Source organism: Saccoglossus kowalevskii, chromosome 20, assembly GCF_978046115.1.
Source record: "Saccoglossus kowalevskii chromosome 20, keSacKowa6.1, whole genome shotgun sequence".
Taxonomy (NCBI): Eukaryota; Metazoa; Hemichordata; class Enteropneusta; family Harrimaniidae; genus Saccoglossus; species Saccoglossus kowalevskii.
This window is the reverse complement of record NC_140660.1, coordinates 4,382,614-4,443,561: the sequence shown is the minus strand read 5'-3', so window position 1 is coordinate 4,443,561 and position 60,948 is coordinate 4,382,614. Positions and strand designations below refer to the sequence as shown.

At 35.1% G+C, this 60,948-nt stretch overlaps 1 protein-coding gene, 1 long non-coding RNA gene and 1 pseudogene across 3 annotated transcripts; 2 read left to right on the top strand and 1 right to left on the bottom strand.

The window, feature by feature from the left end:
• Positions 1-14,577: 14,577 nt before the first annotated feature.
• Positions 14,578-38,891, top strand: LOC146729926 (ubiquitin-conjugating enzyme E2 Z-like; annotated as a pseudogene). The gene is made up of 9 exons (XR_014927786.1): positions 14,578-14,668; positions 15,479-15,537; positions 16,956-17,077; positions 18,822-19,005; positions 22,468-22,655; positions 28,832-28,943; positions 30,425-30,540; positions 31,179-31,269; positions 38,565-38,891. The product of XR_014927786.1 is annotated as a ubiquitin-conjugating enzyme E2 Z-like (transcript).
• A 2,463-nt stretch (positions 38,892-41,354) lies between these two features.
• On the top strand, positions 41,355-42,928 carry LOC146729925 (uncharacterized). The gene is made up of 2 exons (XR_014927828.1): positions 41,355-41,391; positions 42,730-42,928. It is a non-coding gene; the product is annotated as an uncharacterized LOC146729925 (long non-coding RNA).
• Positions 42,929-43,489: 561 nt separating this feature from the next.
• Positions 43,490-51,059, bottom strand: LOC102807731 (uncharacterized). The gene is made up of 9 exons (XM_085494708.1): positions 50,920-51,059; positions 49,975-50,210; positions 49,511-49,616; positions 47,187-47,305; positions 44,927-46,214; positions 44,438-44,695; positions 44,053-44,142; positions 43,642-43,857; positions 43,490-43,539 (listed from the first exon to the last, which is right to left on the bottom strand). Exons 1-8 carry the CDS (start codon positions 51,056-51,058, stop codon positions 43,655-43,657), a joined length of 2,439 nt encoding a protein of 812 aa, XP_085350834.1. The 5' UTR covers position 51,059; the 3' UTR covers positions 43,490-43,539; positions 43,642-43,654.
• Positions 51,060-60,948: the final 9,889 nt, after the last annotated feature.

Here is a 60,948-nt window from a genome sequence, read left to right as displayed (position 1 = left end):
TTTAAGGTGTATGACATTATTAAATGACATTTCATTTAAATGTAATATTGATATTTTTTCATCTTTATATAGTTTTAAAACTGTACTGTATAATTATTTTTAATTTTATTGTGTTACTTTGTCATGTTGATGTTTATCTGCTTATATTTGTATTTTCTTTATGTATTGTTTATTTTTTCCAGTTCTGTTAATGGTTTTGCTCGAACTGTATAATGAATAAATAAATAAATATCTAGGTCAAAAATCGTTCAAGCGACATTGTGTTATTATGAGTCAGTTGAAGTGCTATTTAAATGTGAAAAAAGGGAATAATTTTGAACTGATTAAAAATCTTCAGTACATGGGGAAAATTTTTATTGGAAGGGGTAGACAAAATAGGTGGGAGAACAGTTATTGACATGCCTTTTAAAAAAAAATACGCAGAAAGAATGCTTTGGCTAACACGACTCTTTAATGATAATAAACAATAATAAACAAGCCATGCATGGCACAGTCTCAGTTATTAACATGTCAGACCTTCAGTGAGTTTTGAAAATGAGATTACATTAAGTACTGGTTGCAGACATTTCAAAATGCCCGATTGTAGTACATTTTAAAAACCATAATGGGACCACAAGCAATTTGTTTTGACAAAATGACTGCATGCCATGATATACAAGTATGAATGTTGAAATGTTACTCTAGGCATGTCTGAAGTAATATGCATGGAAATGTATTCTTCAAACTATTACAAAGTTGCCCATTGAGACTCTAGATTAAATAAATATAGATGAATGGATACAAACCAACAACACAATATCTTTGCATATTAGCAAAAGTGAGTATAAGAGTCCAGAAACAATGCAATAATACATCTAAACATTTTGGGCAGAAAATACTGGCTGAAATCATAATTCCATAACAAAAATTAATGTTCATTGTATGATACTACATGTACTGCATTTATCAAAATGTCCCTTAAAAATAATAGAACTAAATTTGTATACATGTAAAAGTTAGTAGTACAGCAACATATCTAAGCAAAACTTGACAAGATAAGTACTAAGCGTTCCCCAATTAATACTACATGTACTGTATTAATGTTCCCAAATAATAGTGCAGTGATATATATATATAATCAAAATAAAAAAATGGTCAGATTTGAAAAGGCGAGACACAGAATAGCAATTCAATCAGACAAAATGCTAAAAATGTTTAAAGAACATAGAATTATCAGTTAATCTGCAAACTCTCATTGGTAAAATAGCCTTCTATTATGGATATGCAAGAAAAAAAATTGCTACCAGTCCATCATGTGTATCAGTAATCCTGCAGGTTAAACCATCATACCAAAAGCACAAAAATTATGACTACTGTAGAATACTTTATTTTCGCTTGCAATTTATTTTTGCTATAGGGATGATTCCGTGAAAATAAAATCTAGCGAATATACTTTTTTTCCTATATTTCACATTAAACTCATCAAAAATCAGTGAAAATAAATTCCATACAAAACGGCCAAAAAGCCTTTTCAGCGAAAATTGATTCCAGCGAAAATAAAGTATTCCACAGTATTTGTTATATTAACTTCAGCCATTTGTCAAAAACAATCAAACCGGAAATACACATGTCAACCATTATGCCCTGTCACTATACCAACTCTGAACCAAATCAGTCAAAGCATGTCTGAAAATGACAAAACCTTGAACAAAATAGCCACAAATCGACCGTTATGAATCAAAATGCAAAAAAAAGTGAAAAATGAAAAAAAAACAAAAAAAAACATCAGGTAACCAAATAATAAAAGCCTCACATCAAGTTAAAATAAATCAGTCTAAGTATGTCCAGACAAAAAACCAGTTTAGTGCATTTTCAGTGCAATTGGCCATCTTTGATCAGATTACAAAATCGATGCACATGCATGTCCCAGATAAGGTCCTAGCTATGTGTAAAATTTGGAGAGAATCTATCCAAGGATTACAGAGATACAGAGATGAATGCAGGAAACTAAACCTGTTGTCTGAAAAGATAAATCTATTATTTAACTTTATTTTCCGCTTTTGAATGCTTCTAAAACACTTTCATATTCAGGAGTCTGAATATGGTCTTTGACCTCACTGTGTATTAAAAGCTGCCTAGCCTGAAAAAATGGATAGACACGACGTACACAGTTCAAATTTAAATGATAATACGTATTTTGAAAGTTAGTGGTAGTCATTTTCTCACCAACCTTGTTGTAGTATTCTCGATGATCAAGGTGACGGATAATTAAATCATATGGTGGGTTTTGATATTTTTTTGCAAATGGCAGTTGACATCCATAACACTTTTTAATTATCCCATGCATGAAGGTTAATACAAATGGATTATCAGGAGTCCAACTGTCTGGGTTACTAAAACTATTCAGAAAATCAACATTCTCTGTAGAAGATGACGGATTTACTCTCCTTACTGTATTCCCTTTTCTTCCGGCTCTCTGTCTTTTCTTTTCATGACCTTCATTCGCTAGTAAAGTTAAGTTCACTCTGTCCTGTTTTTTGTGCCACTGTAGATACAAATTTAGTGTACCATGCTTCTCAGAAGCAGCAACAGCATGAGAACAAATGCACTTTGACTTATAACTTGGACACTCACACGTGACTTTTCCATTGTGAAAAATAAGTACATAATTTGGCTCTTTTCTATTACTTTTAACACTAAAAGCTGCAATGGCATTGTCTTTTAATATTGGAGCTTCACATATGTTCTTTTCATCCATCAGTAGCGCCTCCGCTTTTTTTTCAATAAAATTTATCCCCGGAACTGACAAATCATCACTTAAGCTACATGACAAGACATTTCCAATATTTGCTGCAGAAGGGAATGCACATGTGATTCCACTGTCTTGAGTTTCCTTTTCACCATACATTTGCAGCATAGTCATACTCCGCAGCTTGTTTATATATGAATGTTTTTGTTGTTTATTCCAACTGTGCCATATATCACAGTCTATTCCATGGTGCACAAATTCACTTCTCAATTTGTACTGTCTTGATACTCCTATGATAGCCTGTACGTATTCTTCTTCCTGTGATTTGGCAAGTCTTTCAAGTGCTTTTATGAATCGTAATTCACCAGACATACGATGGTCCATTTCATCTTTAATACGACGGTTATTAATCTCACAATCGTTTGTGAAAAACTTTCGAGGTGGAAAACCTAAGCCTGCTCTTGAACGGACACCTGCCAGTAGACTTTCTTTAATAATTTCATCTCTATCTTTCAACCATTTCATTACTTCTTGAACATGAGGGGCATCCTTCCATTTATTACACAATTCAAAGTAAGCATGATCATACAAGTCACTGTCTTCAGTATCCAGCAATCCACTGTGATAGGTGGTTCCCCTTGTATACCCAAATATATCATTGCTATATACAGTTTTCTCACTCTGTGTCAATCCTAAACTCCTCAGGTGATCTTGAAAGTTGTTTTCAAAGTGCCGAAAACATCTTAACATCATAGACTTAGGAAATATATTTTTCATGGCATTAATAAGAGCTTTTTCACCATCAGTACCACAAGCCAGAACATTCCTTAATGCTGGTCTAAGTGCAACAAGTTGACTGAAGAAAAGGGAGAATATTTTTACATCAGAAGTGAGATGAATTAGAGTTGGCCCAATGAAGACTGGATTCTCGCTGTTTTTCTCTAAATTTTGCAAGCATTTCTTTCTATAGGTTGTTGGCGTTACACTAAATTTACCATTGTTGAATGTTGGGTCTGCACATAGAATACTGAAATCTGCAGGATCTGTGCAGTATTTAACCAAATCGTCCAGCTGCTCCTTAGTCCCGACAATAATTAGAGGCTCTGGTACACAAGCAATGTGCAAAACTGAATCTAAATTTCCCTCCTTGACATCTGAGATTATGGAAAACAGTTCATCTTTTTCTTTACCATACTTTCTGTTAACACCTCTAGTAATTCGGTTTAAATTATAAATCTGCTCCCGCCCACGTGGATAGTCAGATAAACTTGCGGCACAGAACACTCCACCTCTTCTCTCAGAAACAAGTTGGATAGTCTCTTTAGGTCTTCTGTTTTCACTTTCTTGTCTTAGTTCTTTAACTAATGAAGGTTTTGTTTTTGTATAAACAGTCAAACATTTTTTTGCATTGCCATGTGTTTTTCTTGGAATAGAATGTGACTCACCATCAAAACGATATTGTACAATAGCAATGTTGTTTACAATTTCATCACTTGAGTTCTTAAGGTAATACATTATCCTATGAAAATCAGGAAAGCTCTGGTGTGTATAATAGTGCCTATGTAGGTTAAATATCTTACGACTTGAAGCACCTGTGTTCTTAGGACCCAAAAATCTGAAATCTGTAGCTGAATTAATAAAGTAGGAGAGAACTGGATTACCTTGACATACAAAAACACCATTATCATCAGCAGTAAGATCTGAAAATTTTACATGTTCAAGACTAATAACAAAAGATACATTTCTTTGAACGCGCATAGGCTGTTTGAAACAAATTTTTTCCTTTTCTATGTCAGAAAATACAATATTTATAACATCAGCTGCGGTATAGGAAGTGGGCCGTGTCTCAAAATCAGGACACAAAAGTGGCTTCTGTGTAATGGAGCCATTGTTGTTGGCCCCTACAGTAATTTTAGTTGGAGCTCCAGTCATTGGATTATTCAATACATTATCTTCATTGGATGAGTCTGATGTTTCACAGATTTTGGGATTTGGTTTATGTTTTCTGTTTCCATGGATAGACTCCTGTACAGTTGTTATTTCACCATCTTTGAAATAGTACTGAATTACAACATACGGCAACATAATGTGCTTTTCTGTATCAAACACTTTGTGAATAATTCTTTTAAAGGAGGATGTTGCATGTGTGCTATACTGCCTTTTATACATGAAAATATTAAAGCCCTGTCTTGGTGTCACTGTCTTCACCCTTTGTATTTTGCCATTAACTTTTTTAATTTTAACATGCTGCCTAGGACATGCATGACCGCCTTTCCAAACACAAAATTTAATATCCGATTTCACTAAATCTTTGCTACTAATTTCCGAAGTGTTGATGACAAATGTAGCATTTTTGCGAATATTGCATGGCATAGTGTTACAGACTAGGTTTTTATCTACGTTTTGACATATAATTATGTCAAGCACCTCTTCTCTCGCCAATCCTCTTGCATTACTACAATACACAGGCCACTGACATGCTTGAGGACGATGTGTCTGTACAGAGTGGTCATCACTGTCCATGTCACTCAGCTCACTATAAGAAAACAAAGTACTTATAGGTAACATTCAATGTATATACCAGTAATGCATATGTATAGCATGAAATAAAGAATGTTTTGTGGCAGTCAAAAAATAAAATTGACTTATATTGAACCAAGAACCTTTTGCATGAGAGTGGACACTTTTCCCACTAGACAAGGTAACAATTATAAACTCCAGGCTAAGTCATATGGCTTTCCATCTATTATTTATGTGCTAAAAAGGAAGATACTGGTATATGCAAATTATACTTTGAGGCAAACATTATTAAAAGAAATTTGAAAAAAAGGTGAGTGCACAGACACTCTGACACATACAAAAAACATAGCCCTGCATACAGTGCTGTGTGTACAGGGACGCGTTCGGTTGATAGATAGATGTCTGCGTACCTCCATAGACAAAGTCCGGGAGTGCACGGTAGTTGATGCGAAAGTTAAAAATAAGTAGTTTCTATTCTATTCTATTGCTATTGGTGTTAATTCCATAAAATAACAAGCAGTCTGTAACTTAAATTTAAAATATTCTTCAAAATTAGAAAACTGATACAAGTATCTTTATGAAACAAGCAAATATGACAATTTTGTACATGGCTACGAAATATTCCAGTTGAACACCAAAAATTCAAACTTGGTTGCCAATGGCAACCAGAAAAAAAAATCAAACTTTGAGGGCTGCTAAAAATATCTAAATAAAGATATCGTCAAAAAATGAAGCACCTGAGATCCTTCAACTATCAAATGTTCTAGAAAGTTTCAAAGCCATATCATTTATCATTTTTGCAGAAATCAAAACCATAGCAACGGACAGTCAGCAATACAGATGTTTTCATTCTTCATCTTGATTTATTACTGTACTGTAAGAATATTGAAGATAACTAGAGTACAAGTACATAAATAATACATAATGCCTTCTAAGACACTGTTGCAGCAAAACAGCAATGATGCACGAAGGGCTCCTGAATGTGTAATAAAGTATTATTATTAAATTAATAACAAGTCTGTCTTTTTTCAGGATGACCTCCCCCAACTATTGATTGGTCTAAGCCCTTGCTCCAAGACATGTAAATTAGTTCACTCATGTAGTGCCATAGTAGCATAGAAGAAATTTGAACAAATTACCATCTATACTCATCAAGGCATCCACACACCAAAAATCGAGTCAAACGGTTCGGCAGTTTTTGAGAAGAAGTCATGCACAGACAGATAGATAGATAGATAGACGTACGACAGATGCAGGACAGAAACCCATCCCATAGGCTCAGCGAACCTATGGTCAGTTGAGCCAAAAACGACTAGTAAAGACAGAAAAATTGTAAACGCGTAGGTACTAAGGAATCATCCACCAAACGCCATTTTTGATTTAATTCATGTGAGAGAATGCAATTGTTTTTAAGGCCAAGTAGCCATTTCATCCACAATTGAACTCCGAACTGGGAGTGCTGGATATATATGTTAAACGATCACCATTTTTGGTTCCTTGGGCATGCTATTTCATTAAGCAAGCAGCTCCGCTGTTAGCAATGCACATTGCAATTAAAATCATTAGAAAATGAACAATATGTATAGTATCAAAGCAATCGAAAATATCACTTTTCACCAAAAATTACAAATTAAAATATTCACCAAAATTAGAGAATTTAAGAAATCATCATGAAATGAACAAATTCAATAGAGGTCTACCCAAGGTACATATACACCAAGTATCAAAGCATTCAGGCTTGTAGTTTTCAAGAAGAGGTCAAAAAAGTAAAACATTGACACGGACAATGGGCGATGACGGACAATCACTCATATGATAAGTCAACAGCAGAGCTAAAAAGTTATATTTTTCAAAGTCATGGACTTTGTCCATGGAGGTATGCAGGGCTGTGGTGTCTATCAACCGAATGTATCCCTGTGCACAGCACTGTACGCAGGGCTAACAAAAAAAACGTTTCAAACTTTGTTTCAAATGAAAATATCATAAAATACTGAACTATCACATGACACTAGCATGGTGATGATCGATATACCATATAAACTCTAGCTCTACTGACACTGTGGAATACAGTTTTTTCATTCAGGATTCATGCAAGTATTTTAAATATACAAGGTGATAAATCTATACCTTAGATCTATTTTCTTTGTTTGATAAGGTTCATCATTATCTTCCATGTACAGATCATCATCACTTGAAATTATGATGGGAGAATCTTCAGTTTGCATGGTCATTCCAATACCACTACCTTCATAATTTATACCAGTATCGTGACTTTTTGATCTAGTGTTGTCATAATTTGATAGCAGATCAATTGATGCAGTGTTTTGCACACTGTAAAAAGGACAAGACCATAATATGTTTAAAATATGACTGCAGAAATATTTGAAATATTTTTAAAAACAGTGATGGAAAAAAAAAATGGATACTAAATAATGAGCAACCAGAAAAACAGTTGCATCACACAAAACATGTTTATACGGAAGTGGTGAAAAAATAAATCAAAAAAAGTTTTCGTTAGAAAGAACTCCTGTGTGCTGAGAGTATTGGAGACACAGTAAAAATTAATTTGAAATTACTTGTACTTGAGATATTAATGGAAAAGCTGAAAACTAATTATGCAAATCAGGAAATTAATATGAACAGATTTGAGTGTAAAACTAATAAGGTCTGTGCAATGTAACAGACCATCTATGTACCAAGCTTCTTCAAAAACTGATGTATGGTACTTGAGATATCAGTGGAACAGACGGTCACACACACATACATACATACAGACACACCAACTACAAAGACTCCCATTGTGTGCTTTGCACACAGAAGTCAAAAATTGGCTTTTCTGATGTGTTTTGTCAGAATCAAAAAGTTTCAAACAAACTACTATTACTATTGTATAATATTTCTGAAGTAATGAATCAACTATCATTCAACTATTATATTATAATTTCAAGTATCAAATAACAGAAAACACATGTGCCTGCAGCATCATAACTCATACATGACAGTAGAAGATCAGCAGTCATGCATGCCACACTTTAATTTAAACATGGCTTTTACAATTCATTGTAGATGAGAATGAATACAGGCACTGAAATTGAGTAAAATTCCATACCTCTGATTTGTGTTCAGTGTTTTTTCATCACATCCTGCAACAGCAGATGATTCCTAACAAATGAACAATCAATGAAAGCTTAGCATTGTTGCACATGGCTATCTTTGTGATTAGAGGTGGACATAGGGGCTATATGACACAGACTGTATCTGCCATCAGAAAAATGCTTAAGATATTGGTAATAATGTCCAAAAAATGGTAAAGTATTATACAAATAAGCTAATTTTTATTTATGACCAGGCATCATAATATTATTGCACAGCCTCAATCATATAATGATACAATAACAAACTTGCCAAACTGCCTATTTGGCTCAAAGCATACAGTCACTGAAAAAAATTCTACCCGGAAATATTTGAGCCTATACTTGTCCCATCAATACTTTCACTTACTTCACTCATTGCTTCATCACTTGAACTGATGATGATATGTTCTTCAACTCTGGCAGTCGTGTGAAAACTATAAAAAAAATCACAATTAAATATAGTGTAACTATCATCAAAAAGCTAAAATATGTCGTGTAATAGAGCGGGAAGCAACCAAAAAGCATAATGAATCAAGTAGACCAATTGCTCTGCTGGAAATATTAGCATCAGAAGCACATCCAGCATAGAAACTCAAGTGAACCAACAATTGCATGTATTGTATACTTGATTATACAAATTTTGACCATAGACACACTTCTGTGATCTAAGTTTATGTGTGATACAGCAAATGCTCCTTTTTGTTTAGTACATGTTCCAGTTCTGACCTGTTAACTAAATGTCCTAGACTGCAAGTCACCTTAATATGTGAGAGTATAATATTGGTCCAGGCATGTCCGACGAACATATAAGGCACTGTTTGCACTACGTCTGACAGTGACACACAAGTCAGACAATTTCAAACAAATCTGGAACATATTCTAACAGGTTAAAATCCAAGTTAAATTTGAAGAGAATCAGTCTGTGTACAACTCAAACATAATAATGTACATACACAAAATGTAGGTTTTTTGTCCATTTTGGGCATTCTAAATCTGATTGAAAAATTCTGGAGCAAATGTATACCATCATGTATTAACTATGTACCAAGTTGGAAAAAATAGGTCATTGAACCATCAAGAAAATGTGATATACATATTTGCTAAAATTTGCAAATTAATACCTGTTTGCAAAAAGATGCTTTGCACAACCTTCAGCTTTGTTGGGTGATAAAGAAGAAGCTATATTTGCTTTTGATGGTGATTCAATTTCTTGTACTTTACACAATAGATGTAAATCAATGTAATGGCTCTGGACCTCTTGTAAGGTTGGGAAATGTTGATGACAGTCTTTGCACAAGTATCTACAAGTTAATATGAAAATTAAGACTTTCAACATGTGATCATTTGTAAGCAAAATCCAATTCCAGAGAACAATCAGAAATTGGGTGGAACCTTAATTTCACAGTGAAATATGCTTAAAGATGTTTAATACAGTTTCACAAATACATTGATAATTTTTCATTTTGCATATTGTGAGAGAAGAGTATTACAATCAATTTATGAAAAAACAAAATGACTGCCATTTTGAATTGAATCACTGAAGCACTATATGTACCTATGTCCCACACAAATTAACATATCGTTGAAACCATAATAAGCCATAGGTGTTGACTGACATTCTATTATTGATTCAGAACGCAGTCACTGATTAATTCGGTTAATCTCCGTCGGCGTGGAAAACGCCGTAATGTTCTATTTCACTTTTAAAGTTAAACGGTAGTTGTGTTCCAGTTTGTTACAGTCCGTGCTCAACTGTGGGTCAGTTCTACAAGTTTATGTATTCATCAGTTCGTTGAAGAGTTTCGTTCGCAAATAAATGCAGTTCATGTTATCAATTGATTTGTGAGAGTTTAAGTTCAAGTTCCACTGAAATCCTACTCAAGTTGGAATGTGGCCAACCGAACCCAACCACATAACAAGCACATGCGAAAAATAAACAAATACGACTTAAATTTGGCTAATTATTATGCAAATTAAATAATTATTATCGATGTATATAAACCCAAAACATTGCAATGTTTTTATGTACCAAGATTCATTAAAATCAGAGAAAGCTTAGAAAGAACTCTTGTGTGCTAAGAGTATTGGAGACAAGTTTCATCAAAAACCAACATATGGTTCTTGATATATCAGTGGAGCAGACAGACACATGCACATATATAGATACAGTGTCCACCCATACATAAACACACACACATACAGACGCACTAGCTGCTTTGCACACAGGAGTCAACAATTAAAAAAAATTACAATCTTCTGTGTAGCATTCAACCTTAAACATGCAAGAAGCCTGTTGATTAACGTAGTTCAGCTCTGATGCACCATGTAATAGCAATCCACAGTATTGAAGTTTATAATTCTAACAGAAAACTAATTATTAGTTATTGTTATACATCTGTCACTGTAACACCATAAGTTCCACTGTGCCGTAATTTTGCGGTATTGCACTGGGTATTTTCATCCCACTATATTAGGGAATCCAAATTCCAAATATGGAACAATTACGTGTTACATTGTCTTCTAATAATAAAAACAAACATGGCAGCCCACAGGGTTTGACAGGACCCCACACAAAGTTAGCTCTGTTTTAAACTTTTTGTATTTTGGCATTTCCATGATGTATCCTTTGAAGGAAAAGATTGATGTATAAAAATAAACTAAAGGTTATTACGAGGATACCAAAAAGTATGCACTAGACAGTATGCTGTCGCATCGACCTCCACTGTGCATCGGCCGATACTCCCGCTGTGCATACTTTTCGGTATCCTCGTAATAATCTCATATTATTAAAACAAAATAAATAGATTGGGTTGTAAATTTGTAAGTTGGCAAATTGACTAATTAAAATGCAACACTGAGTTTTTCTATCATTTTGCATAGATTTACGGAGTTTGAATAAAACAAAATATAACATTTTTGGGATATAAATTTAACATTATGCTTGCACACAGCACAAAAGTGAAACTATATCGCAAATCATTAAATGTTAACTACTGGAAATGTTAACCAGGTAGCTACAGTTTGTTCTGGGTATTGATGTCATCAAACAGGGAGACTCAAATAACATGATTGTCGAATGACAATAGATATCATTATTTCATCCACAACTGATCTGTTAAAGTTAAACTCTGAATATAGAAGATAAGCAATTATAGGTGTTTTGTAACATCAAACTTTGTAACAGTCAGGGGGTGACAGGAACGGTCGTAAAGTAATCTAGTCGGTGCATTACTAAAGGGAGGTGCTACCTAAGTACTAAATTTACACACACACACACAGACAAGACAGACATGTGCTTCACACACAAGAGCTATTTTTTAAATACCTTTTTCTGTTTTCATTGTTGCTTTTCTTACGAACTTTTCTTGTACCATGTACAAAAGATTTTTCAAGATATTGTTTCTTTGGCGTTGGGAATTTTGCAGTGTTTTTCTTAATTTTCCTTCCAGAAAAATTTAACAGTGCATCTTTTGTGCTTTCCCATTCCCTACATGTAAAACAAGTCAAATTATTAAAGAATATCTAAATAATTTCAAAAATATGGAAAAATCATACAACACTAATTTATTCATGGTAAACAGGCTTTGCTTAACATTTCATTAGTTCAATATTGTAAATATATAAATATGAGTGATGAAATGAAGCCAAACAAACTTAGTGTAATAAATTCTAAAATGATATCACTTTCCATAAGAGGGGGTATTTTAATACTTGTAATACAAAATGCTTACCACCGTTGTCTCAAGTAGCTTTTGTAATTTAGAACTGATGTGTTGTACCCGGGTAACCCCTGTAATAAAATGAAATTTTGATCATCACATTAAATTTTACAATACATTACAATACACTGAATATAAAATAAAATAATGTAGTTAAGGAGGCAGTGAGAATACTAGTTATTTGCATCAGGATATTCATATCACATCACACATTTTTTTAGTTTAATAAATGTTTTGGACAAGCATATGCAAATGTTCGATGCATCACAGTTCCTCAAAAAGTGGATGCATTAAAATAAATAAATTGTCAGCCATGATTCCCTTATTATGGTGAATGTTAATCGCTGAATCTGTTGCAAACAAATTTCCAAATTCTGGACACTGCAAAACAAAGAATAGAAAAAGCCCTTCTGGAATGTATGGTTATATGTGGTCTCTCTTTAGGGAACTGACATCATTCCTACTATGGTAAACATTGTTCTCAATTAATTTTACCAACACATACAAACACTGCCACTGCAAAGAAAACCAGCATAACAGGTTTCAAACACAAACATGCCGGGATGCGTTCACGAAAATGGCGCCATTACAAAACGTGCTAAATGTCTGACAAAGTGAGCAGACAGCACTACTTACTCATTTCAGAAAGTCATGTAAACTAATTGGTAACCAACTTGAAAATAACTAAAAATACATATTACCTTATGTTGAATATAAAATAACACTTTTGTGAATATTGTTTGCACAAATCAAGCGATGGCACTGCGTTGTCAACCATCTTATGTTGCATTAGTTTGCTGTCACCAGAAAATATTGTCAGAAAACGGTCAACATTCAATCTTTGGAAATACCCTGTGACTGACAAACGTTCTTACACGTTATATATATCAATTCACTTACCACGTGTCGATCCGCCATTGCGTGTTGTACTTCTGAAACACACTCAACTGTCCCGCCACGACAATGAAGTTAGCTTTCTGATTTGACACGCGTGGTACAGTTTTTTTGCGCGTGTTCGTAATAACACGCACAAAGGATTGTGGGACAGAATCCTTAATTTGCTGGCATTCTTGACTTTTGACTGCTGTTTTTTTTCAAATATTTTATATTAATTGCTTCTGATATGCTCTTAAGTTACTTAATATCCGTCTGCAATTCTGAACTGTAGTCATATTTTCCGACCATGAGTCGTATGTTTTAAATAACTCACCGTGACTAGTGTTTTGCATTATGACGTATATTAATACAATGGTCAACATACTGTAAATATTTACCTTTTTTATTATTTCGCTATTTCGTTATTTCGCTATTTCGCTATTTCGTTATTTCGCTTTCCAGCATTTACAGGAAACGCATTACGTGCTTGGCACATGGGAGTCAAAAATTGTCAAATCGAAATGGAAATGCTGCAGACTATTAAGAACAAACAAACAAATAAATTGTAAAAGGCTAAATGAAACGCGATTGAAACGTTTCAGCCAGGAATATGTTCTCGACTTCCATGATCTTATTTACTACAAAAACATTCTCCTTCAAAACATTGTTCATTATTCGTACCGTCAGCTTCTACAACGTTTACATTTACAGTAATGAACGAACAAATAAAACTTCCAAACGATCATCAAAGTTACGACGTGACTTAACTTACTTCGCGATGTTATACACCGGTTATACCAATAATTCCTCATACTCAGTCATGCCATGAAAAAATGTTACTTATTTTTTTATACGAAATAGACGTAAAATTTGAGCGATTATTTTGATCACTCGATCGCTTGGGTGAAAAACAAAGACCGCCATGATAATTGTGACGTATTAATTGACCGGCATGTGTCTTTTGACCCGATGGGTCAAAAACTCCATTAACCAATCAGAATACCGCATGGTAATGCCGGCAGAACCCGAAGTTTTCCGAATGGTAGTGATCATAATAATTACAGTGCGGAAGTAAAGCGACGTTGTAGCACGATGTGTTGGTATGGATTTCAGATGAAAACTGCATGATGGTTTTCGAAATAGGTGATAAGCAATTTTTAAAAGGTAAAAGAAGTCTTGCCATAAACAGTAAAATTGCAACTAACATTTTTGCAAACTCCACATTGTTTCAAACCGTTATTTTGTTTTTGAAACGGTTGATTGAAATGAACACACGTTATTTACGCAATATTGGACAATGCTGTGTACGCTGCTGGGGAATCCGTTGTGACGTCACAGGAAGCGCTGTCCCAGCTCAGGTGCAGCGTCAACGGGAAAAATCCCACACACCAAACATTTCGAACGAGGGAAACGAAAGCGAGGGCGCCGCCAGTGTTTGGAGTGTGGGGGAATCCCAATCTCCCAGGCAAAGTTCTATTTCTACGAAAATATACTTTTGGTGTTCTAGCCGAAAGGATCTTTGGGGAGAAGAATGGTGGAATTCCTCACCGCATTACGTAATGACAACAACGTGACGTCACATTGATCACATGACACCGACCGCGTCCGGTGTGAGATGGCGACATGACCCTTCAAGAATACTCGGATGAATGGGCTTTATTTCGAATAATTACGTCTCAGTGGTTACTGTGGTGAGTATTTAATAAATAGACAATCTATCGACCTTAGTTGAGAGTCGTGTTTCACAGAACATTGCATGATTTTTAATCGTTTATTGCGCATTGGTCTCATTGCTGCGTCAACATGGACGGTACTCTATGACTGTCACCATAGCATTATGCTCCAGTCAATGTCAACCCCCACCCTCCCCACCTCGGGGTTTAGTGGGGGATTTGGAAATTATTGTTGTAAAATTTGCGAAATGCCCCACCTTCTGGGGCAAGATGGATAGGCAAATCCCCACTCAAAACAAACCCCCACATTTCTCCCACCGATCGCCGCTGTCTGCCATGCTTGCTATCTGCAGAGTACTAGCGATGCTAGCGTCGATGACGTAACACGAAACACGGCTATCCCCCCCCCCTCCACGGGCACGGTTTGGCGGTAAACCCTGTCTAATGCCCCACATTTGTCCCGCATCGCCCAAAGTGGGAGGGGTTGGGGTTTACATTGACTGGAGCATTACTGTGTTGACAAATATCATGTACGTTTATTATACCATGAGATGAACACAAACACTGCTATGGACCTACAGCTATGTTAAATGTACTATATTACAAATATTGAGCTTACAGATACTCCAAGATAGTTAAATGTTTTTGTTAAGCTGACCTCTTTGTTTTCAAAAAATAATAAATCATCATTCAAAAGTCTGTTACTTTTATTGAAGCTAGGGGGAGTCGTCACCTGCATTTTTTTTTCTATATTTACAGTTAGTTTGCTTTGTTTTGTGTATTTGTCCAGATTATCTAAACAGAACTGTAATTTATTTTTAATTTCAGATAGCATGACAATGCCATCTGCATATAACAGACAACTAACTGGTCTTCAAAAAAATCTGGTAAGTCGTTAATAAAAATATTAAATAATGTTGAGACTGGAATTCTTTGGTCAAACACCCGTTAGTTTTAATTGTATAGGTAACATTGCTGTACATATTTTAATAATTTCTTAAATACATCACATGTAGGCCATCATGGCAAACATTATCAAAGGCCTTTCTTAGGTCAACAAAACATGCATAAACTCTTTTCGTGTTTTTGTTTTGATTTACTTCCTAGTTTGTTTCAGTTTTTTCTAAGTAATCTGTTAGGCCAGTCTTTTTTTATTCCTTGTTTCGCAAGTTTTTATAAGGCAATTTTTTTGAGGAGGGCAGAAAAAAAAAAATAATTCTTTTTTTTCATTAGATTTGTGTGATTCTCATAGAATTGTAAGTGAGATCATTGATCGGAGAAAAGAAATGAAATAAAATTTTATTCCATGTATAACCTTGTTTCTCATCTGCGTGAGACTTCGGTACTTTGATCATGATACTCCCACGAAAATGCAACTTGGATTTGTTATGCAACGGTGGTAAAAAAATGAAGATAAAAATAATATTTTTTTAGCATTTTTTTGCGCTTACAAGTCGGCGGGCGCGAAAAATTACGCTGAAATAAAATCATATTTTTATTTCATTTTCGGCTCCTGTTCATTCGGCGGGTTCGCGAAACAAGGGATAATAAAAGTCTGTCTGGCCTTAATCTTTTATTTAGTACACTTGTAAATAACTTGATATGGTAATTTCCTTATAGTTGGAGGGATTGGATTTTAATCTTGATTTATGGATTAGTACTATTAAACTTGAACTCCAGGATTTAGGATAAGTATTTGATAAGTAAACCATATTAATTAAAAAATTTATGTATGGCATCTTTTAAATAGAATTTATCACTTTTGAACTTTTCATTTCACATGAAATGAATTACCAAACAAACAAACTCTAATTGTACACATGTCTACAATAACAAAGTATATTGATATAGTGTTATTTTCTTCTCCATTTTGACATGTTTTTCTGTAAATCCTCAAAGACAGAGCCAAATTACTTGTACTAAAAATTTACATTTCCTGTTGAAATGGTTACAACATACAGACTCTTACATTTGGTTTAGATGTATTCATAGCAAGAATTGCTCCATTTAGTCATTCACACTGCAGAACTTTTTTGTTGTTGCCAGAAATTATCGTGTCTTCGATGACAAAATATAAGTCATTGACCTCAAAAAATTTCACTGTCTTACAATAATTTGGCTTTTCTCAAAATTAAACTGGTATTATATGCAGTGAAAAGGGGTACTGTAGAAAACTTTATTTTCAATCAGAATTAATTTTTGCTGAAAATAAAACCAGCAAATACACTGTTCCTATATTTCACATTCAACGCGTCAAAAATCAGTGAAAATAAACTTAATACAAAATATCCAAAAAATCTTTTAGGATATCATGCACTGTTGAATGCAATACAATAGAAACTGGAGTTATAGAGATATTATGAGTATATATAATGAACCACCTCCTGGTATGTGTGTGTGGTACCAGATAAAGACGACATCACTAAGGTATGTACTAATAAACCACCTCCTGGTATGTGTGTGGTACCAGATAAAGACGACATCACTAAGGTATGTACTAATGAACCACCTCCTGCTGTGTGTGTGGTACCAGATAAAAACGACATCACTAAGGTATGTACTAATGAACCACCTCCTGGTATGTGTGTGGTACCAGATACAGACAACATCACTAATGTATGTACTAATGAACCACCTCCTGGTATGTGTGTGGTACTGGATAAAGACGACATCACTACGGTATGTACTAATGAACCACTTCCTGGTATGTGTGTGGTACCAGATAAAGACGACATCACTAAGGTATGTACTAATGAGTCACCTCCTGGTATGTGTGTGGTACTGGATAAAGATGACATCACTAAGGTATGTACAACTAAACCACCTCCTGGTTTGTGTGTGGTACCGGATAAAGATGACATCACTAAGGTATGTACAACTAAACCACCTCCTGGTATGTGTGTGGTACCGGATAAAGATGACATCACTAAGGTATGTACAACTAAACCACCTCCTGGTATGTGTGTGGTACCGGATAAAGATGACATCACTAAGGTATGTACTAATGAACCACCTCCTGGTATGTGTGTGGTACCAGATATAGACAACATCACTAAGGTATGTACTAATGAACCACCTCCTGGTATGTGTGTGGTACTGGATAAAGATGACATCACTAAGGTATGTACAACTAAACCACCTCCTGGTATGTGTGTGGTACCGGATAAAGATGACATCACTAAGGTATGTACAACTAAACCACCTCCTGGTATGTGTGTGGTACCGGATAAAGATGACATCACTAAGGTATGTACTAATGAACCACCTCCTGGTATGTGTGTGGTACTGAATAAAGACAAAATCACTAAGGTGTGCACTCCTAAACCACCTCCTGGTATGTGTGTGGTACCGGATAAAGATGACATTACTAAAGTATGTACTAATGAACCACCTCCTGGTATGTGTGTGGTACTGGATAAAGATCACATCACTGAGGTATGTACTAATGAACCACCTCCTGGTATGTGTGTGGTACCGGATAAAGATGACATAACTAAGGTATGTACTACTAAACCATCTCCTGGTATGTGTGTGGTACCGGATAAAGATGACATCACTAAGATATGTACTAATTAACCACCTTCTGCTATGTGTGTGGTACCGGATAAAGATGACATTACTAAAGTATGTACTAATGAACCACCTCCTGGTATGTGTGTGGTACTGGATAAAGACAACATCACTGAGGTATGTACTAATGAACCACCACCTTGTATGTGTGTGGTACCAGATAAAGATGACATCACTAAGGTATGCACTACTAAACCACCTCCTGGTATATGTGTGGTACCGGATAAAAATCACATAACTAAGGTATGTACTAATAAACCACCTCCTGGTATGTGTGTGGTACCGGATAAAGATGACATCACTAAAGTATGTACTAATTAACCACCTCCTGGTATGTGTGTGGTACCGGATAAAGACGACATCACTAAAGTATGTACTAATGAACCACCTCCTGGTATATGTGTGGTACTGGAAAAAGATCAACTGCACTCTTTAGCTTTCTGTTAATGTGGAGTCGTAGTTGCCCTGGGACAAAGAATTGATAGTCTGTGCCCCTTAGGCTAATGTTAATTTTGAGTCCTAGTACACTTGAGATCAGAATTGATATGTCTATGCCCCTTAGGCTGCTGATATTTTAATGTTTTGTCTTTTTGTCTTGTAGGTTCATGCGTTGATAACCGGACCATTTGATACTCCATATGAAGGCGGCTTCTTCCATTTTTTAATCCGATTCTCACCAAACTATCCAATCAGACCAACTCGAGTTATATTAATAACAACAGGAGATGGTTAAGTTCGATTTAATGCAAATCTATATCGTAATGGTAAAGTGTGTCTATATTGGGGTGAGTAATGCTCGTTTATATCTTTATAGTTAACTTTTCACCACTATGTCCCTCATTTCATCACAAATTCACAAAATAGTTCTGTTTATAGTCTGCACTTTACTTCAGAAGATTGGGACAAAAATAGTCAAATTTTTTGAATAAAAACTGAAAATTGACTGAAATTGTGTCTGTTGACTCCAAAATTAAAAATTTTGGTTCATTTCCAGAAATATTTAAGAATATTAAATAAATAGTGCAGAACAATTTTGGTGAGAAAGTCTGGTGGTGAAAAGGTTAAACACAATTTTATAAAGAGTGTAAAAAGTATATCATTACATTTAATTTGCTTACTGGTAACTTAGCTTACTTTTTGAAAATTTAAATTGTGCCCTGGAATGTAAACTGATAGTCTGTGCCCCTTAGGTCACTCTTAATTTGGAGTCTTAGTTGCCCTGGGACAAGAATTCATAGTCTGTGCCCCTTAGACTAATGTTAATTTTAAGTTTTAGGACACCTGGGACAAGAATTGATCAACTGCGCCCTTTAGCTTGCTGTTAATTTTGAGTCCTAGTACACTTGAGACCAGAATTGATATGTCTATGCCCCTTAGGCTAATGTTAATTTTAAGTTTTAGGACACCTGGGACAAGAATAGATCAACTGCGCCCTTTAGCTTGCTGTTAATTTTGAGTCCTAGTACACTTGAGACCAGAATTGATATGTCTATGCCCCTTAGGCTAATGTTAATTTTAAGTTTTAGGACACCTGGGACAAGAATAGATCAACTGCGCCCTTTAGCTTGCTGTTAATTTTGAGTCCTAGTACACTTGAGACCAGAATTGATATGTCTATGCCCTTTAGGCTAATGTTAATTTTAAGTTTTAGGACACCTGGGACAAGAATAGACCAACTGCGCCCTTTAGCTTGCTGTTAATTTTGAGTCCTAGTACACTTGAGACCAGAATTGATATGTCTATGCCCCTTAGGCTAATGTTAATTTTAAGTTTTAGGACACCTGGCACAAGAATAGATCAACTGTGCCCTTTAGCTTGTTGTTAATTTTGAGTCCTAGTACACTTGAGACCAGAATTGATATGTCTATGCCCTTTAGGCTAATGTTAATTTTAAGTTTTAGGACACCTGGGACAAGAATAGATCAACTGCGCCCTTTAGCTTGCTGTTAATTTTGAGTCCTAGTACACTTGAGACCAGAATTAATATGTCTGTGCCCCTTATGCTAATGTTAATTTTAAGCTTTAGGACACCTGGGACAAGAATTGATCAACTGGGGGGATTATAATCAAATAAATGACTTGTTGTGAAATGCTGTAAATTTGGAGGGGGGGGGGGGTCATACTCGAGCACGGGTTTATACTCAGACAACTATGGTAGGTAGTTGCCAAGGGACAAGAACTGATAGTATGTGCCCCTTAGGCTAATGTTAATTTTAAGTTTTAGGACACCTGGGACAAGAATAGATCAACTGCGCCCTTTAGCTTGCTGTTAATTTTGAGTCCCAGTACACTTGAGACCAGAATTGATATGTCTATGCCCTTTAGGCTAATGTTAATTTTAAGTTTTAGGACACCTGGGACAAGAATAGATCAACTGCGCCCTTTAGCTTGCTGTTAATTTTGAGTCCTAGTACACTTGACACCAGAATTGATATGTCTATGCCCCTTAGGCTAATGTTAATTTTAAGTTTTAGGACACCTGGGACAAGAATAGATCAACTGCGCCCTTTAGCTTGCTGTTAATTTTGAGTCCTAGTACACTTGAGACCAGAATTGATATGTCTATGCCCCTTAGGCTAATGTTAATTTTAAGTTTTAGGACACCTGGGACAAGAATAGATCAACTGCGCCCTTTAGCTTACTGTTAATTTTGAGTCCTAGTACACTTGAGGCCAGAATTGATATGTCTATGCCCTTTAGGCTAATGTTAATTTTAAGTTTTAGGACACCTGGGACAAGAATAGATCAACTGCGCCCTTTAGCTTGCTGTTAATTTTGAGTCCTAGTACACTTGAGACCAGAATTAATATGTCTGTGCCCCTTATGCTAATGTTAATTTTAAGCTTTAGGACACCTGGGACAAGAATTGATCAACTGGGGGGATTATAATCAAATAAATGACTTGTTGTGAAATGCTGTAAATTTGGAGGGGGGGGGTCATATTCGAGCACGGGTTTATACTCAGACAACTATGGTAGATAGTTGCCAAGGGACAAGAATTGATAGTCTGTGCCCCCTAGGCTAATGTTAATTTTAATTTTTAGGACACCTGGGACAAGAATAGATCAACTGCGCCCTTTAGCTTGCTGTTAATTTTGAGTCCTAGTACACTTGAAATCAGAATTGATATGTCTATGCCCTTTAGGCTAATGTTAATTTTAAGTTTTAGGACACCTGGGACAAGAATAGATCAACTGCGCCCTTTAGCTTGCTGTTAATTTTGAGTCCTAGTACACTTGAGACCAGAATTGATATGTCTATGCCCCTTAGGCTAATGTTAATTTTAAGTTTCAGGACACCTGGGACAAGAATAGATCAACTGCGCCCTTTAGCTTGCTGTTAATTTTGAGTCCCAGTACACTTGAGACCAGAATTGATATGTCTATGCCCTTTAGGCTAATGTTAATTTTAAGTTTTAGGACACCTGGGACAAGAATAGATCAACTGCGCCCTTTAGCTTGCTGTTAATTTTGAGTCCCAGTACACTTGAGACCAGAATTGATATGTCTATGCCCCTTAGGCTAATGTTAATTTTAAGTTTTAGGACACCTGGGACAAGAATAGATCAACTGTGCCCTTTAGCTTGCTGTTAATTTTGAGTCCTAGTACACTTGAGACCAGAATTGATATGTCTATGCCCCTTAGGCTAATGTTAATTTTAAGTTTTAGGACACCTGGGACAAGAATAGATCAACTGCACCCTTTAGCTTGCTGTTAATTTTGAGTCCTAGTACACTTGAGATCAGAATTAATATGTCTATGCCCTTTAGGCTAATGTTAATTTTAAGTTTTAGGACACCTGGGACAAGAATTGATAGTCTGTGCCCCTTAGGCTAATGTTAATTTTAAGTTTTAGGACACCTGGGACAAGAATAGATCAACTGCGCCCTTTAGCTTGCTGTTAATTTTGAGTCCTAGTACACTTGAGACCAGAATTGATATGTCTATGCCCTTTAGGCTAATGTTAATTTTAAGTTTTAGGACACCTGGGACAAGAATAGATCAACTGCGCCCTTTAGCTTGCTGTTAATTTTTTAGTCCTAGTACACTTGAGACCAGAATTGATATGTCTATGCCCCTTAGGCTAATGTTAATTTTAAGTTTTAGAACACCTGGCACAAGAATAGATCAACTGTGCCCTTTAGCATGCTGTTAATTTTGAGTCCTAGTACACTTGAGACCAGAATTGATATGTCTATGCCCCTTAGGCTACTGATATTTCATTGTTTTGTATTTTTGTCTTTTAGGTTCATGCGTTGATAACCGGACCATTTGATACTCCATATGAAGGCGGCTTCTTCCATTTTTTAATCCGATTTTCACCAGACTATCCAATCAGACCACCAAGAGTTATATTAATAAGGACGGGAGATGGTAAAGTTCGATTTAATCCAAATCTAAATCGTAATGGTAAAGTGTGTCTCAGTATATTGGGGTGAGTAATCCTGGTTTGTACCTTTTCAGTAACCTTTTTACCACCAGGTCCCTCTTTTCATCACATATTCACAAAATAGTCCTCTTTATAGTCTTTATTTTCTTCAAATATTGGAACAAAAATAGTCAAATTTTTTGAGTAAAAACTGAAATTTTGTATATTTGCTCCAAAATTGGGGTTCATTTCCCAAAATATTGATTAATGTAAAAAAAGGTACAGAAAAATGTGGGTGAAAAAGTCTGGTGGTGAAGAGGTTAATGGTCTCATTGCTTGTTTTTATACTTCACGTTGTTAGTACTTTATTCCACATTGTTATTGCTGGGAAAGGATTAGTCGAGTAGGAAATATGGGTCCCCATGCACCCTTATGATATATTTTTTTAACTTATATTTTTGGAATCGTCAGGTTGTCTAGTACACAAATTTTGATGTTCCCATTGCGAAATTTTGTCCCATGACGTCACTAAGCGGCCATTTTGGCAGCCATCTTGGATTTTTTTACGGAAATCAATAATCGGTAAAACTTTTGAACCAAACATCCTAGAGAGACAAACAAATACATTTATCCATATAATTTGGTCATGGGAAGTTCAATGAGAATGTTATGTTTAATATTGAAGCAGCATAAATGCCCGAAAGCCAAAATATTGTTGGAAAATTAGTATCTTTTTTGGTCAATTAGCATGAGTAGTAAACATAAGTATACAATATTATGCATACAAAACAATATTTATTCACCAATAGATCTGTAAACGTTAGTGAAACTCACAAAAGCGTAGTTTAGTTAACATAAACGTTGACAGAAAAATTATATGATATTTTTTTTGCTACAGATTGTGGTAATGTGTTACGTTGCATTTAGTCGTCATCACTTAAAAAATCTTCATAATCAATCTCTTGCTCCTCTTCTTCTTCCTCCTGATCATCATCTACAGTTTTCACCAGCAAGTCAATGAGAGAAGAAGGGAGGATTGGACCACATGACCACAATGGCTCCAAGATACCTTTCTCATTTTTTGTCCAGCCCTGTTCTGGATCATATGGTTTGGGGGACCAGTAGACAGACTTGTCCGCTCGCTTGAAGATGGCAAGCCGATAATTTACACGTGCAACATGTGGAACAAGATTGTCCCTACAAGGTGGAAGCCTGGAAAGATCTACTTTCGATTTATTTGTCAGCTTTTCATCCTTCCTTACCATCTTCTTTAGCATGATACTACGTACTACATTAATATCTTTCTCTCGTTGGTGACCATATATCAGGCACGTGAAGGCTTCAATGTCATTCATAACCTCTGGCGCTACAGACCACTCATCACCGAGTTTCCTAGAAAATATAAATATGACACATTATGTTGCTATACGTTCACCAATTCCTGGTTGATATGAACCACAATGCACATATGTATACTCGAAAACCACTGACCTAAAGGCGGTTTGGTACTTGGGGTTACTTTGTAGCTTCTTCATGGGTCCCACCTTGCCTTTGCCTTTAAATGCGCTCGTTACATCCTCCCCTGTAAACACATACACGCCAAGCATCATGGTAAAGTAGTTAGGTCCTTTCAATTCTGCTAATTCACTGACATTCACTATCTGGCGATGCTTCCCAGTGCCAATATCAAGGTAGATTGTGAGAGGGATTGAATGGGCATGGTGAAGCAGAATGACGAAAATGTCAGTATCTGGTGTCCTTACTATTGCTGATTTGTACCCCAACTTGGCTGCATACTTCAAGTAGAGCACGACCCGTGTATCAGTCTCTTCCTGGTTTGAGTTTAGCTCACCTATTTCACATACTGTTACCTGAAAAAACATCAATTTTACAAAATATATTTTCAAATATTGATATTATAGTTGCAATTGTAATGTAATTATAGTGCTGTCATTTAAGTAACATATGCATTGTTTGAATTTCAATATTACTCACATCACCATCTTTTGAATTCAATTGATATGCTATGCCTTCTACAACTACCACTGCCATGCCACTTTTCTCTAGGCGAGTTGCTGCTGCTTTGCTACTCCACACGCGTAGCAGGAGTTTACAGAGTTGTTGTTTATTCTCTTCATTTGCTAGAAAGACTTTGAAATCACTGGGCTTTCTTGTTGCTGGGCCTTCTATGATGTATCGCTATGAAAAGCCACGGCGCAATCTCTCCTGAGCTTTGATGGAGTCAGCATGATATGAATCAGTTGAGAAGACAAAATTCTTTTTACCCACCATTTGATCCAGAACTTTGAGGCAAATTTCTCCAATTGTTGGAGGAATGTTTGTCAATGCATGAAACAATGCATTTCCATCGTGGATATAGAAGACATCATTTGGATAGGACAACTCGCTAACATCGTCTTCTATCATAAAATGAAGTGCTGCAGCCTTGTTAGTCTTATTGACGAATCCATCAGCTGTGCCTAGGCTGTGAGGAACAGGCGTTAGTGAGTACCGCATCAACTCATCAAGGTCAATAGGCTCATCCATCTGCTGTGACTTAATGAGTAGGACAAATGCAAGGTCACTTTGCTCACGGTACTGGATCAGCTGGAAAGTTGAAAACAGAAACAATGTCACATGTCACATAGTAAACAATATGTAATATAACATACTGTCTAATAATTGACTATTTATATTGTACATTGTTAGAGCTATGGGGTGACATACCTTTCCTTGTGAAGCAGTTAGCTTTACAGTTTTATTTGATGCTTCCATTGTCTTCAGTTTACATCTCTTAATGGGATCAAAAAATTGTGTTTCAGAGGAACCATTCACAAAACGGTCTTGAATGAAAGATTGCTTGGCCTTCCTACCAATCAGCTCGGCATGAAGAACATCATATTTGACTTCTGAGGAAGCAGGAGCGCCTGATGCTAGGCTATAGAGATGGTCTTTGTCAATCAAAGTGAAAGGATTAGTGAAGTTGTGAATAGCAGCGATAGTACGCTGAACTGCTTCTTCAGACTTCTTGATTTCAGCTCTCTCCAGCTCACGATGTTTCCCAGCCTTTGGACAATCAGGGTCACTGATCAGGCCACACATCTCTAGCATTTTCTCAAAATACTGAGACCTTGTTGATGTTGTACGGCACCATCGTTGATAAGCACCAAACATCACCAGTGATTATTTTTGGAGTGAGGGAAGTGGAAACCTCATCAATAGCATGAGTTAGTGCAGTCTCGAGTTCCAAGCTGAAGTCATATGTCTCACAGTGACCTAGTCTGTTGAAAATGGTAGTGAGCTGTCTACTGCGGTACATGTGTCGTATGGTGGTGCCAAGAAGGATGTGTTTTGATAACTTCTACTCTCCTTTTGTTACAGCTCGACAGATGTCCTGAAAAATAAAACAAAAATAAGAGAAACTGCAATGACATAAAATCATTTTAAAATTATGGAGAACATTATCATTAAGACGTATCAGACTTAATATTACACACCTGGCCAATGGAAAGCACTATACGTCTAGTCTTCTCACATATACTCATGTCAGCATCACCAGAGATCATGATATTAAGAAACTTGACTAACTCAGCGGGAAGAAGTGCATCTGGTGAGTGCAACTCAAGATCATCTGCTGTAGGAGGCTAAGGAAGTGGTTGTGACTGATTGAATGCTTGATTGATTTTAGTACGAAGAAGCTCGGCCACTTCATGGTACTTGTCTTTTGATCCAAGCTTATATGCATATGTCACTGCATCTGCAACAGACATGTTGGTACTGTACACCAGGTTATAGGTGATACAGCCTTTGTCACCTGGATTGACCTTTGCAAAGGCGATTGATTTATGAATGTCATGGTTCTCAAGACGAGCCTTTAGCTACTCACTCCTATAAGCTGGATTATCAAACCCATGTGAATGGTGTGAAATATCCATGATGAATGCCTCTTACATGCAAAATGCATCTTACATGAGGACGCTTGCGTACATCTTCAGACACACTACCATTATCTCTCTTACGTTTACTTGATTTAGGCATGTTTGCCTACCACTACACTATTGTTCTATACTAGCTACGACTGTTCACAAGCACCACCACCAATTACTATATGTTTTACACCACACTAAACTCTGATGACAGAAAAAAAATATTGCTTTGATCACTACAAAATATGAAATACCATGCAATTTGATATAAAAATATTACTAATTTGGTTATAGAGTCCAATCTATTTATATCTATATTACCTGATTTTATCACAACCAGCACCAGACTTGTTGTGTGCCTGTGGATTAATATCCTCTGTATTACTGAAACAAATTGAATATACAAATGGTTACTGCAATAGAGGTGACTATTCAGTTTTGTTGACCCATTGAAAGGGGCTATGATTTCCTTGGTTGACAATGCAAAATCATGCCACTTTAAATAAATGGAAAGGTTTATTAATGTACTGAGAACACAAACATACCTCATTTCAACAAAAACTCACTGAACTTTGGACGTATATCCAAAAATAACAAAATTGTCATCTTACAGCATGGACACGCGATAATACATGTGTACATCGATGCGTGTATATACGCGCACTCTACACGTGGCTGTCATTCGGTTGCATATACTAAAATGACATGTTTATCATTGTTAATGGTCAAACTGAATATACGTTACCGTGCAGGCATTTATTGAAAATTATACAGTGTTTGAAATAGTTATTGCAGGTTTAAATGGTTTTATTTTTTTTAAATCATACAAATAACATTCTCATTGAATTCTTCATGACCAAATTAAATGGAAAAATGTATTTGTTTGTTTCTGTAGGATGACTAGTTCAATAGTTGAACCGATTATTGTTTTCTGTAAAAATCCAAGATGGCCGTCAAAATGACCGCCCGGTGACGTCATGGGACACAATTTGGCAATGGGAACATCAAAATTCGTGTACTAGACTTTCTGAGGATTCAAAAAATATAAGTTAAAAAAATATATCATTGGGGTGCATGGGGACCCCTATTTCCTACTAGACTAGATTGACCAGCTTTGTTATTAGTCCAAGAAAAGTGTTCCGCTTGGAATGTGCCTCAACCCCTCATTTAATATGCAAGAATGTAGAAATGTACCAAGAAAATTGTTTTTCTGGAGTAAATTGTAGTGTATTTTACTTATGAATTGTCGAAAAGTGCATGGAGATTTTATAAAAATGTGTGGATGTTAACAGTTGCGCAATACATAATGGACTATTTTGAGCGTAGCTATAAAATATGTCACCGAAGTACTCACATGTGTGCATGATTCCAAGATTTTGTGCTGTGAAGAGACGCCATTGAAAAATAAGTATTGTGTTATTTGTAGTGAGAATGTATTCAAATAGATTTATATTTATGAATCATGTTTCTTTTCAAAGTGTATTTATATAATAAAAATTGTTTATGAAAATGTTTTTTATACTTTTTTGATGGATTGAATTTACAAATGATGAGTTATTTTGTTAAACCATCACTCGAATTATGTGTTACGAATTTCTGATAGTTTAGGCTTTGTGTTTATGGGCTGTTCTTGCAGTTATCGATAAAAGCGAACATATTTCGAAAGTTGTGAAATCATGGTACTGTTTTGGCATTATACGACTTGCAGTTCCCTTTTTGATAGATTTTGTGTGACTGGCCGTGGTGTTGGTAAACTTATTGAACTGTAGTATTATGTAAATCTATTCCAGGAAATCTGCAAGCAAAGTTTTAAATTGCAATTTTCACGCTGCATCATAACGTGGAATTGTCATCTAAGTATGCACAATTGTTTGTCTCGTGTTCCCCAGCGCATTTAAAAATCCCTTTTGAATTTGGGTGACTTTGGGTGACTGACCATGGTGTTTGTAAACTTTAGTCGAACTGTAGTAGTGTGTAAATCTGCCACAACGTGGAGTTGCCATCGTCTCTTGTTTACTAACTCTTTTAAATTCGTATGTGCATCAATGAGGACTGAAAAGTGATTTCCATTTACTTCATCTGTTATAAATCAACTGTATTAGCTTCCTTCGAACTTCCTATTGCCATCGGAAGTATGTCTACTGCACTCAGCGGTGTAGTGCGTATCGATCTTCTTGTATATATATATATTAAATGAAACGCACGTTGTTAGTTTACTTGACTTTATTCCAACAATTCAGCTCTACTGAGATGATAAGTTTGTACAGTAAGTTGTAAGAACATGTCACTTATATTTAATACTTTGTATTCCTGTAGTACATGGTCTGGTCCAGCCTGGAGTCCGGCACAAAGTTTATCCAGTGTGTTAATATCTATACAATCATTATTAAATTAGAAACCATATCACAATGAACCAGGGTTTGAACAGGTAAGTAACAATGTACCAGTCATATCACAATGAACCAGAGTTTGAACAGGTAAGTAACAATGTACCAGTCATATCACAATGAACCAGGGTTTGAACAGGTAAGTAACAATGTAGCAGTCATATCACAATGAACCAGGGTTTGAACAGGTAAGTAACAATGTACCAGTCATATCACAATGAACCAGGGTTTGAACAGGTAAGTAACAATGTACCAGTCATAACACAATGAACCAGGGTTTGAACAGGTAAGTAACAATGTACCAGTCATATCACAATGAACCAGGGTTTGAACAGGTAAGTGACAATGTACCAGTCATATCACAATGAACCAAGGTTTGAACAGGTAAGTAACAATGTACCAGTCATATCACAATAAACCAGAGTTTGAACAGGTAAGTAACAATGTACCAGTCATATCACAATGAACCACGGTTTGAACAGGTAAGTAACAATGTACCAGTCATATCACAATGAACCAGGGTTTGAACAGGTAAGTAACAATGTACCAGTCATATCACAATGAACCAGGATTTGAACAGGTAAGTAACAATGTACCAGTCATATCACAATGAACCAAGGTTTGAACAGGTAAGTAACAATGTACCAGTCATATCACAATGAACCAGAGTTTGAACAGGTAAGTAACAATGTACCAGTCATATCACAATGAACCATGGTTTGAACAGGTAAGTAACAATGTACCAGTCATATCACAATGAACCAAGGTTTGAACAGGTAAGTAACAATGTACCAGTCATATCACAATGAACCAGGGTTTGAACAGGTAAGTAACAATGTACCAGTCATATCACAATGAACCAGGGTTTGAACAGGTAAGTAACAATGTACCAGTCATATCACAATGAACCAAGGTTTGAACAGGTAAGTAACAATGTACCAGTCATATCACAATGAACCAGGGTTTGAACAGGTAAGTAACAATGTACCAGTCATATCACAATGAACCAGGGTTTGAACAGGTAAGTAACAATGTACCAGTCATATCACAATGAACCAAGGTTTGAACAGGTAAGTAACAATGTACCAGTCATATCACAATGAACCAGGGTTTGAACAGGTAAGTAACAATGTAGCATTTCAATCAAACCTGTTATGTCTATTGATATAAATATCTACTTAATGTACATCTTATTATTTTCAGGTCAGATTGAAAATGGCTGACTAGTGGCCATTGTGTTCTAAAAAATGTTGTTTCGAAGCTATAACTTTAGCTGTCAATTATATTCAAACTTAACACATACATCATGTGACACATAATAACATGCATTGGTTTCCAATTTTGATTCAAAATGGCGGACTCGTTTCAGTTTTGTTTACAAGTAAACACATCTAATCATGGTTACCAAGGGATGCTGCACACGGTTGCCAAGGGATGCTGCACACGGTTGCCAAGGGATGTTTTGTTCCCGGTTGCCAAGGCACAGTCAATGTTCTTATTACAATTTGCATTTTATTGACAGGAAAGACAAAGTGGTGATGCACAACGATATAATGACTGTATACGACATGAGACAATCAGAGTAGCGGTTTGTAATATGTTAGAAAGCACCAGTGATCTTATTCCAGAAGAACTCAGGTAAACAACTCTACAACAATCCATCAATTTAATTGTTTCACTTTCACCAAATTTTATAGGTTTTCAGATAAAGTTTGTTTGCATGACGCTGAACCGATGATGTAATCCTGGCTTATACCACAGCTGTACTGTATATCACCTTTTTTGTACCAGGTGTCAGTTCTGGTCATTTAATGCCACTGTTGTCACTGTTTGGTTTCGACAAATTCGCATTTGTTAGTGAATGACATCATGAGTCTGATGTAACAACCACTATGCTATCAGTGATTGGTCTACTGTATGTCACTTTGTTGTTATCATGAGTCTGATGTGACAACCACTATGCTATCAGTGATTGGTCTACTGTATGTCACTTTGTTGTTATCATGAGTCTGATGTGACAACCACTATGCTATCAGTGATTGGTCTACTGTATGTCACTTTGTTGTTATCATGAGTCTGATGTGACAACCACTATGCTATCAGTGATTGGTCTACTGTATGTCACTTTGTTGTTATCATGAGTCTGATGTGACAACCACTATGCTATCAGTGATTGGTCTACTGTATGTCACTTTGTTGTTATCATGAGTCTGATGTGACAACCACTATGCTATCAGTGATTGGTCTACTGTATGTCACTTTGTTATTTGTTTCAGAGATGTAATGGAAAAATCATTTCCTGAATGTTATGATTATTATATAGCCACAGTGAATGATGGTGCACATCTCTCATCTCAAGCCATGCAGGTAGGTGATCAGTATGGTACAGAATATACACAACTTTGTACGCTATTTCTTAACATAAGTCCGAAAATGAGGACTTATAACTGGTCTCTGTTCGTCCGTACATCTGTCCAGAGTCATATCTCAGAATCCTTTGGACCGATTCCATTCATTCTTTGCATGTGCCTAGTACTTTATGTGTGACATATGCACATGCAGTGGTTTAGCGATTCGATTCAAAATGGCCGACTGGCAGCCATCTTGTTTTTTTTGGAAATGTTGTATTTTGTACATGCTTTGTCAGTTTTCATTCAAATTTGGTACATAGATTATACATGTTAGGATACATGTCCATGACAATTTCTTTCGCAATTGGATCAAAGATGGCCGACTGGTAGGCATCTTGTCGACAGCGGAGCTTATCATATGAGTGATTGTCCGTCGTCGTCGTCGTCGTCCGTGTCAATGTTTTACTTTTTCGACTTCTTCTTGAAAACTACAAGCCTGAATGCTTTGATACTTGGTGTATATGTACCTTGGGTAGACCTCTCTTAGGTTTGTTCATTTCATGTTGATATCTTCAATTCTCTAATTTTGGTGAATATTTTTGTCATTTTTGGTAAAAAGTGATATTTTCGACTTCTTGTTAAAAACCGCAAGTCCAATTGCTTTGATATTACATATATAGGTACTACATGTGGACCTCTCTCAGATTTGTTCATTTTGTAATGATATCTTTAATTCTCTAATTTTGGTGAATATTTTTATCATTTTTGGTAAAAAGTGATATTTTTGACTTCTTGTTAAAAACCGCAAGTCCAATTGCTTTGATACTACATATATAGGTACTACATGTGGACCTCTCTCAGATTTGTTCATTTTGTGATGATATCTTCAATTCTCTAATTTTGGTGAATATTTTTGTAATTTTTGGTAAAAAGTGATATTTTCGACTTCTTGTTAAAAACCACAAGTCCGATTGCTTTGATATTACATATATAGGTACTACATGTGGACCTCTCTCAGATTTGTTCATTTTGTGATGATGTCTTCAATTCTCTAATTTTGGTGAATATTTTGGTCATTTTTGATAGAAAGTGATATTTTCGACTTCTTGTTAAAAACTGTAAGTTTGATTGCTTTGATACTATACATATTGTTAGCTCCGCTGTCGACTTTGTCGAGCGGAGCTTATCATATGAGTGATTGTCCGTCGTCGCCGTCGTCCGTGTCAATGTTTTACTTTTTCGACTTCTTCTTGAAAACTACAAGCCTGAATGCTTTGATACTTGGTGTATATGTACCTTGGGTAGACCTCTCTTAGGTTTGTTCATTTCATGTTGATATCTTCAATTCTCTAATTTTGGTGAATATTTTTGTCATTTTTGGTAAAAAGTGATATTTTCGACTTCTTGTTAAAAACCGCAAGTGCAAATGCTTTGATAATACATATATAGGTACTACAAGTGGACCTCTCTCAGATTTGTTCATTTTGTAATGATATCTTTAATTCTCTAATTTTGGTGAATATTTTTGTCATTTTTGGTAAAAAGTGATATTTTCGACTTCTTGTTGAAAACTGTAAGTCCGATTGCTTTGATATTACATATATAGGTACTACATGTGGACCTCTCAGATTTGTTCATTTTGTGATGATATCTTCAATTCTCTAATTAATTTATTTTGGTGAATATTTTTGTAATTTTCGGTAAAAAGTGATATTTTCGACTTCTTGTTAAAAACCGCAAGTGCAAATGCTTTGATAATACATATATAGGTACTACATGTGGACCTCTCTCAGATTTGTTCATTTTGTAATGATATCTTTAATTCTCTAATTTTGGTGAATATTTTTGTCATTTTTGATAGAAAGTGATATTTTCGACTTCTTGTTAAAAACCGCAAGTCCAATTGCTTTGATACTACATATAAAGGTACTACATGTGGACCTCTCTCAGATTTGTTCATTTCGTGATGATATCTTCAATTCTCTAATTTTGGTGAATATTTTTATCATTTTTGGTAAAAAGTGATATTTTTGACTTCTTGTTAAAAACCGCAAGTCCAATTGCTTTGATACTACATATATAGGTACTACATGTGGACCTCTCTCAGATTTGTTCATTTTGTGATGATATCTTCAATTCTCTAATTTTGGTGAATATTTTTGTAATTTTTGGTAAAAAGTGATATTTTCGACTTCTTGTTAAAAACCACAAGTCCGATTGCTTTGATATTACATATATAGGTACTACATGTGGACCTCTCTCAGATTTGTTCATTTTGTGATGATGTCTTCAATTCTCTAATTTTGGTGAATATTTTGGTCATTTTTGATAGAAAGTGATATTTTCGACTTCTTGTTAAAAACTGTAAGTTTGATTGCTTTGATACTATACATATTGTTAGCTCCGCTGTCGACTTTGTCGAGCGGAGCTTATCATATGAGTGATTGTCCGTCGTCGCCGTCGTCCGTGTCAATGTTTTACTTTTTCGACTTCTTCTTGAAAACTACAAGCCTGAATGCTTTGATACTTGGTGTATATGTACCTTGGGTAGACCTCTCTTAGGTTTGTTCATTTCATGTTGATATCTTCAATTCTCTAATTTTGGTGAATATTTTTGTCATTTTTGGTAAAAAGTGATATTTTCGACTTCTTGTTAAAAACCGCAAGTGCAAATGCTTTGATAATACATATATAGGTACTACATGTGGACCTCTCTCAGATTTGTTCATTTTGTAATGATATCTTTAATTCTCTAATTTTGGTGAATATTTTTGTCATTTTTGATAGAAAGTGATATTTTCGACTTCTTGTTAAAAACCGCAAGTCCAATTGCTTTGATACTACATATAAAGGTACTACATGTGGACCTCTCTCAGATTTGTTCATTTCGTGATGATATCTTCAATTCTCTAATTTTGGTGAATATTTTTGTCATTTTTGGTAAAAAGTGATATTTTCGACTTCTTGTTAAAAACCGCAAGTCCGATTGCTTTGATATTACATATATAGGTACTACATGTAGACCTCTCTCAGATTTGTTTATTTTGTGATGATATCTTCAATTCTCTAATTTTGGTGAAGATTTTTGTAATTTTTAGTAAAAAGTGATATTTTCGACTTCTTGTTAAAAACCAATAGTTCAATTGCTTTGATATTACATATATAGATACTACATGTAACCCTTTCTCAGATTTGTTCATTTTGTGATGATATCTTCAGTTCTCTAATTTTGGTGAATATTTTTGTCATTTTTGGTAAAAAGTGATATTTTCGACTTCTTGTTGAAAACTGTAAGTCCGATTGCTTTGATATTACATATATAGGTACTACATGTGGACCTCTCTCAGATTTGTTCGTTTTGTGATGATATCTTCAATTCTCTAATTAATTTATTTTGGTGAATATTTTTGTAATTTTTTGGTAAAAAGTGATATTTTCGACTTCTTGTTAAAAACTGTAAGTCTGATTGCTTTGATACTATTCATATTGTTCATTTTCTAATCATGTCTTCAGTTCTTTAATTGAAATGTGCATTGCTAACAGCGGAGCTATCTCAGCCGATAGGCTGCTTGTTTATATAAGGTATCTTGGACATGCTTTGTCAGTTTTCATTCAAATTTGGCACATACTTTATACATGTTAGGATACATGTTAGGACAATTTGTTTCACAATTTGATCAAATATGGCCGACTGGCGGCCAACTTGTTTGTTTAAAATGTGATAACTTGGAAATGCTTTCAATTGTGATCTATGTTTTTCTTTGCTATGTCTTAAACCGGAGGGGTCGTCACGCAACACATGTTTGAATTTGATGTAAATAAACAATCCATTGTATACGCCACTTGGGACGCAAGTTTCAAGGAGACGCTCGCGACAACCTCTCTGCTTTAATATGACGAGCACAAAGAGAACTTTCAAAAATTTTACAGACTGTGTCATTTTTAATGACTTGTATGTTTAGTCAGTGCTGTCTGTTTATAATTTTAGCTCCGCTGTCGGCGAAGTCGAGCAGAGCTTATAGTATTACTGATTGTCCGTTGTCGTCGCCGTCGTTAACTTTACATTTTCGACTTCTTCTTAAAAACCACAAACTGTATAGCTGTGAAACTTTCTAGGAAGGTACCTTGGATGCTTCTCTCTCAGATTTGTTCATTTCGTGTGAATATGTTCAATTGTCTTATTTATAGCGAAAATTTTTGTCATTTTTGGTCAAAAATGCTATTTTCTACTTCTTCTTGAAAACCGCTTGCCCGAATGCTTTGATACTTGGTATGTACGGTAGGTACCTTGGGTGGACCCCTCTGAGATTTGTTCATTTTGTGATGATATCTTTAATTCTCTAATTTTCATGAATATTTTTGTCATTTTTGGTAAAAAGTGATATTTTCGACTTCTTGTTGAAAACTGTAAGTCCGATTGCTTTGATATTACATATATAGGTACTACATGTGGACCTCTCTCAGATTTGTTCGTTTTGTGATGATATCTTCAATTCTCTAATTAATTTATTTTGGTGAATATTTTTGTAATTTTTTGGTAAAAAGTGATATTTTCGACTTCTTGTTAAAAACTGTAAGTCTGATTGCTTTGATACTATTCATATTGTTCATTTTCTAATCATGTCTTCAGTTCTTTAATTGAAATGTGCATTGCTAACAGCGGAGCTATCTCAGCCGATAGGCTGCTTGTTTATATAAGGTATCTTGGACATGCTTTGTCAGTTTTCATTCAAATTTGGCACATACTTTATACATGTTAGGATACATGTTAGGACAATTTGTTTCACAATTTGATCAAATATGGCCGACTGGCGGCCAACTTGTTTGTTTAAAATGTGATAACTTGGAAATGCTTTCAATTGTGATCTATGTTTTTCTTTGCTATGTCTTAAACCGGAGGGGTCGTCACGCAACACATGTTTGAATTTGATGTAAATAAACAATCCATTGTATACGCCACTTGGGACGCAAGTTTCAAGGACACGCTCGCGACAACCTCTCTGCTTTAATATGACGAGCACAAAGAGAACTTTCAAAAATTTTACAGACTGTGTCATTTTTAATGACTTGTATGTTTAGTCAGTGCTGTCTGTTTATAATTTTAGCTCCGCTGTCGGCGAAGTCGAGCAGAGCTTATAGTATTACTGATTGTCCGTTGTCGTCGCCGTCGTTAACTTTACATTTTCGACTTCTTCTTAAAAACCACAAACTGTATAGCTGTGAAACTTTCTAGGAAGGTACCTTGGATGCTTCTCTCTCAGATTTGTTCATTTCGTGTGAATATGTTCAATTGTCTTATTTATAGCGAAAATTTTTGTCATTTTTGGTCAAAAATGCTATTTTCTACTTCTTCTTGAAAACCGCTTGCCCGAATGCTTTGATACTTGGTATGTACGGTAGGTACCTTGGGTGGACCCCTCTGAGATTTGTTCATTTTGTGATGATATCTTTAATTCTCTAATTTTCATGAATATTTTTGTCATTTTTGGTAAAAAGTGATATTTTCGACTTCTTGTTAAAACCAATTGTTATGATATTACATATCTAGGTACTACATGTGGACCTCTCTCAGATTTGTTTATTTCGTGATGATATCTTCAATTCTCTAATTTTCATGAATATTTTTGTCATTTTTGGTAAAAAGTGATATTTTCGACTTCTCGTTAAAAACTGCATGTCCAATTGCTTTGATACTACATATCTAGGTACTACATGTGTTCCTCTCTCATGTTTGTTCATTTTGTGATGATATCTTTAATTCTCTAATTTTGGTGAATATTTTTGTCATTATTGGTAAAAAGTGATATTTTCGACTTCTTGTTAAAAACTGTATGTTCAATTGCTTTGATACTACATATCTAGGTACTACATGTGGACCTCTCTCAGATTTGTTTATTTCGTGATGATATATTTAATTCTCTAATTTTGGTGAATATTTTTGTCATTTTTGGTAAAAAGTGATATTTTCGTTTTTTTGTTAAAAACCGCAAGTCTGATTTCTTTGATATTATATAAACTACATAGGTACTACAGTTAGACCTCTCTCAGATTTGTTCATTTCGATATGATTTTGTTCTTTAATTATCTAATCTTAATGAATATTTTTGATAAAAAGTTAAATTTTCAAATTTTTGTTGAAAACAGCAAGTCCGATTGCTTTAATACTATACATATTGTTTATTTTCTAATGATATCTTCAGTTCTTTAATTGTAATGTTCATTGCTAACAGCGGAACTATTTCAGCCGACAGGCTGCTTGTTTAACATTATACGTATTACAGTCTAGCTTTCATTCAAATTTTGATTAATTTTTCTAACATTTAACTGCAGTATTTGGTTGAACAACCGCTTAGGTCAAATTTGCAAACAAATCTACCAATTTTCCAATCACTTTTCACAACTTGACATGATCTTTTCAACAGATTAGAGCCACCATTTCCAACTGCAATATTTATACTGAAATTACGTGCTGTGTTTGGTTGAACAACCACTTAGGTCAAATTTGCAAACAAATCTACCAATTTTCCAATCACTTTTCACAACTTGATATGATCTTTTCAATAGATTAGAGCCACCATTTCTAACTGCAATATTTATACTGAAATTACGTGCAGTGTTTGATAGAACAACCACTTAAATCAAATTTGCAAACAAATCTACCAATTTTCCAATTACTTTTCAAAACTTGACATGATATTTTCAATAGATTAGAGCCACCATTTCCAACTGCAATATTTATACTGAAATTACGTGCAGTGTTTGGTAGAACAACCACTTAGGTCAAATTTGCAAACAAATCTACCAATTTTCCAATTACTTTTCACAACTTGACATGATATTTTCAATAGATTAGAGTCACCATTTCCGATTACAAATAGCAATATTTTAATAAAATTATGTGCAAATTTTCATCAAAAATTTGGTTTGCTTTCACAAAATGTCATTATTTAATCCATATTGATGACCAATTCATCTTCCATAATGTTAAAGTTATTTCCTTATTCATATTGATGACTAATTCTTCTTTCATGATGTTAAAGTTATTTCCTTATTCATATTGATGTGTAATTCATCTTCCATAATGTTAAAGTTATTTCCTTATTTATATTGATGACTAATTCTTCTTTCATGATGTTAAAGTTATTTCCTTATTCATATTGATGTGTAATTCATCTTCCATAATGTTAAAGTTATTTCCTTATTCATATTGATGACTAATTCTTCTTTCATGATGTTAAAGTTATTTCCTTATTCATATTGATGTGTAATTCATCTTCCATGATGTTAAAGTTATTTCCTTATTCATTTCAGGATCCTTTTGGTGAGAAGCGAGGACGATTTGAGTATGCTGCATTAAAGCTGAGATTAGATAAAATCAAGAGGCGACTAGATGAAAAATTAGGCGACAAATTATCTGACTTAGACAGCGATATGAGTACATCAGATACATTTACAAATAACGAACAATCAAACAGCTGATTTTCATATTCATGAGTTATATTTTCATTTGCCTTTGGCCAAAAAAGAGTTTTGCTTCTCGTCTCGTCACGATGGGGTGATGTAGTTCAGTTATTGTATTTTTTTGGTATTTAGAATATTTAATACTATGACAACAGGATTATATGTTCCAACATTTGATATTTAATAAATAATGCTTTTGAATACTTTTTATTAAAGGTTGACAACACATCCACTGAAACAAAAACATTTTCCCCATTCTACTATAGGTGGTGCACTTTACTAATATGCAAATTGACAACAGAAACGTGAGGCTAACCTTTTCATCACAAATTCACAAAATAGTCCTGTTTTTAATCTGCACTTTCCTTCAGAGGATTTTTTTGAGTAAAAACTAAAAATTGACTCAAATTGTGTCTGTTGGCTCCAATATTAGAATTCATTTCCAAAAATATTGAAGAATTTAAGAAAAAGTGTAGAACAATTTTGGCAAGGAAGTCTGCTGGTGAAAAGTTTAAGTTTCAAACTGACTTCTTGATGACGAGAAGCAAAATCCTTTTCCAGTGTAACCTCGTTGGCACACATTACAATAATGTTAATGAGTTCCTTTTATGGTGTTTACTGAGATGTATTGTCTTACCTTATATGTACATGAATTTGCATACTCATTATAATAATGTTAATGAGTTCCTTCTATGGTATTTATTGAGAGGTCTTATCTTTCCTTATATTTACATGAATTTGCATACATTACAATAATGTTAATGAGTTCCTTTTATGGTGTTTACTGAGAGGTCTTGTCTTACCTTATATGTACATGAATTTGCATACTCATTATAATAATGTTAATGAGTTCCTTTTATGGTATTTACTGAGAGGTCTTGTCTTGCCTTATATGTACATGAATTTGCATACTCATAATAATGTTAATGAGTTTCTTCTATGATATTTACTGAGAGGTCTTGTCTTACCTTATATGTACATGAATTTGCATACTCATAATAATGTTAATGAGTTCATTTTATGGTGTTTACTGAGAGGTCTTGTCTTACCTTATATGTACATGAATTTGCATACTCATAATGTTAATGCATTTTTTTGTCTTATTTAGAAATTATGCAGTGGATTCCCACCTCTCCTTATATGGAAACTTTATTTGCATTAAGGTTATACTTATGGTAGTGAGCTACCATATATAGTCTTAGCTTTAGAAAGGAATATCACATGACCGTAGAGCTGGCTGACATGAGTAACCTCATAGGTTAGTATTTTCCATAAATCGAAGGTGATTGGTTAATACAACCGATGATGTCATGGTTATCAACCAGCTCTATGATAAAGTGATATCAAGTGATAACCTTTCGATCACATGACCAAATCCAAGTGAACTATGATTACGAATCATACAAACTGTATGTTAATTACGTGTGACATCCGTGCAATTGCAGTTATGGTCGCACTGGTTTTCAAAATCGACAAAAATGTTACTTTTCTTTTGAAATATTTTTTTCAAAATAAACTTTCATTATTATGAGTTATTTCACCACCCAAGAGATTGTTGTCATCTAGTGTGAAATTCTCTCAGTGATAAAGACTGACACACAATTTGGTTTTCTCTCCGTACAGTTCAATCACACACTTTCACCACCCAAGTGATTGTTGTCATCTAGTGTGAAATTCTCACAGTGATAAAGACTGTCACACAATTTGGTTTTCTCTCTGTACAGTTCAAACACAGAGACTGGTCACGTCTATCATCTCATCTCCATGTTTAGTGTGAACTATCAGCTAGTTATATTTTACGCTAAACGAGAGTATTGTGAATGTTAAGCACGATGGTCATGTGATAAGCATGCGTGTAGATAAGTTTTTTGGGCCATTCTCTGTACCATGCTGTTGCCAGAAATGAATGCTGGGTAATTGATTTGCTACCCAACCTAACACCCAATCAGCAAGAAGCTTGTTTGTTGACAGATTCTTTCAACCAATCAAATCATATCTTATATGAATGCTTCAACTCTTGTTCAGTTCTTGTCAGCCAGTCACTGCGTATATACATGCACACAACACATATACAAAAATGTAGATGGCCTATAGAAATGAATAGGGTCCATTTGCCAGCCAGTCACTGCGTATGTACATGCATAAAACGTATAGATAGCCTGTAGAAATGAATAGGGTGCATAGTCCAGTTCAGTCAAATCATACTCTTGTACACAAAAAATTGATCTGTCAACAAACTCGCTGTTCTCTGATTGGTCTGTCTGTTAGATGTTAGGGTTGGGTGACCAATCGGGCACAGTGTATAAGAGCAGGTAACTTTTAACAGCCTTGCAAAAAAGATTATTCCAAACACCTTCCACTCTGTGTGTGTGTGGGGGGGGGCACCTTTCACTCTGTATAGGGGGGGTTCTGTAGGGCCTTTAACTCTACCCAGGGGTTCGGTAGTACCTGCAACTCTACCCAGGGGGTCGGTAGTACCTGCAACTCTACCCAGAGGGTCGGTAGTACCTGCAACTCTACCCAGAGGGTCGGTAGTACCTGCAACTCTACCCAGGGGGTCGGTAGTACCTGCAACTCTACCCAGGGGGTCGGTAGTACCTGCAACTCTACCCAGTGGGTCGGTAGTACCTGCAACTCTACCCAGGGGGTCGGTAGTACCTGCAACTCTACCCAGGGGGTCGGTAGTACTTGCAACTCTACCTAGGGGGTCGGTAGTACCTGCAACTCTACCCAGGGGTCGGTAGTACCTGCAACTCTACCCAGTGGGTCGGTAGTACTTGCAACTCTACTCAGGGGGTCGGTAGTACCTGCAACTCTACCCAGGGGGGGTCGGTAGTACCTGCAACTCTACCGCGGGGGTCCGTAGTATCTGCAACTCTACCGCGGGGGTCCGTAGTATCTGCAACTCTACCGCGGGGGTCCGTAGTATCTGCAACTCTACCGCGGGGGTCCGTAGTATCTGCAACTCTACCGCGGGGGTCCGTAGTATCTGCAACTCTGTACTGGGAGGTTTATTACCTGCAACTCTGTACTGGGAGGTTTATTACCTGCAACTCTGTACTGGGAGGCTTATTATCTGCAACTCTACCGCGGGGGTCCGTAGTATCTGCAACTCTACCCAGGGGGTTGGTAGTATCTGCAACTCTACCCAGGGGGTCGATAGTATCTGCAACTCCACCCAGGGGGTCATTAGTACCTGCAACTCAACCCAGGGGGTCAGTAGTACCTGCAACTCCACCCAGGGGGTCGGTAGTATCTGTAACTCCACCCAGGGGGTCGGTAGTACCTGCTACTCTACCCAGGGGATCGATAGTACCTGCAACTCTGTACTGGGAGGTTTATTACCTGCAACTCTGTACTGGGAGGTTTATTACCTGCAACTCTGTACTGGGAGGTTTATTACCTGCAACTCTGTACTGGGAGGTTTATTACCTGCAACTCTGTACTGGGAGGTTTATTACCTGCAACTCTGTACTGGGAGGTTTATTACCTGCAACTCTGTACTGGGAGGTTTATTACCTGCAACTCTGTACTGGGAGGTTTATTACCTGCAACTCTGTACTGGGAGGTTTATTACCTGCAACTCTGTACTGGGAGGTTTATTACCTGCAACTCTGTACTGGGAGGTTTATTACCTGCTATTCTGTACTGGGAGGTTTATTACCTGCTACTCTGTACTGGGAGGTTTATTACCTGCAACTCTGTACTGGGAGGTTTATTACCTGCAACTCTGTACTGGGAGGTTTATTACCTGCAACTCTGTACTGGGAGGTTTATTACCTGCAACTCTGTACTGGGAGGTTTATTACTGGGAGGTTTATTACCTGCAACTCTGTACTGGGAGGTTTATTACCTGCAACTCTGTACTGGGAGGTTTATTACCTGCAACTCTGTACTGGGAGGTTTATTACCTGGGGGAGGGGGGTAGCACCTGCAGCTCAGTATGGACGGGATAGTATATGTAACCACCGGGGGAGGGGGGGGGGTTAGTACTTGCAACTCTGTACCTAGAGAGGATCAGTAGTTCCTGAAACTCTGCATTCTGAATAAATTGCAATACGACCTAGATAGTTTGTTCCTTTATTTACTACGAAATCATGCATACAAATTATCTAATTTACATATCATTTGCATATTCTTTTTCATTACCAATCAAGACATGCGAACAGTCTGCAATAACTGCACAAAATATCAAATAAAATGTTAGAAAGTGATTTATTTGTGTGACTGAGAACGTTATTTGACTGAATGTGGTGTACTGTCGTGTTAATGAGATTATGACTTTACTAATTCTATTCCTGTGTGAAAATTAAAATATAAGAATAAAAATATTGACAATAGAAAATTATGTTTAGTTCAAAGTTACAAAACAAAAATACATAACAGGCAAAATGTTGCATCGAGATTTTGGAATAAAAATGCACTCAAAATATGTACGCTGTGTTTGACACACAGTTCACGCGACAATGTAAAAAAAAAATTCTTTGTCAAAGTAGACAACTTTCACAAATCAAAATTTACAGGAATTCGTTTGGCTATTACGGTAGAACACAATTATAAAGTTTTTAAAAAATACTAATTTTAAACAAACTTCAAAAACAGACAATTCTGGATGAGGGACTCTTCCACTGATCCACAAGTGTCCTACGGGTGTCTGTTTACAAAAGGTGAAATTGTAACGAAGAAACACTATATATGGATACATCTACAGCTGTAAGTGTGTCCCTCTTGATAACTTCATAAGTGTAGATCTATGACAAGGTACACTCAGTATGGCTATATCTATAATTTCAACTGGAGATCTATTGGTACCACTTCCATAAATCTGAAACACCAGAAACAAATAGAAATCAGTGTTCAATAAATAGTTATTAATTTATTACAATCTAATAGTAGTTAATTAACAGTTTCAGATAAATATATTCACCTCTGTCATGTCATCAGTGATATTCCTGGACTTTTTTCGCCAGATCTTTCCTGTTTATACTCCTTAATAATTGTTCCAAAAACTCTGTGTTGTCAATTCTGATTTTACACTGTTGACGTAACCAATCAAACACATCATATGCTTTTGTCTTCTTCTCCAGAATCCCTTTTGGTATCAGTCGACCACCACAGTGCTGTTTTAATAATGTCAAGTCCTCTGTGAAGAATCATTTAATTATTCATCAAATTACTGGTACACACCACTGTGAAGTACAAATACTACTCATTTGTTGTGATGAATGAAATGGTGACTTCAATAAAATCTACTTAATATATGATGAATCTATTCATAATTTAATTTTAGATCATGTGCAAAATCTGAAATGATAACAAAATGTGATTTATAAATTACCTTCTCCCATTTCAGAAGAAACTTCAATAAGCATTTGATTGAACCTGTCCTCACAAGAAACTCCTTCATTCTTGGATGAGTCAATGTCTCCTGTCAAACAATATAATACAGAGACAATAAGAAAAATACATCGGATTACTCAGCTTGGGTCAATGACACATACATATTATAAATACATGTACCACACTGCATCATCACATGACTCAATTTATATTCATGGTACTAACACCACAATAAAAGGTCATGGTCATATGATGAGAGAAACCAGACAATTTGAAGTTATCACATGCAATCCTGAAATTGATATGGAGAATCTGAAACTGACAATGTTCAAGTCATACTACAAGCAGTAGTAGTATAAGAGTGTAGTGTAATACATATATACCTTCAGTATTTATAGAGACGGTATAACCATCAGATGTGTCATCTTCAACTTGTATCCTATAATAGTATGTAGTCTGGGATTGTAATCCAGGATCCTTGTAAGAACCAGTCTTAGCCTTCACAGCTTTGATTTCAGTCCAGTTAAGTTTATCTACAGATCTCTCAATACACCCTGATGTCGCTTTACCCAGGTCCCACTCAACAGATACACAACCAGATTTCACATCTAATTTGGTGATGACAGGTTGGCAATCTTCTCCTGAAAAAAGACAAATACAGAAAATTACAGCAAATAAGATGGATGGTAGGTTTAAGTAAGCAAGTTTATTCTTTACTTACCAAAAATTATATATATATAGTTGTTAAAATATAAACAATTATTTAAATTTATTCTTTATATAGATAAACATAACTATTGATGAAATGAGCAGAATTCACCATATCATAACTGCCTTTTAATTATAAATATCAATCAAAACAAAATACTAACCTGAAGATTCCCAGAAGGACCAATCAGACATGATAACTTTGCTTTTATACATGCATCTATCTTTACTACAGCCAACACAACCATCATCCATATCCTTCCCATCAGGTGTAATCTTTGATTCATCATGTTTACCACATGGACACTTCAAACATGGTGTGTATGATAGACCAGGGTTGTATCGCTTGATAAGGATATTCAGGCTATCCTCCACATACTCTCTTACTTCTGGACCATAGGATGACTGTAACTTCACAGCTCTTCTTCCTGCTGGTTCTGTCTTCACTGTAAGCGTGATGTCAGATTCTCTCTTAGACACGATGAGGATATGGTTGTTTCCAATATCAAACCAGGCATCATTATAGAATAACTCGACTGTTGGCCACTTCTTGGTGCATCTAATAACTAGCTGGTGGAAAAACCCATCAGGTAAATATTTACGAGGAAAGTGGTAGTATAGAGTAGGACCTGATGTACTATGTAAAGGAGACAGTAGACGATTTTCTGGTTCTGATTTAAGAAGGCATGCCATGTAGTATTCGGTGACCTTTGACCCTGATTGTGGAGGACATGGGTAAATGATATCATACTGTTGAAATAGTCGAAGTAGTATGTCTTTGTCTTCTAGTCTGTTTTTCTCATTTAGGACCCATTCTACCAATTCGACATCAAGCTTCCCGTGAGTGGTTAACTTGTCATACAGATCGCTAATCAATTTGTGGAGAGCCTCCTTCTTCTTATCAGGGAGTTTTGGTATGTGAGTGATGAAAAGTCTCAACAAGTCAATGAACCACTGTGGACTGATGATGACATCATTGCGAAGGTCAGGATCATCTGCAAAGTGTAGGATATCGCGAATGCTGTGGAAAAATTTCAGCACGTCATCCACTTCCTGTTTAGATAAAGACATAGATTCACCAACCTCATAGACGTCATTCAATTTCATTACTGGGCGGAGACTTTCTTCAACCACCTTTTGATTCAGTAGAAGCTCGAACTGCAACCAGTTAAATGAAACTTCATGACTGAGTTGACAAACAAGCTCCTTTATCTTATCTTTGAGAGACTGCAAAGCATCATTTGGGTTACCAGCTGGTGAAGGTAACTGCAAAGCATCACTTGGGTTACCACCTGGTGAAGGTGACTGCAAAAGATCACTTGGGTTACCAGTAGGTGAAGGTGACTGCTTAGGTTTGTTGCTGATAGGAATTATTGGCCATGCAATGTGTACAGCAGCTTCCATACTCCTCAAGAAATCTTCTAGTTCCCTTTTTCGTTGCTCCATCGTTTTCTGAAACATATCATTTGAAAACAAATCATAAATTCATGATATTGTAATTTGTAACACCAGGAACAATTCATGTTTGATTACAAAGAAATGACAATTAAATGGACACTGAGATCATGTCAACAGTGCTGTTAGGATAATGTGAAGTGTCTGGGCAGACAGATTAGATCCACCCAACAATATGATTCTTCTATTTGTTACTTACAAGAAATTTGTTCACAAACATAAACAAGAATAAAAGAGAAGTATTAAATCAGAGTAGATGGTGTACTCATGTGATTATACAAAAATGCAGAAGTACACATTAGATTTGGCGATGAATTGATGCTGTAGGTCTCATTGTGTACAGGGGTGAGTACTTAGTCAAGCACACCACTCAAAAAATTGGGCAAAAAACAATTTGTGTTTTACCAAGTGCTAGTATGTCTTCTTTGACTGTTTTTGATTGTGCGCAAATTCTTGTTGCAAGAAACTTTTTAGGAATTCCAAAAAACATTCTGGTAACACAATGTGGAAGTGATTTATTTTCGACACAAAAATGGCACAAATTCTTCATAAAAACTGGTAATTGTCATTTTTTGTAAGGTGAACAGGAAATGGAATGAAGTATTTACCATGGTTCGTGGCTGTAACAGTCACTGTTGATGTGTAGGTTTATGAACAGTTACCATGGTCTATGTATTCAAACGATATTCATGGTGATCAATATCAACACTGTATTATATATATTTGAATGCCGGTATTCAGAAAAGTGAAACAATAGTCAAAGACCAGTTTTTATGACAGTCAAATTTGGAGCATTTTGGAAGTGATGGGTGCTTAGCAAAACATGAACACGAAAATACCTAAAAGGATTTGGACTGTTAGTCAAGCAGGGACGGTATGTACTGTAAATCACTCGCCAAAACAAAGTTTCTACATATGATAAGAAAATTGTGAAAGAAGTCATTTTAAATAACAGATAATACACATTACCTTTGATATTAAATCAATCTTTGTTCCAATAACAATGACATTTTGTATTATACTTTTCAGATCTTGACCTTCTTTAGTTGTATGTGAATGTATTGAATTCATCCATCCATGAGTATACTCTGAGAAATTAGACAATTTATAAATATGTGATTGAAGCTAATAAGTTGATGAATTTAAGGTTACAAATGTCACAGAAAATAATTAATACTAAATTAACCAACATCATGCATGTTATGTTCGTGTGTAATTATGAAGCATATACAAGAACATGAAATAATACAGTTAATTTTGATAAGAAAAAACAAAGGAAAGACAAGTAACAACAATTATAATAAAAATATTTCTTTTTTGCTTCTTTATATTTAGACAGTAAAAACCGTGTAAAATATTTGAAACACATTAAAAATGAGGTGCATTGTTTCCATTTTGGTTTATCAGTTGGTGAGAGATTCATCCTTGAATGGCTTTAAGAGTTTTTATTCTGTTGATGTGAAATATTCACACTAGATATGTGTAGTCCACCTTAGAAATCTCAATTATTAACAATATATTAAATATTTATGAACAAGTTATTTCATCCAAAATATGCATAATATTTGATAGACATGCATACAAATTACACTCACATAAAAAAAGTTTATTGTTCACTTGAACATGTGCTATAATGAAAGCAAGCTTTGATCTATGTAGAACAGACTTTCACTTTGCATATCTGTTCAACAACAAGTGGATAGAGTTCTGAAAATGTGCTATATTGAAAGCAAGCTTTGATCTATGTAGAACAGACTTTCACTTTGCCCATCTGTTCAACAACAAGTGGATAGAGTTCTGAAAATGTGCTATAATGAAAGCAAGCTTTGATCTATGTAGGTCAGACTTTCACTTTGCCAATCTGTTCAACAACAAGAGGATTGAGTTCTGGAAATGTGCTATAATGAAAGCAAGCTTTGATCATTGTAGAACAGACTTTCACTTTGCCCATCTGTTCAACAACAAGTGGATTGAGTTCTGAAAATGTGCTATAATAAAAGCAAGCTTTGATCTATGTAGGTCAGACTTTCTCTTTGCCAATCTGTTTCACAACAAGTGGATAGAGTTCTGAAAATGTGCTATAATGAAAGGAAGCTTTGATCTATGTAGGTCAGACTTTCACTTTGCCAATCTGTTCAACAACAAGTGGATAGAGTTCTGAAAATGTGCTATAATGAAAGCAAGCTTTGATCTATGTAGGTCAGACTTTAACTTTGCCCATCTGTTCAAAAAGTGGATAGAGTTCTGAAAATCTTGACTGCTTCAACCTAGTGCGTATTGAACATTGTCACTCCAGTAAACATCCAATTTGCCCATGTTTGGAAAACCAAGAGAAGTACTGAAGAGCAATTAACACAACTAGAAGAACTCCAAGTTTTCAGATTGTGGTTTCAAACCGATTTTATTTGTTTTTGTCGGCGTGCTAGCCGCCATTCACTGCCATCTTGAAATGAATGCTTCACCCACCAAATCTGGTAATATCTAAATTATGCCAATTTGTGATGTCAGTGACAAGTTTCAACAAGTTTATTGTTTATTTCCTGGCTTTCGCTATTTATACACTCCCATATTATATTGTATGCAAGCCTAGGTTCATGGTAGTGAACTAGTGTTTAAGAAGATGTGACAAGGAGTGGTAGGACAATTCCTGGAGCATTTTCATTTATCCGAGACAGATGGTTTTTTCATCATAATCAATACCAAAGTGATCCAGCAACACTCACTTGCAATCCTGTTGTCATTGGGCAACAAAGTGAAATTTTGATGTCTAACTAACTCGGAGATGGAAGCAGACATGCACATGCTGTGACAAGCTAAGGTGCAACATAACTTGTTACACAGTCAACAACAACACTGCACAACTTATTCATGAGTGCAGTGGGCATACTATCAGCTGTGAAGGGTCTGGTGCGTAACACAATGCAGGAGACATATTCTGTGACGTAGGGACCAACAGAGAGGTTCGTTTCTACAGAGACCATAAACAGCTCAATGCGTGCTTGAAAGCCCTGCTGTGATGGACCATCCCCTAAAAATGTCTGTCAGGATGCCCTTCATTTTACCATGTATCACTGCAGATACAAGGACTTTGATTGAAACCACTCATTAACAGATCAAATGATCAGAAAACACTATTTGTCTTGTTTAGAACCTTCTATACAATACACATTAATGTAAGTGATTGATTAATACACAACGGAACTTGTGAGATTGCATTTTTTTTCCAAATTCTGAGATATATTCTGATCAATATCTCACCACAGGCAATGATGAGTGAGTACCTAAATTCGTACCTCTCAAAGTCTTCTTTTTCCCACCAAAATCATAAGGAACTACATCATCAAGTTTAAGAGACAAATCAACTACGAGGATATAAATTCCCAGCATAGCCATGAACATCTAGAAAGTAATTCAAAATATATTATATAAATATATAAAGACATCAGTAAAAAGATTGTATTGAAATGAAATTTAACCATTTTGAAGTCTCATTTAATAAGAACCACGTCATTCATGAAATATATTGAAATACCAGAATTGTTGTCACCTGAGTGTGCATGCTAATCAGGAGTGGAGTACTGTTTGATTATAAAATTAAAAAAAAATGCTATAATGGTAGACTATATACACTACATGATATGATGTCAGATATATGTATCTTAATGTGTAATTGGGATAATACAAAGGATACAGCTGTTGTCTGACAGAAGGGTAAATATTTTTGTAAAAATAATTAAAGAAAAATATAATGACAGACCTGATGAGACATTTCATAGACTTGTTGTCCTGCAAAATCTAGTAGGGTGACATCAAAGTCTACTGCATCTGTGTTTTCTACTCGTCTTATACGTTCACCAATACGTCTTAGCTTTTCAGTTCTTGATCTATCAGCAGATGCTTGCTGACTCTCTTTCCTATCTAAAGAAGCCGTAATCGTACGTGATATGCTTCGAGTAGTATGAATACCTTTATTTCCGGATTGATCACTTCGTGCTAGATTGATAACAAAAATATAAAAACATGCAGATGGTGTGATAAGTGATGATCAGAGCTCAAGCAAATTGAAGAAAACATTTTTAGTAAATTAAATGCAAATTAGTGAGTGAGTCTGTGAAGGAACTAATTGGTGTACATCTCAGACCATTTTGCTAGTATTCTTTCTTATCACAAAGCTTGCATTTTGTTGGTTTTGCATTTTTTCTCAATTCAGTTTTTACAATCAAGTCTTGAGCATCCACTCATTCTGTAAATGCTGATTATATACTTACATTCCTATCATGGTATCTTCACTATAACAATTAGATTAATTAGCAAATATGCCAGGGTAGTCTGATCATACACTAAAATAGCCACAATTCAGCCATTTTCGTGTCTGCACAATGAAATTAAATGTGCCTATCATGTGAGGTATATGTGTAAATTGTAAATGTGATTGAAATATACATGTCTATGTGCTTATATGTACACACACTTATTACTGTTATCTCTGTCAAATATAACAGTTATGTACAATTGCATATAACTGGTAGCATTATAGAGTATTATCCATTTCCCGATGCTACTATGATTTGTTCTAATGTGTGTAATGTTGTATTGATATGTAAACATACAATATTAGCATAATATCAGTAGGTACTTAATTGTGTCATGAATAAGTGAAATGTACAGATGCAATATACAGTAAACATACACAAATAAGTACCTGTATGTTCAATTGACCAGTTGTCTAGATCTAAAACAAACATATCACCGCCAACAGTAGTTTTGTATATCTCATCAAATGGCTTGCCAACTAAGTTTGATAGTGTCGAAGTTTTCCCTGAATAATAAGCTCCAGCCATAGCCACATAAGCACGGACCACTACAAAATAAACATGGTAGATTATATGGTTGTTGCTATGGCAACTGCAATTGTTATCAACTTGATACAAACCATATATATACCTAAAAATGGCACTAGTCGAAATGACTAGATCAATTGTGGAACAACAACAACAAAACACAAAATGGCGATTGGAAAATGTAAGCACTGGACGCATTCACCGTTCACGTACTTTGTGTCTTTTACATGATTTCATCAGAAGATCATAAAACTGAAAATTGCATTTTTAAAAAAAACTGATGTGAGTTGCCTAGCTGGTCACGATGTTCAAACTCTGTGCCTGAATCGTCACGGTCATTTTAGGGAGGTACACGGTCACCCACATCACCTACTTTTTTCGCAGATTCAAACCTGTATGGGCCAATTTGTCTCTGACACTCTAAAACAAAATTGTGACGTCTCTCATTGTCATCATATTCCTCGATCTCAGAACTCTTGTCAGATGATAAGATAGATTCGGTGTCGCCACAGTTACTTTTTAGTAACCGTGGTGTCGCTTCCCGAGCACTGCATGCATATAGTGGCTATTGTGAAACGATGACAAATTCCCCTCGTGACGTCACAAATCACCCTTGTATGCTAATTAGGTTCTCTAGCTGGAGCCTCGTTCTGAGTCGGTCAAGAAATTGAACGTGGGCATTTCCTTATCCAGAACATTTGATCAATTATTTAATTTATGTACATTTTTCACTTGATTTTTTTTCATAATATTGTTTATAAATAAATTTTGCACGAAATGAACAAATCTGACAGAGATTCACACAAGGTACATACACATACCAAGTATCAAAATAATCATGATGGCAGTTTTCAAGAACAAGTCAAAAGTAACAATTTTACCACAAATAACAAAAATATCAGCCCAAAATAGTGAATTGATGATATTGTTATAAATGCACAAATCTGACACAAATCCATCCAAGTTACCTGCATACCAAGTATTAAACCAATTGAGATTGTAGTTTTCAAGTAGAAGTCGAAAATGCAAATGTTGACAGACAAGCGACAGGCAATCATCTATATAAACAGCTCACCCTGCCATCTACCAATGACAGCAGAGCTAAAAATTGAGAAATGAAGATATTACGATAAAATGACACAACTCCACCCAAGATACGTGGCTGGTAGTTTTCAAAAAGAAGACAAAAAAATTGTATTTTTATCAAAAATTAAAAAAAAAAATACACGCCAAGCTGGTAGTTTTCAAAAGAAGTCAAAAAGTTTTTTTTTTATTTCACAAAATGTAGTCAACAATAAGGGATTGAAGATATCGCCATGAAATGAAAAAGATTTGAGGGGTTTTCGCATATAAAAAAATTCTACACAAAATTCTTCCAGAGCATGAATGCACTAAGTTTCATACAAATTTTATATTTGTAGAAAACCAAAAATCCACCATTCTACAGTGGACTACAACTACAAACAGTCTGCTACTTTTAAATCAATCCACTACTTGAAAAAAACAGTTGGCGATTTGAAAATTGACATGACAAAAATGGCCCGCTACTTGAAAATTTTCGCAATATAAACCATGTACATGCAGTAGGTTGAGGTAACTGGTGATGCAAAGCTACTATCTGTTGGTTAAAAAAATGAAGATAACCAACCTGTCTACTTGAAACACAGTGTGTCGGGGCATTGAACCAAACAGTATTTTGTACATGTATGAGTGTTGTATGTATTGACATGACGGCTGTGAACTTTGTAGGTAAACAGTTACAAGTGCCCCTTCCTAACTCTATACCACTACAAATTTCATAGTACATACATCTACAAAGTACTGCTAATATTAAACAGTCATATATTTACTAGTAGCACTATCATCACCAAAATCTACTGTACCCTCGGTACCTCACTGAAAAATATGACAATGGGCCTGACACTCATCGATAATTATAACATTAGCCAAGCAACAAATTTGTATAATATACAATACTTGCTCAAGTGTATCAAGGCCATGATTGATCTGTAGGTGTTAAATTTTGTAAATGAAATTAGAAAATTTCACAAGAAATTTGTATTGCTTTAAGTATGTAATGTATAGTTAAGCAATGCTGTATGTGGGTGATCACTGTATGAATTGTCAATGTATAGTTAAGCAATGCTGTATGTGGGTGATCACTGTATGAATTGTCAATGTATAGTTAAGCAATGCTGTATGTGGGTGATCACTGTATGAATTGTCAATGTATAGTTAAGCAATGCTGTATGTGGGTGATCACTGTATGAATTGTCAATGTATAGTTAAGCAATGCTGTATGTGGGTGATCACTGTATGAATTGTCAATGTATAGTTAAGCAATGCTGTATGTGGGTGATCACTGTATGAATTGTCAATGTGTAGTTAAGCAATGCTGTATGTGGGTGATCACTGTATGAATTGTCAATGTATAGTTAAGCAATGCTGTATGTGGGTGATCACTGTATGAATTGTCAATGTATAGTTAAGCAATGCTGTATGTGGGTGATCACTGTATGAATTGTCAATGTGTAGTTAAGCAATGCTGTATGTGGGTGATCACTGTATGAATTGTCAATGTATAGTTAAGCAATGCTGTATGTGGGTGATCACTGTATGAATTGTCAATGTATAGTTAAGCAATGCTCTATGTGGGTGATCACTGTATGAATTGTCAATGTACAGTTAAGCAATGCTGTATGTGGGTGATCACTGTATGAATTGTCAATGTATAGTTAAGCAATGCTGTATGTGGGTGATCACTGTATGAATTGTCAATGTATAGTTAAGCAATGCTGTATGTGGGTGATCACTGTATGAATTGTCAATGTATAGTTAAGCAATGCTGTATGTGGGTGATCACTGTATGAATTGTCAATGTATAGTTAAGCAACGCTGTATGTGGCTGATCACTGTATGAATTGTCAATGTATAGTTAAGCAATGCTGTATGTGGGTGATCACTGTATGAATTGACAATGTGTAGTGAAGCAATGCTGTATGTGGGTGATCACTGTATGAATTGTCAATGTATAGTTAAGCAATGCTGTATGTGGGTGATCACTGTATGAATTGTCAATGTGTAGTGAAGCAATGTTGTATGTGGGTGATCACTGTATGAATTGTCAATGTATAGTTAAGCAATGCTGTATGTGGATGATCACTGTATGAATTGTCAATGTATAGTTAAGCAATGCTGTATGTGGGTGATCACTGTATGAATTGTCAATGTATAGTTAAGCAATGCTGTATGTGGTTGATCACTGTATGAATTGTCAATGTATAGTTAAGCAATGCTGTATGTGGGTGATCACTGTATGAATTGTCAATGTATAGTTAAGCAATGCTGTATGTGGGTGATCACTGTATGAATTGTCAATGTATAGTTAAGCAACGCTGTATGTGGGTGATCACTGTATGAATTGTCAATGTATAGTTAAGCAACGCTGTATGTGGGTGATCACTGTATGAATTGTCAATGTATAGTTAAGCAATGCTGTATGTGGGTGATCACTGTATGAATTGTCAATGTATAGTTAAGCAATGCTGTATGTGGGTGATCACTGTATGAATTGTCAATGTATAGTTAAGCAATGCTGTATGTGGGTGATCACTGTATGAATTGTCAATGTATAGTTAAGCAATGCTGTATGTGGGTGATCACTGTATGAATTGTCAATGTATAGTTAAGCAATGCTGTATGTGGCTGATCACTGTATGAATTGTCAATGTATAGTTAAGCAATGCTGTATGTGGGTGATCACTGTATGAATTGTCAATGTATAGTTAAGCAATGCTGTATGTGGGTGATCACTGTATGAATTGTCAATGTATAGTTAAGCAATGCTGTATGTGGGTGATCACTGTATGAATTGTCAATGTATAGTTAAGCAATGCTGTATGTGGGTGATCACTGTATGAATTGTCAATGTATAGTTAAGCAATGCTGTATGTGGGTGATCACTGTATGAATTGTCAATGTATAGTTAAGCAACGCTGTATGTGGGTGATCACTGTATGAATTGTCAATGTATAGTTAAGCAACGCTGTATGTGGGTGATCACTGTATGAATTGTCAATGTATAGTTAAGCAATGCTGTATGTGGGTGATCACTGTATGAATTGTCAATGTATAGTTAAGCAACGCTGTATGTGGGTGATCACTGTATGAATTGTCAATGTATAGTTAAGCAACGCTGTATGTGGGTGATCACTGTATGAATTGTCAATGTATAGTTAAGCAATGCTGTATGTGGGTGATCACTGTATGAATTGTCAATGTATAGTTAAGCAATGCTGTATGTGGGTGATCACTGTATGAATTGTCAATGTATAGTTAAGCAATGCTGTATGTGGGTGATCACTGTATGAATTGTCAATGTATAGTTAAGCAATGCTGTATGTGGGTGATCACTGTATGAATTGTCAATGTATAGTTAAGCAATGCTGTATGTGGGTGATCACTGTATGAATTGTCAATGTATAGTTAAGCAATGCTGTATGTGGGTGATCACTGTATGAATTGTCAATGTATAGTTAAGCAATGCTGTATGTGGGTGATCACTGTATGAATTGTCAATGTATAGTTAAGCAATGTTGTATGTGGGTGATCACTGTATGAATTGTCAATGTATAGTTAAGCAATGCTGTATGTGGGTGATCACTATATGAATTGTCTACTCCTTGGCACGATGCATTGCCAAATGCTATCTGTTGAAAATAAGACAGGGATATTGTCCAGTTTTTAAAAAAGCAGCTTCATGAGAGGGCACTTCAGATCCTAGAGATTGTCTATAATAGTAATTGTTGAAAAAAAAAATTGAGATGTTTTCGCATTTCTGATCCAATTTGCAGATTTATTATTCAATCTACATTTCTTAAACAAATCACCATCTTCACCAATAAGGAACCTTTACACCGAAAATAAAAAAATAATCAAAGAAAGCTTAAAAAGAACTCACATGTGCTGAGAGTATTGGAGACACATTAAATATAATTCGAAATTACTTAGCTGAAAACTAATTATGCAAATCAGAAAATTAATATGAACAGATTTGAGTGTAAAACTAATGAGGTCTGCGCAATGTAACAGAAAATCTATGTTTCCAAGTTTAATTGAAATGTGATTAGAACCAAAAAATTATGAATTATTATGCTAATTAGGGAATTAATATGACCAGATTTTTACTCCAAACTAATTAGGTTTGTACATTGTCCTAGAGCATCTTTGTACTAAGTTTCATTGAAATGGCATAATTAGTACTTTAGATATCAGTGTGAAAGCTTAAAATTGGTTAATTATGCAAATTAGGTAATTAATATGTACAGATTTTAACCCACAATTATCCAGGTCTGTCTATTGTCCTACAGCATCCATGTACAAACATTCATTGATATGTGATGATTAGGTCCTGAGATATCAGTGTGAAAGTTGGTTAATTATGCAAATTAGGTGATTAATATGCACAATTATTTACCCTAAAACTAATCAGGTCTATGCATAGTCCTAAAGAATCTATGTACCAAGTGTCATTGAAATGCGATGATTAGTACTTGAGATACCCGTGGAAAAGCTGAAAATTAACTAATTATGCAAATTAGGTGATTAATATGCACAAATATTTATCGGAAACAATCAATCTCTGCATAGTCCTTGAGTATGTAAGTACCAAGTTTCATTGAAATGTAATGCTCACTACTTATATCAAATGCTGAAAAATAATTAATTATGCAAATTAGGTAATTAATATGTACTGATATTACCATAAAAACTATTAGGTCTGTGCAGTGTCATATGACATCTATGTACCAAGTTTCATTGAAATGTGATGATTAGTACTTGAGATATCAGTGGGAAAACCGAAAAATGACTAATCATTATGCAAATTAGGTAATTAGTATCAACGGATTATTACAAAAAACTAATCAAAACCTAGCATTAGTTCAAAGCATGTATGTACAAAGTTTCATAAAAATCCAATGAGTGGTTGTTTAGATATCAGTGGAACAATCATGGAACAGCTAAAAATCAGCTAATTATCATGCAAATTAGGTAATTAATATGCACGGATTTTTACCAAAACCTAGTCAAATCTGCGCATTGGCCCAGAGCATCTATGCACCAAGTTTCATCAAAAACCGATGAATGGTTCTTGAGATAGCAGTGGAAGAGTCGGACACACATACACACATACACACACACACACAGACACACACACAGACACACTAACTGCAAAGACTCCCATTATGTGCTTCGCAAAAATCCAGCAGTTTGAAAAAATTAGTGTAATTAGAATTTCTGCCAAAAAAATTCAACAAAATAAAGCTCTAAAATAATCACTAAAAATACAAGATTAAAAGAAAACTCCATCACATGACAAAATGGACAAAACTTTATGGTTGACATGAAAGCAATCTGTATGATGGTTGGAGAGAATTTTTAAAAAAAATATGATTTGAAGAAAACAAGTTAAAAATAATGATAAAAAAATCACTAAAAATAGAAAATTGAAGAAAATGGTACCACATCAACAAGCTACACAGATGACCGGCGTACGTACTTATAAGCTAAATATTAAGTCATCAGACTGAAGGTTTTTGAGAAATGTCAATTTTTAGCTTTTTTTGACCCAATTTGCAGAATTAAAGACTGATCTATGAACAAATTTCAATTTCTATCCCACAGGGTACCTTCATACCAAAAATCAGACCAGTGGTTTTGGACGTAATGCTTAATGCATTAAAAGGAAATTCATGATGACTCCAGACCAAATGCTCACTCAAAAAATAAACTTAGAACAATAGAATATTTAAAACAGAGTTTAAATTAGAAAACTACCTAACTGAACTCCAAAATATTGAACTGTGACTAATTCTGACAAAATTCAGATGGGGAACCATTGCCTCAAAATAGAAACAGGCAGACATACTCACACTGCAGTGGAAAAGAGAAGTTGTAATTTCTGTACCAATAACCAGATTGAAAATGAATATCATTTCATAATGACATGTTCAAGATACCAGACACAAAAGAATAGCTTATTTGACAGTAGAGAAAAAAGTGCCATACTTTAAAAAAATTGAAAATGAAAACAAATTCATAATGTTATTAAACAACAAATAAATGCCTATCCTTTTGGCACAATATATTAAATTATGTATGGAAATAAGGCAGCAACACCTCCCCTAAATTTATCGCAACAACATTATTATCATTATCTCATTTTTTTTATATTCTTGTTTTCACCATTTAATGTAGATTAATATACACATTTTTATTTGGCTTTTGTTGCAGTCTTTGTTATTATTTTAGTTCTAAACCATTTTATAGTTGTAATTTTGTTATCGTTGATATTTTGAATTAATCCATGACGTTTAATTTTGACATTACGGTAACTCTTTTACATACATGTACTAGCCCCATGGTTATTCTGAGAACTGCAACTTGTAAGCTTTGACTATTATAGCTATATCAAGTTTCTATATATGTGCCACTGTAACAATCATCATATGTGTAGATGCTAAAATACAAGCCACATCCACAGTTGTAGCCTGACATGTAAGTATGGGTGGCGCCCTCACCGGCCGAGTAGCGTCAGACCCCACTTATGCCTGACAGAATAGTGTACGTCTCGTCAATCAATCAAGATCAATACTGCGAATTTGCAAATTTTAAGTCTTCTTGCAATGAGTTTCAATGAATATTCATATTGGTAGCCATGGTAACACTGTACAGACGGCGCAACTCACACGACCTTGTCAGGGTACAACTACAGACTGTGTCTTTCCTGTGAAGACACTCACTTTTAATCAGGGAGACAAATTGTGTTTACATTGTCGAAAAAAATCACAAATTTGCCAGCACCTTATCACGCATTATGTTAACAAACAAAGAAACTTACTCACTGTCACTATCTGACATTCCTGCAATTTGACCGGTACTGACAACAAATCGATGGGGGAAGTGAAAAACTACATCATTCTGTCAGGCATATGTTGGCTTTGGAGCAATGTGGTTGTTGCATTGTATCATTTGTATCATTGTATCTAATACAGATTTTACAGTAATATGCCCAACATTAAATCAACACAAACCAGGTCTGTGTCAGAGCACAAACAATTGTGTGTGTATGAAAACAGTTTTGAACGGTTTTATCAGACTATCTATTAAAAATACGTTTAAAATCGCCTTACTGTATGCAGATTACCCATGAAAAATGAGCTTAAAATTGGTTATTTGATGCAGATATTTATGTAAGGATTTCAATTAAGAACTACAATTAGGTTCCATAAGACTCCAAAATGTAGCCATTCTAAAACTACAATTTCATATTAATTATTTGATGAATTTTCATAATTTATACCGGTTTAAAAAATTTGATTGCTAGCATCATTCTTTGGTTCTCCAAAATTACATTCATCACAGATTTCTTTTCTTGGACCAATGGTTCAGGACTTATTTAAGCTAATTTTTGTGTTTTATTTAAGTTTGATCAGTTAAGATTTCACCATCATATGGTATTCTAATTTTAAAACTAATTATTTTAATTCTGTGTTTTATAGCTGTAAAACATTGTGAAAACCTGAGGGATTGTGTTTCAATAGAAATTTTGGTTTTCTATCAACAAATGATTTGTGATTTAATCAAGAATTCACTGTAATTTGTGATTCTATTTTTTTTTTAATTTAAGGTATGTGGTTATGAAACACCTATGTACCAAGCTATTTCTTATTTTCATTTATTTTTTTATTTTTATTTATTTGTTGTAACTCCCATTTGAAAGGAATGGAAATTAAAAAAAAATATTCATAGCAAAAAATTATAAGCATAGCTTAGTTGGTGAGTTACATCACCATTTTATGAATGATTGGTAAGATATTAAAAAAAAAAAAAATTGTAAATATGATGTAAATTTGATAATTAATGGCTATTCTGAACCATGTATACTCCCAGAGAAATTATGTCATAAGTTTCATTGCAATCAGAGAGTGGTTCTATATCAGCGAGTGGAACAGATAATAAAACAAATGTGATATCCTGGTACCAGTAGATTTTTGTTAGCTTATTCTTTCCGATAAACTAATTTCTTCGGATATTACAAGAACATAACAAAAAAGTTCTCAATCTCAATAAATACCATTCACTAAACAGAGGAAAATACAAAAAGTGACCATGGCTAATTTGCAAGGAAAGAAAAGTGGAAATAACCTACCAATCTGTTGACCTTTGTTGAAACATCACTTCATTCATGTTCAAGTTCAAGAACACAAATCAAACATGATGACAATCAAAAAAAAACATTCCACAGGAACAAATGAAAACAACTGATGGGTACATTATACTAGAGTCAAATCATTAAGAGAAACTATGATATACAAAAACACAACTGTTTAGGGATGTGACATGAAGAATAATTTTTGATTTAAATACAATTTTTGATTTCACTTACAAATATTGGTAGGTATAAAAGGTTGCTGGCAACACAGGATATGTTTTACTTGGCCCTAATTCTAAATCAGAGTTAGACTTTCAACTACAAAAACACTATGCATGTATCAAGTTTTGAGCAAACTGTTGTTATAAAAACATAAAATTCCCTAAGAATTATGTATCAAAATCTAATCAATACTGTAAAATGATTTAACAAGTTTCTAATAAGACTTTGATCGGTAAAGGCACTAACAATTGTTATATTTTATCTTGTGTGACTGGGGTCATGAGAGCTGACCTGAATTGTGTAAATTATAAACATGTCAAATTATTAGAATTAAATTAAAAATATATATTTTTCTCATTTTTAGATAACTGTTACATCCTAAATAAATAATAATACTTTACTAAAAAGGGCATAATTAATCTTTTGTCATTTTTGTTTTTAATATACAGTATGT

What these genes read in the sequence shown, in the direction of transcription:
- LOC102807731 (XM_085494708.1), bottom strand. Translation starts at nt 51,058, where the DNA reads ATGGCTGGAGCTTATTATTCAGGGAAAACTTCGACACTATCAAACTTA. An exon ending in CTGGTCAATTGAACATACAG is followed by an intron (nt 50,211 to 50,919) that starts GTACTTATTTGT and finishes TTATCAATCTAG; the next exon opens with CACGAAGTGATCAATCCGGA. An exon ending in TCTATGAAATGTCTCATCAG is followed by an intron (nt 49,617 to 49,974) that starts GTCTGTCATTAT and finishes ATTACTTTCTAG; the next exon opens with ATGTTCATGGCTATGCTGGG.